The following is a 72,089-nucleotide window of genomic DNA, read 5'->3' as shown; positions in this document are numbered from 1 at the left end:
CAAAACTTTAGCAACTCAGTTAAGCAATCAGCAAGACATTTACGTCGGATTGCTGAAACCATTATTTGCCTTAGAATTAACTAGAACATAAAACAAACAACATATATAGGCTCTGAACAATTAAATACTTGATTTCATCGGTGCTTAATGTTGAAGATTTATAAAAGAAACAACCCCTAATATTCGCCAAAATTACAAAACAAAAATCAAATATTTTTCATTGAAGAACACACTAGAAGTATAGATTAGAGAATTAAAATAATCAAACCCTAGAAGAAGAAGGGAGTACTACCTGATGACAGCGGTGGTGGTTGAAGTGTTGAGAGAGAGTAACCCTACACCGAAAAAATCTCTAAATTGAGTAACAATAATAAGTGGTGTAAATGAACAAAAAGGGAGAGCTTGGGGATTACCTCTGAATTTGAGAAGGAATAGTGGTCATTCTCATTGAGAGGCATGAACTTGAAGATTTTTTTTTCCATGGTGAGCCGTCTTCCTTATGTGCGACTGTGAAAATGAGAGGCCCAGCAAACCCTTGAACAAATTTTTTTAGAAGGTATGTTTTTACTAAAGTACCCCTGGGAGTTGGGCGGGCTTGGTTGAATTTTTCACCAAAGTACAAGCGGGAAGAGGCACACACAAAACAACGGCCATTCAGTCCTTATACAACGAACATAAGCAATCGTACTTCCACAAGTGCCATTAACCGTTGTTTTTGGGTGTCATAAATTAGCCAAATTGGTGTAGTGAAAAAACCAAAAGATAAAAAGAAAGCGCTGAAATTTGAACAGACCAGGCCAAGCAAGACGAAACCTTTAATGCCACAAAGCAATTCTTGTATTTGCCAAGGAAATAAAAAACAAATTAACATACTATCGACTAACTCCTGGAAAATTACAATATAATTCACATCTCACCTGAAGATGATGATAGTTTTTCTTTGGTTTGGGGAGTAAAACTCAATTAAAGATGTGATGATACAATTTTTGGATTGAGAGTGGTTTCTGTTCTATTTTGATAGTGGTGAGTGAGTGAACATTTTTGAGAATGTAGATTGTGGACTAGAGAATGTTTCACTGATGGAGCGTGAGTGGAAAGAGAGTCGTGAGAGATCGAGAATTTTTTTTTTGGGGGTTCATAGGCACGAAGAGTGAGTGAGTGAACGTGGGTGTGTTTTCGAAGTAGTTTTAATGGGCTGGAGTTGTGGGCGGGACCAAAAAATGGATGGGTTGTCAAATAAAGGCAGGGGAATATGTAACTATTTTAGTAGAATGGTCACAAATAGTACTCCACACATATGCCCTCACCTAGAAAAAAACATTTGTGACAGTTTCTGATCCAACCGTTACCAAAAACTTTTTAAAACAATCACAAAAATCTTTTTCTACCATTTGTAACCGTTTCGAATAGAACAGTTACAAATAACATTTTAAAACAATCACAAAAACCCTTTTTTTTACTAGTGTAAACAAAAGTGCTGACTATCTAGCTAGTCTATCTACTTCCATTGATTAACAATGTGCATGCAATAGCCTCCCTCTAGACTTTACATGCACTACTATAAATTGTGGCTATTTATCACGTAAGAGGGAAGGTTTACTTCATATTCTAATGCAGGTCAGCCTAACCTGATATTTGTTTAAAATATATATATATATATTGCGAAACTTATAGTCATTTAGTTAAATATATACTTTAATCGATCGGACCCAAACCAGGGGTACTTGTTGAATATTATATTGGATTCTTCTCTTTGTAGGTAAACTAGTATTTGCCCGTGCGTGTAAGCGATATCGCCGCGATCCGTCTCTGACGGCACAAATGGCGCTTTTGCCTGGCCCTTCAAGATTACTAAAAACTCCAACCGAAGTCCGACTAAAAAAACTCCAATCGAAGCCCATTAGAAGCCAGACAAAAAAACCCAACCGAAGTCCAGTAAAAGTCCAGCCACATTTGTTGACTTCAAGAATGATGCAACGCTCTTGTTTCATACTATTAAACAACCCACACCTCATAAGTCTTAGGATTCGCCACCTCATAAGCTAGATCCAAAGGTTAGGGGGTGGTGTTGGACATCCAACACCACCCTTCTTTGTTATATAGATTCTGTGGCAAAAGGAATAAATGACTAAATGCAGGTAAACGGCGTCAGGCCAAAATGCCATTAATTTTTCTTTGTTTCGTTACTTTGGTAGATAAACTGTCATTGATTTGTGTATATCACAGCTCAAGTCAGTGAACATCTACCTTGAGAAAAGTAGCCCTACATGTCGAACAGCTTGATCTCTAATTTTTCTGGACCTCCATCTCTTGGTGAAACATACTTTTTTTTATAGACGAATAATTATATCCTAAAGATATTTAATTTGCACTGAAACGGGACACAAAATTTACAAATTTTATGATGTACAATTGTACCCAAAAAAAACAATAAAAGTTCAGGCTCCACCACTTCCCTACAAAATTATTATGTTTATCATAAATATCTAATGAGAAAAGTAAGAAAACCCAAAAGACTTAGATGTGCATTCCAGTATGACTAAATTACATAACATTCGGGTTGTCAATGGATCGGTTTGGGTCGGGTTCAGGAAAATCCGAACCCAAACCGATAAGAAATTTTGGAACCTGAAACTGAACCGAACTAATAAGAAATATTAGAAACCCGAAACCAAATCGAACCAAACCGATAAAAAATATTGCAAACAGAACCCAAACGGACCTGAATCAAAAACTATAAAATCAATTAAATCTTAAATTAAATCAATTAATTTTAACCACACAATTGATAAATATATACAAAATTAATCGTAAATATTACTAAAATATCATCTTATTAGTTCGGTAGAGGACAAACCCGAAACCAAATCAATATCTTATCGGTTCAATTCGGTTTTGGATCGGTAGAAAATAAATCAAATTATCAAAACCCAAACCGTTTTTTATCGGTTTGGTTTGGATCGGTTATCGGGTTATTGAAACCCATTGACAACCCTACATAACATCATAGTCCGGGATTTGGGAATGGTCGGAATTCTAACTTATTATATTCAGTTAGTTGTATGTCTCTCCTATAAAAAGGGTACAAAGGGTCGATCCGTTACTTTTTTATTTTCTATCAGGGTGAAATAACTGCCACACAGTAATTTTTAAGTAATTTATTCATAAGAAACAAGTACTAACAAAAGTCAAACAGTTTTTCTACGTCAATACACAAAGTGAACCGAAATTGCTAAACAAACTGACGTGGTTAAGTGAATTCTGTGAATCACGTGCAATCCCTTTTCTTTTTTTTCCATAGACTTTATAGTAACACTCGCCTTTTCCAGTTTTTCTTCTCTCATGTAGAACTTAAAATGGGTCTATATTTTTGCGAGCTCTCATTTTCAAAATCTAAATAAGAAATTGTTTTTTTTTCAGTCCTAGAATTCTAATCATCCATACATAACCTTAAACTGCAATTGTTTTGTTAGGATCCCTTAAAAAATTCCAACACCAACAACTATATCAGTTTCAACAACGACGACTATAAAAGGACGATAACAATGACAACTTTTGGTTAGAATGGAAAGCAAATAAGAAAATTACAAACTATTTTTGGTTTATATTAGTTCAAAGATTAACCACATGATGATGTTTCATAAATTTTAACTTCAGATGAGAGAGCGAGATATGAAGATGGATTGGAAGGTTCAAGTTTGAAAATTTTGGCAAAGTGAAATTGTGAAAGTGATGATAAATCACGTGAGTTTTCCATCCCACCTTACTGTTTGCCAATTCGGTCCATGTTGTGCAGTTGTGCGATACTATAGAATTTTCGAAACTCAAACCACATGCGTATTCGTCGTCCATGAAATACCCATGATTTTTAGAAATCTAGCCATCTCTTCGTTTTCAACCTCTTAAGCATCCGAGACATCAACATCTTCTTCTTGTATTTTTGTTTTCAATCAATTAATTGACCAAGAGGCGCTCCATGAACTAGAATATGTCAAAAAATGTATGTGCCTCTTTCAAAAGAATTGAAAGAAACCGTCATAAAATCCATAAAATAAAGTTAAAAGTTGGGCTCCACTACTATCTTGGACCAAAGAAATCTATTAGAAAAGAAAAAAAAAACGTTTTAGATGTGTATATGAAAATATCAATAATTCTAGACACAAAAAATTTGACACAATTGACCGACACAGTGACGTGGCACTGCAACATCAATGTTACACTATGAAAAACCACCATAGCAATATCAGTGTTGCACTAAGCAATACCCTACACTGATAAATATCACTGTAACATTAATGTTTCACGAAGAATTACCAATGCAACATCAATGTTACACCAAGAATTATCACTGCAACCAGGGGCGGATGCAGGATTCAATAATAGGGGGGATACTAGCACTAATTCCCACTACTATATATATATATATCAGTCATTTTCTAAAAAGTAACTACTTAAGTTAATTTAAAATAAGTACGTAAGAAAAATTTTACCTACAAAATGAATTCAAACTTAATTTTTTGTAGATATGATATAAGCAATATTAAGATCATCTCTACAAAATTTCAGCTCATTTGGAAACCTCTAACATTGACAAAAAATCGACATTTCTAGACCATTAGATTTTTTTTTTAAAGATGACAACAATTTTTATCTATGTTAGAGGTTTCCAAATAAGTTGAAATTTTGTGGAGATGATCTTTATAGTGAGTGTTTCATAACCACTAAAAATTAGGTTTTAATTCATTTTCTAGGTGAAGTTTTACTTACATACTTATTTTAAGTTAACTTAAGTATATATATATTTTGGAGGTGAACAGTTACCACTGTATTTATGATTTTTGAGGAAAGTTAGTGGGGTTCTGACCAGGTCAGCCAACTCATAAATCCGCCCCTGACTGCAACGTTAATATTATACCATGAAAATCACTACAACATCAATGTTGCATCATAAAAAATCAATGAAATTGATGGTTTGCTATGACGAAAATATGAGAATGGAAATATGATAATAGGAAGAGAATAAGTGCTTTGAGTGAGAGAAGAGATGTTTGGCTTTTATTTTCACCACCGCACCATCGATGTTGCAACATGCCACGTCACTATATCTTAACTGTTTCATTTTTCTTGTGTTAGTGTAGTATTACTCTTGAAAATATCTAGATCATCTACTACTTTACGAGACTTCAAAATGAACTTATCAGAGAACTACATTCACTAATATAGAACGTACTTAATTTAATTGGTATTCGCAAAAAATACAAAATAAATGAAATGAGTTAGAAAGCCATAGATGATCTTCCACTAGTATTCAGTTGGCGTGTAATATTTTGACCATGTTTTATATCTAGCTTGGCACATGTGAAATTTCAGCTTGTTATTAACCGGCCATAGCAAATAGCTAAGCTATGTGAATCCTACTCTAAGAAACAGACCCAATTCATAGCAAATTGATCAAAAGAAGTATGTCTTAGAATTTCGAACAACCCAATACATTGAGGTCCCTAGTACAGTGGATGCTATCACAGATCAGGATCATACACAAACTTCAAAAAAATTGATGCCAAACAAACAAGCAAATACGAATTGAAATGAAGTATGTAAAGGTGGGTTTTGGTTTTTCTTTACATACAATGGAAGAGAGGAAGATGGGTTTGGGTTTTGGAGAGACCGAGTTTGCTAATGAGCGAGCTGCCTACGTATCCTCTCTTGATTTTAAGGGGAGAGAAGAATCAGGTCTCACGTAGTTCAAATAGGTGGTATTTATAGGCCTAAGGGAGTGTTGATCCTTGAGACACGTGTACTCTCTTGTACATATATAGGGTGGAGATTATGAATGTGTGTTAGGTTGGTTTTAGTAGGAATTGTGTGCTGATTGGGAGTTGGTGCGGTAGTCCATATTTCCCGGTGATGGGATGTAAAGGTAAGATTTTGGTGATGATTACATCTGGTGGTGTTTTTATCTAAGGCGTTCTGTCTCCAGTCATTTATTCGTCTTGAGATATTCTTGAACGAGCTTACGCGTACCACCTACATGAAGGGAGCTGCTCACAGATCGGTTTTGGAGGTCGATGTCCTGAAGTTCGCTTATGCGATGGCGTGTGCAATATTCCTTAATGAGGATATTACTCCCTACCACAGCCCTCTCGATGGATTGTTTATGTCCATGGAAGCGATCCGCCGAGAGAAAACAATGCGTGTGGAGCATGAGCGAAGCTATGGTGAACGATCTGACCGAGATGCCGTAAAGTTTGAATCGTGTGGCATGATGATTTGGCGGGACAGGGAAGTTGGCACGTGATTGGCGCGTGACAGAATCGTAGCAGTTGGTAAAGAAATGTGTCGCCGCGTTATTCGGAACTTTGAAAAGACAGGTCCTTGGAACACGTGTGCGGGCTAGGGCATAGGCTGTAATCATAATTTCTTGGTAACTGAACGAGCGGTTGCACAAAATCAAATTTGGGACACTCAAAAAAGTATTTCCTGTTTCCTTCTCCAGCAAAAATGCAAGCTAAGGTTTCTCAGGTGAGTGCTTCTGCTGCTGCTGCCTTTTCATTTTCAATTTGCTTTCCTCTTGTTCAAGTGCGATTTGTTGAGTAGGTAGGTCGGTGTTAGGCTGTAGGGTTTAAGCTTGGGTAGTTGATAAGAAGGAGACGTTGTAATGTCTAATTCTGACGATACTCGATCTGAAGAGGTTCGGGAGGTCTCATTAAGTTGTGGTGAGTATGAGGATGATAAAGAAGAATCGGTGAATCTTGGCATTTAGGTTGGGTGGGATGAGGAAGTTAGGGTAGACGAGGGTAATACACGATCTGGGTCGGAAGGTGCTGTGGCTAGCACGTCAGGTCGAGGGGAGGGTTCGTCGTCAAGTGGGTTACTCCCTAGGATGGTGGATTGTCGTGCTGCGAGATCGTTCCCCGAACTGAGGGCAACTTATGGGATCAACGTTCCCGATCTGGAGATATACGAACCACGGTTGAGTGAAAATGTACGTAGTAAGGAGTACAACCCGCCGAATGGTGGGGTAATCATCTGTGTGGGCCAGCTGAGAGCGTATATGCAAATACCGTTCTCGAAACTGGTTTGTGACTTCTTGGCTCATTGTTGGAAGTCTCCCTGTCAGTTTGTTGGTAACACCTTGCGACTGTTTAGGGTGTTCGACCTGTTGAATGTGAGTGGGGAATACCGCATAGGGGTATCCGACATAATTGAGCATTATGTTGTGAGGCGATATGGTAATCTGAACTTTAGTTTGCAAACTATGACGACGCGTTCTACTGTGATTGACGGTGTAAGCAACAAGGCCTGGACAAAGAGGCCGTTGCTGCTAGTTGGCAACTACTGTGCTAGCGGATATAGGCTGCAAACTAGGATTTGTAACATATCCGGTGGGTAGGAATGTCTTTCTTTTTTCACTTTACTTGGTGATTTACTGTTGTTCTTACTAGCCCATGTCTTTGCTTTGTTTGTAGATTTTTCTGTGAAAACGCAAACTGATCGTGGGGAGATAGAGAGGTTCGCACGGCTGACTCGAGCACAAAAACAAGCGAAGCTGTCCGAATTTGCTTATTTCTTTGTGGAAAAGGGTGGGCCTGCGATCTGGGAAAAAAGAAAGGCTCAAAAAGACCGAGCTCGAGGTTAGACTAGGAGAGGGGTGATGGAGATGCACGCGAGTGACTTGGTAACGCGGGAAGATAGGAACCGGGCTCATGGCGGCCTGAGACAACCCTCTGGAGGTGGTGCTTCAGGAGCAGGTGGGTCGAGCTCCGACCTGAAGGGGGGTCGATTGATGCTCCTGTAGAGCTTGGAGACGGTGGTCTTCAATCCTCGCGTGGGGCCAGGTCGGAGAAGAGAAGAAATGACGCCTCGAGCAAGATGCTCGCCCGAGTTGCCAAAGTTGCGCAGCATGCTCTTGGTGAAATCTCCAGCATGGGGGGCAGTTCTGGTGGTGTTCAGGATGGTGCTACGGTTGCTCTCCGGAGTCGGGTGCGACCGGAGCAGTCTTGACTTGGCCGATGACTTTCATAGGGCGGGTCTAGTCTATCTCTGGGGCGGTCGCGAGAACCTAGTCCACCGGGCAAAAGCGGCGGTCCCTTGGACAAAGCTAGTGGAAAGTCAGTTATGGTTGCAGATGACTTAGAGTCACAGTTTGTGTATTTAGACGACAACGGGGTTCAACGAACTGTGAGGCGAACTGATTGTAGCTTCAGGTCGAGTAAGGTATCGGCTTGTCTGTTAGAACAGATAGCTCTGGACGGCAACCGTAAGGAGCTAGATGACAAAGGGCTGGCTGATAACCTGAAGCAAATGGAAGTCACGCAATGTCTGGTACATGAATTTGTCTCCCTTTTATGTATCTGTTCGCTTATGTACGTTACTGTGACCTGGTTATTAACATATGTGTGCAATTACAGCTTGTGAGTGGGTTTCAGAAGTTGAAAGACATTGCTCAGTTCGCGGAGGCAGATAGAGAAACTGTGGTGAAGCTGTTAGACGAGCTGAAAAACTTTCAAGACGCCGCTAAGATGGAACGTGAGGAGCTTGAAGACCTGAAGAAAGCACACCAAGCTCTGAGTCTGGCAAAGATGCTGAAGGATACCGAGGCAGAAGATCTGAGGCTAAAACTACAGGGTGCTGAAGAGAACGTTATCGCAGCGACTGTGGAAATTGGTAGGTTGAACGAGTATGCCTTACATTGCAAGAAGGTTGCTCAAGACGCTACGAAGGCCTATGACGACCTGGATGCTGACTTTGTTGAGCTGGAAGCGGACTATAAAGCTTTGAAAGAGGAGCATGTACATGGGATGTCTCGTACCGCACTGGAACAGGTGCAGGGAGATGTCGGTAGTGTTCTCGCTTCTTCAGTGGTAGTGCCAGAGGCCGTGGTACCGCGAGCTGAAGCTGCTGCGTCTGATGTGCTTATGAGTTTGGATTTGGATGGAGTATCCGTTGTGGTTGAAGGGAGGGATGCTGAAATTGACGAGTCACTTGTGGCTGGAGAGCTAGTTGTTGCGCTTGGAGATGGCGAGTTGTAACTTCGTTTTGCTAATCTGTATGCTTGTAAGCTGTGATACAATAGAGCTGGTTTCCTGGGGTAACCTGGGCAGTTCGCTCTTGTTGTTTTTATGTGCTACCACTTTGAACGATCTGGTATCCTGTACTGGTTTGGGGTAACCATGTGATGATGAGTATTGGTTAGCCGGGTTGGATTTCCTGAGTAGGCTCAGCAACTCGGCTAAGGAACGAACTGTGGTTGGGGCCTGTCCGAATAGGTTGTTTTTTGCTTATATGCTATGCTTGTTGCTTGTTTCCTTGTTGTGTGTGTTATTTGCTTGATTGAATGTATGAACGGTGATACTGCTATAACTATGCATGTTGGATGTACTGCGGTGATAACTGACCTTCAAGTAACCTGTAGGCTTGAATGAGCGTCTTGTCGTTAAATTGTCTTTAGGTTTAGGTGCCGCCCGTAATGAGGTTACTAGATCGCTATAACCTGCACATAGAGTAGGATGTATGGTGTTCTGTTCATTGTCGAGAATGGCAGTATTTCCTCACGTGTGTGACACGTGTAGGAAAATGAACAGTTCAAGGAGCGTAATGATGGCGGGCGGATGGCCCCGACGCTTACGCCTCAAGGTAATTATGATGTGCTTAGGGAAAAGACGTTACATAATAAGTAAAACTGCTCGTCGAATACCAAAGGTATTTGGTTGTCTTCTTGTCTTAGCTCCTATTTGCCTTAACGCTGTGCACTATCTTCGTCGCTGCTTCTACAGGTACGTTTGTTTTCATCTTTAGATGTATCTTTTTGAGAAGGAGTTGGTGGATAGTTCTTTCACTCATGCGGTGTTATCTCTGTTCGTAGGTTTCATTATGGCAAGGTGCCGCAACTATGTGAGAGGAGAAGGGAGTTTGAGAGAGACTTCGCCTCTGGTAATGGAGGAGAAGGAGTTCGACCCTCATGTGCACGGTGATCGTGGTAAGAGGAAGGCTGTTTCTGTAGGGGCCAAAGGCAACAAGCGACCTAGGAGATCTGGTCGTCCGGTTGGTGGCATTGTATTTAGGTCGCCACAGCAGGTAGGCGATACCAATCGCCATGTTGCGGAGTATAGCGACCTGAGGCAAGGTCACCAAGTCGCTAGTGAGAATTTGTCCCCACGATTCAGGGATGTGGGGACCGAATTCTACTACCTGGGGAAGACGGGGAAGAAGCGCACGGTGAAACGCTCTGACTGCAGCTTCCACTCGGCACCCATAGCGACCAGCCTTCTGAAGGGGATCGTGTTGGATGGTGACAAGGCGGAGATGAAAGATGAAGATATGGAGACGCTTTGTTGGGGGGACGATGGACATGGCCGCTTGTTTGGTAAGCTCGTTATGCGCTAAGTTGTTGTGTTTGTTTCCAGGGCAATTTTGACCTTTAACTTTGTACTCGCAGTTTCTTGCAGGGTATGATAAACTGAAAGATGTTGTGCGAAACGTTAAGACTGATGTTAACCCGCACGTCGAGCTGGGATGTATGCGAGCTGCGTGGGGAGTTGACAAGAGGAAGCTAGAGGTGATGACAAATAATCGTATCGCCGCTAACGAACGCTTTGCGTTGGTTCTTGTTATGACCGATCTAGAGGGGGAGTTAGCTAAGGTGACTGCATATGCCAAACAATGTCAAGGGGTAGCGCGCAAAGCATAGAAGGCATATACCATGGCCTGTGCCGAATATGCCGCATTGGATGAGAAGTATCACCTCTGAAAAGAAAGCAACGAGGGCTGCAGGGGCAGGTATCGTGTGATGTCGAGATCTACTCGTGGCACATCGGTTTCTAGAGTGCCCCCGAAAAGATAAGCATGTCTTGACCGATGTTTGATGGTGCAATCTATCCTTGTCTATTTCAGCCTATGGAAAAAAACGTGAGTGTTCTTTACTTCTCCTCTCTTATATAAGAGTTAACAATAGAGCTGTATCTTCAGGCTTGCCTGAACAGTTCGTCACTTTGGTACAGAGAACTGGTTTCCACGAAAGTGGCAGTTCGATGTCTTGTTAAATTTGTAATAAACACCGATCTGGATTTCACGGTAGACCGCCAGATCGGTGGATCTAGTTGTTCTGGCATTGGCCGAGTATTGCTACTGATTGGGTTTGGAATGCATGTTTCTGCTTAATTGCTTGTAGTTAGCATCCTGCTTATTATTCATGTGGCTTGAAATAACTGAGGAGCTTGAGACTTAGATTAAAGAAACGGTTTGCCTATGATTATCGCTTTCTTTCGTGGTCATTATGTTATAAGAGAAGAAACGCTGGGAGCATTCTAGATGATCTGAGTCTAGAATTAATACTCGAGAGAGTGTTTTGCTCATGCAGAGCGTGTTGGCTTATAGAAGCGTAATGCTCACGGAGAGCGTTCTCGTATGGTCGACCCTAGAGGTATAGGTTCTCGACTTAACAAGACTTGGAGAGGCTATGGAGCCTGTAAGCTCCAGAGAGTTGTCTGCTCACGGAGAGCGTTCTCGTTTGGTCGATCTTAGAAATATAGGTCCTCAACTTAACAAGACTTGGAGAGGATGTGGAGCCTGTAAGCTCCAGAGAGTTGTTTGCTCATGGAGAGCATTCTCGTTTGGTCGATCCTAGAAATATAGGTCCTCGACTTAACAAGACTTGGAGAGGCTGTGGAGCCTATAAGCTCCAGAGAGCTGTCTGCTCACGGAGAGCTTTCTCGTTTGGTCGATCCTAGAAATATAGGTCCTCGACTTAACAAGACTTGGAGAGGTTGTGGAGCCTATAAGCTCCAAAGGCATCGCTCCGTCCGGAGAGAGCGTTCTCGTTTGGTAGATCCTAGAAATATAGGTCCTCGACTTAACAAGACTTGGAAAGGCTGTGGAGCATGTAAGCTCCAGAGAGCTGTCTGCTCACGGAGAGCGTGTTAGCTTATGACAGCGTATTGCTCGCTGAGAGCGTTGGACCATGTAACTGTACTGGTCGTTCTTCCGGTGTGAATTGTATGACTTTTCGATGCAAGTAAATGGAGTAGATTGTAATAGGCAACATAAGAAATTTAACCTTGAGTTTATAATAAATGAAAAATGGAATATACAACATCAGTGGTTTTACTGATAAAATTTTTTCAGCATATAAGTATTCCAAGGGCGAGGCAACAATTTCCCTCTTGGGTTTTTATCCAGTATGCTCCATTGCCTACAAACGTTCCACGATGTATGGGCCTTCCCACGTAGGTGCTAATTTGGAGTCGCCTTAGGTCTTTTTAGCACTAGATCGCCATGTTGAAAAGATATAGGATGCACTCGTTTATTGTAGGAGTTCTTCGTGAGTTTGTTGATAAAGAGGCGACCTCGATGGCGGCTAAGTCCGCGCCGTTCTTCTAACAAGTCGACCTCTCGTGCTAGAACGGAGTCATTATGTCCCGCTCTCTACGAAGCTCTAACCGAAGTCGTAGTTGATTTCGCCGGTGGGGAATTATGGCTACGTGCCATAACACAAGGAAAATGGAGATTCACCAGTCTTGGACCGAAGCTGATCGCGATGAGCCCACAAAATGTTCTCAACCGATTTTGGCCATTGGCTCTTGTTCTTTTCAATCTTTTTCTTCAAATTTTTTGCTTTGTTACCGCCTTTCGACCATTACTTTCGGGTGTATTGTGGAGTAGAAAATGCATGAACAATCTTTCACTTGGCTTGAAATTCTTTAACTGTTCTGCCTTTGAATTGGGAGCCATTGTCCATCACTAGTGTATATGGCAAACCAAATCTGGTGATGATGTTAGTCCAGATGAAGTTTCTGACATGTGATTCTTTTGACATAAGTTAAAGGAATGGCTTCAACCTATTTAGTGAAATAGTCGGTTGCAGACTAAGACGAAGCGAAACCAATTTTTTTCGTGGGATGAATGGTCCCATGATGTCCATGCCCCACATATGAAATGGCCATGGGCTTGCTATATAATCGATCACCATGAAAGCGGTTGGATGATGTTGTGACCAAATGTTTGGCATTATATACACTTGAGGATGTATGCTTTGGCGCCGATCCGCATCACGGGGCCAAAAGTATCCTTGGGAAATTGCTTTGTGGGCTAAAGAGCGACCTCCAAAGATGATTTCCACATTCTCCTTCGTGGATTTCCGCGAAAAATCAATTGACCCTCATTATGGAGTAATGCACAAAAAGTGTGGTCCACCAGCCAGATTTCCTAAATAACTTGTTATGAAGTAAGCAATAACGACGTGCGATATGGGATTTGTTCGGCCTTGGTACGCTTCTGTGGAGCGCCATCTTTGGATGTAGTCTATGATGGGCTGCATCCATGTTTGACTCAACTGATTGCCAGAGAGAGGGAATAGATCGCTTATTGCTAGGGCGTGCTTGACTTGGTACGCAGGTCGGTCGACTACTTCAATTAGTAGTTGTCTTGGGACGCAGTTCGGTGTTTGAGTGGCTAAGTAAGCTAAACTGTCCGCGTGACGGTTCTCGTCACGCAAAAAATGATGTATGGTAGCTTCCTTAAAAGAAGGCAGTAAATGATGAACGACTTGAAGATATTTCGAAAGGTTACCTTCATGGGTAGTGTACTATTTTATAACCTGGCGAACGACCAGTTGCGAGTCACTAAAGATTTGGAGTTCCTTTACACCGAGCTGTAGTGCCATACGAAGCCCCATGATCAATGCTTCGTACTCCGCCTTGTTGTTGGAAGTTGCGAAGTCGATTCGAACTGACTTCTCTACCATAGTTCCATCGGGTGACACTAAGACGACCCCGATGCCACTCCCGCCAGGGTTGCTAGAGCCATCTACAAAGAGAGACCAGATCGATTTGATACATTCTTTTGTGTCTACAAGCTCCGTTTATGGTTCCCAATTTGGGTCATCGATAGGGAAATCTGCTAGGAAATCTGCTACGACTTGACCTTTCTGAGAAGTTCGAGGTACGAACTCCATGTGGTGTTCGCCGAGTTCTTCGGCCCATACTGCCATACGAGTTGTCTTGTTTTCTTTGTGGAAGATTTTCTTCAAGGGGAGGTCGGTAAGTACTTTGATCGGATGTGCTTGAAAGTACGACCTGAATTTTCTTGTCGAATACAACAAAGCAAGTACGGCTCTTTCAATGAAAGAATAATTCTTTTCAGCTGGCGTGAGCATCTTACTTGTAAAGTAGATTGGTTTTTCTGAGTTGTTCTCCTCTTTGAAAAGAACTGAGTTGATGGCGAAGTCTGATATTGCCAGATAGAGCCCCAGTGTTTCTCCGTCTATTGGTTTAGCTAAGACGGAGGGCGTGGTGAGGTACTCTTTGAGAGTGGCGAATGCTTGGTGACATTGATCGTTCTATGAGAACTGCTCGCCTTTTTTGAGGAGTTGTAGGAACGGTCGACACTTGTCCGGCATACGGATATGAATCGGTTGAGTCGCAACTATATGCTGGCGAACAACGTCAGCTTCTTTTGTCCGTGGATCGGGCATGTCTAAGAACGCTCGGATTTGGTCTGGATTTGCTTCGATCCCTCGCTGTGACACCTGATATCCTAGAAACTTCCCGGAGGACGCTCCAAAGAGGCATTTCTCTGGGTTCAACTTCATTCGAGTTTGGCGTAATCTGGAGAACGCTTTCTCAAGGTGAGTGAGGTGGTCGCCTGCTTTCTTGCTTTTGACGACCATGTCGTCGATGTAAACCTCCATGGTATCTCCTAACATGTCTTGGAACATGTCAGTTACCAGACGTTGATACGTCGTTCCAGCATTCTTAAGGCCGAACGGGAGGACGTTGTAGTAATAAATTCCTTTACTCGTAATGAACGAGGTTTTCTCTTGATCCTCCCGGCCGAGTGGGATTTGGTTGTATCCATGTGACGTCCATGAAGGAGAGAAGTTCATGACCATAGGTTTGGTCGACAAGTCGGTCAATGTGAGGTAGGGAAAGCTATCTTTTCGGTGTTTCTTGATTTACATTCGCGGAAATCGACGCGATAGGCTTAACTATTCCATTCTTTTGGGACCGCGACGATGTTGGGCGATCCAAACCGATAGTCTACCTTTTCGATGAAACCGACTTGTTTGAGTTTGTCTACCTCGCCGTTGATGGTTTTCTCGAAATCGCAGGATAGTCGGCGAGGCCGTTGGTGAACTGGTCTAGCATTGGGATTTACATTTAATCTATAACATGCTACATTAGGATCTATTCCGGGCACATCTACATACGACCAAGCAAAAACATCTTTATTCATGGATAAGAAGTTTACAAGCTGGGCCTTGACTGTGGGGTCAAGATTAGCCCCTACATAGACGAACTTGGGATCGTCTTCTGTTCCTAAATTCACACGCTCTTTTTCTGCAACTGGGGGTGTTGTGTCTGATGGTGATGTGTCTTTGGCGATTCGATCTCTGGGAATGCTTTATCGCCCGGAGAGACGGTGTGATTGATAATTCGAGGTTGGAGCGACCGGGCGGCGGCACGATTGGTGGGGGGGTGGCCTCGTGGTCATGACAACGAAGGTAGGCGTGATCTCTCGAACCGGAGGCTGGTTGCATAATACTTGATGGTGCGATTTCGGGTCGTAGTAAATGGTGGCACGACAACATCGATCGACGACCGAATTCTCGGGGCTTTGATCGATGGAACGACGGATCTTGGATTGACGCCCGAGGTCTTGGCTGATGAAGTAACAACCATCGGAGCAATTCCCCGGCGCCCCGAACATGAGAGAAGGTCTTTTTTTTGGAGCCCCGGTCTTCTGCGGTGCAGTTTGGACTTTGACTCGCAACTAAGTCGATTCGCCATTGTATAACCGGTAGGCTCGTGGTTTTGTGTGGATTGGTACACCGCGGCGGTCTTACTTTGTCGATAGGATTTGATTGCAATAATACGCTTGAAGAGATGATTGTCGCGAAGCTCCATCATTCCTCTAGGTCCTGGAAAACGGATAACTTGATGCAAGGTTGACGGTACAGCTTACATTTGATGGATCCAACGCCGTCCTAGTATGGCATTGTAGGACGACTTGATGTCTAGAACGCTGAAGAGTGTATTGAAGCTGACTTTGTCTTCTCTAGACCCTACCGATACTGGGAGTATGATGTCACCGACGGGGTCGGCCCTGGAGCCATTGAACCCATAAAGGGGGGCAATCGGATCTATAAGGACTAATTTGGGTAAGCTCATCTCTTGAATGGTGTGGTAAAACAAAATGTTGCACGAACTCCTGGGAGTCGATCGACGCCAGCTTTGACCGTCGGTCGCTAATCTTGACATGGACGACAAGTGCGTCGTTGTGAGGGAGGCAGACCTTGTTGAGGTCGGCCTCTATGAAAATGATATCTCCTGTATTGCGACCTAAGCTTCGCGGGGCATGTGCTGCCTGTGAAGTGAAATGATACACTTCCTGAAGAGCGCCGACACAACGTCTTTTCTCTCTGGAGGAGGTTACAGAATCATCTGGGAAAGTAATCATATGAATGGTTCTAGCATTGTCGTGATCTGACGAGTGTTGTCTTCGCTCGTGGCGAGAACGGTCTCTGGGATGTCCTCTGCTTTGAGGGCGAGCTTGAACCTCTTGGTGGTTATGGCGAAGTGGAGATTGATCACAGATTGCTTTCGGCGAGCCATAAGTTTATGGCGCAAGTCTCCATCAGGAATGTTGGTGTACTGTTTTATATGACCAGCTTCCACGAGGTCCTGGAGATAGTGCTTAAGCCCCCAGCACGCATTGGTTTCGTGGCATTTTGTTTTGTGGAATGTGCAGTAGGGCTTGCCAGGTTGATCTATTGGTTGCCTCACATCTGGTCGGAAATATGAGGCTCGCTGGATCTTGTCCAGTATGTAACTGGGGGAGCGTGTCAAGACAGCGAACTCTCTGCTGTTGTCCGGTCGGTTATCTGCCTTTGGTGCAAGCAACCTGGATAGCTTTTTGGCACGTGGGGTGTGATCAGAGATCGCTACCACCTCCTGGTCCTCGGCTAAGCCATGGAGCTTCAAACTTTCTTGCAATTTAATATACTTGTCCACCCGGTTTATAGTTGGGACAATGTTTCGGCGTTCTTTCATCAATGATCCGGAGGGGTTAGTATTTACGACTCGGCGGTGTTAGAAAAATGCCGGTGGCAAAAGACTCTTCGGCCGTTTTCCATACATAACGGTCGCCTTGAACCGCCCTAAGAATTGGCGAATAGTTTCATCTTCCCGAATGATAGGTTGGAACAATTGAGTCAAGATCTGCTTTCTTTAGATGCATTTTACGCGTACCGGCAAACGGATCGATAAAGCTATGCAAAGGTTTTGATAGAATCGGACTCAAGTGAGAAGAACCAATCAAGTCGCCATCCTTGGAGACCGGCTGGAAATAATCGGCGGTGAAGGTGATCAAACTCGGTGTGAACGTAGCGCCCGGACTTTGAATGTAGCGAAGCGTGGTGGTGATCGGGACACGCGTGCTGCCATCATTACATTGGGAAACGTGGCTGGATAAAATCTTGAGGAGAGGGTTTATTGAGGACCTCGCAATTGAGCAGAGACGGTATGTCTTGAGCATTTTTTTTAACAATCTGGGTCACATCCTTTCTTACTGCACTCTGGACGATCCTTTGCGATAATTCGTTAATCTGTTGATTAACTTCGTTGATGCCCTTCTCAGCGACGTTACCGACTGGTTGTTGTTGGTAAGCATCTACTTGTGCTCGTAAAGCAGCATTTTCTTGCCCGAGCAAGGAAATGCTCTCGTTTGTTAATCCCAGCTGGTTTGCGAGGTTTTGAACTTGAGCTTCGAGGCTTGCCATGCTTCGTGGGCTTGAGAATGTTGGTTTTTTAGTGTTTGAGTTTTTGAGTGAGAGTGGTTTCTCAAATAATCGAGACCACAGACAGCGCCAATGTAAAGGTGGGTTTTGGTTTTCCTTTACATACAATGGAAGAGAGGAAGATGGGTTTGGGTTTTGGAGAGACCGAGTTCGCTAATGAGCGAGCTGCCTACATATCCTCTCTTGATTTTTTAAGGGAGAGAAGAATCAGATCTCACGTAGTTCAAGTAGGTGGTATTTATAGGCCTAAGGGAGTGTTGATCCTTGAAACACATGTACTCTCTTGTACATATGTAGGGTGGAGATTATGAATGTGTGTTAGGTTGGTTTTAGTAGGAGTTGTGTGCTGATTGGGAGTTGGTGCGGTAGTCCATATTTCCCGGTGATAGGATGTAAAGGTAAGATTTTGGTGATGATTACATCTGGTGGTGTTTTTTATCGCGTTATGTCTCGGTCATTTATTTATTCTTGAGATATTCTTGAACGAGCTTAAAGCATTACCACCTACATGAAGGAGCTACCCACAGATCGGTCTTAGAGGTCGATGTCCTGACTTCGTTTATGCTTCGGGCGTGTGCAATATTCCTTAATGAGAATATTACTTCCCTACACGCTCATAGATCGATCTTGGAGGTCGATGTCCTGAGTTCGCTTATGCTTCGCGCGTGTGCAATATTCCTTAATGAGGATATTACTCCCCTACAATGGAATTACAGCAGCAATACTTGAAGTTGAAGGTTGAAAAACATAGACCAAGATGCTATCAACATATTACATCCTCTCATTACGTAGAATGTGGTTACTTGTGCTAAACCTACCATATCTGCAGGAAACTCGGAATGATTTTCTTTTCCCTTGAAAACACCTGTTCTTGTCAAAATAGAAAACCATGGATGTCCTGCCTGAAAAACAAATCACAGACCTTAACCGCATGATGAATTTGAAACAAATGACGTTTTGGTTTAATAAATTACATGGAACATTTCTCAAGTACCCTACCTGCTTCGCACCCTTGATGTCAACTAAGGGATTATCTCCATTCATATATATGGTTTTAGAAGGATGACATCCTCCATTATAGTAAGCATGAAAATCGGGATTAGAATATATTTGAAGTTGTTTCAGTATGGACTCAGCGTTCTTGAACACATATGGGTTCGGTTTGCCGAATGATGTGTACTCCAGATTATGAGGGTGAATTCTGCAAATATAGTACAAGTATCAAGTGAGTTCGATGTTGCGACTATTCTAGTTTTTCCATTTTCTGAGGGCTTACACAGAATATAGTTTGGTATTGATTGACCAACATTTCTTGTTGAATTTGTTATGTTATTGAAGTCGATTTCAACCGCCAACACATGAAGCCTTATCCAAATCGGTTTTGGTTTTGATAACCATTAGTTCATGGAGTTGGTTATGTACTAGGACTCTATAAGTGGAGTTGGTTATCATAACCAACTACTACACATGATCCTTATCTCAATCATTTTTAGTTTCCCTTTTGCTTTAGGACTTGTATTCGATGGGAGTCTATAAATAGAACCCCATCCTTAGAGTTTTATGATCACACATTAGAGAGAAACTTGAGAGCATAGATTACAAATTAGGTGAGTTATTTTGTGAGTGCTTTGTGTGAGATTAATTGAGAGAGATATATTAGTGTTTGTAACTACTACTTGATAATAGTGAATTGTTGTGCGCTTGTGGATTAAGGCAATTGCCTAACCACGTATATCTGTGTGTTCCTCTTATTTGTTTCTTTCTTCTAAGTTTTCTAGATTCTAAATTCGTCGTGTTGGTTGAGGTAGATCCCTAACAAATGGTATCAGAGTGTAAGGTTTTATTGTACGTGGATCTTGGGTATTGATTGTTCCTGTGTGAGCAATGGCGAATGACGAAAGAAAGCTGAAGATCCAAAAGTTTGACGAAACAAATTTTAGATTTTGGAAGATGCAAATTGAAGATCATCTATATCAGAAAGATTTATATCTTCCATTGGTGGGATCCAAACCTGAAGCAATGGTTATGGATGCTTGGAACCTACTTGACAGAAAGGCACTTGGTACAATTCGGTTATCTCTGGGGAAGTCAGTAGCATTCAATATCAAGATTGAGAAGACCACTGTGGATCTCATGAATGCTCTCTCTGCTATGTATGAAACCTTCTGCTGCTAATAAGGTACATCTTATTATAAAGCTCTTTACTTTAAGGATGTCTGAAGGAGATTCGTTCAAGGAACATCTCAATAACTCCAACGAGACCAAGAATCAGTTAGAGTCTGTTGAAATATCTTTTAGTCATGAAGTTAAAGCTTTGGCCATTCTTGGTCAGATGCCAACAAGCTGGAAAGCTACAGTTATTGCCATCAGTAGCTGATAACCATAAAATTGTAGAATGCTAAATATCAATGTTAACAACACTAATACGTAATCCTACCGTTCTTACGTTTAAATCAATACTTCTTACTCTCAAAACATAATCATGCAATACAACGAGTAAGGATTCGTTCCACTCTTAATTCTCAAGACTTAAACAAATTCAATTGATCCAACACAAGGAACAATGGTGAGAGTGATGTGTTTGGTGTTTAAACTAAAACTAATTATAAATTTAAGACAACTAAATCTAAAGATTCTAACTTTATGAAATTTAACAAACAATAATTAAAATCTAACATCAATAACTACGAAATGACTAACAACCAAGAAATGAAATTAGATCTAAGCAATAGATAAATGACACAATCGAATTTGATCAATAATAAACTACTTGATTTATCTAATGAAGCAATAACAATATTTTAATACTTTAAATTAAAACAAGGGAAATGAAAACTAATAAAAATGGAGATTCAAAACTAGATCTAGATCTAAAAACTAATCTAGATCTATCTTTTTCTAACCCTAAACTCCATTAACATTAGCTTCCTAACCTAACTGCCTACTGACTGCCATTAACACTGAGTCAAGCTTTTGTTTTTATACTTCCAGATCCAAAAATCGTGCATGGGCTTGGATCCATGTTTTGGGCCAGGGAATCAGGCCCAAAACCCAATTCTTTCAGTCCAAAAAGGCCTCTTCAGCTGCAGTTGGCTTTCATAGACTTTTCGTCCACTTCTGCTCCTCTGATTAGGTCAAGGCTTGGACCATTGCAAAGCTCTTTCCGAGCCGGTCGTTTTGACATAAGGTAGGCCTCAATCCGAGGTCTGAGTCCAAAGATATGGCATTCGGAAGTTCTGGCGACTTTTGCTCCTTTATCTCGCTAAAGTGGCACATTTACGCGCACATAATGAACTTTGAAGCCTGAAATGCATAAAAACACGTAATCAGTATTAACTCTTACTTATTATTCACATAATTGGTCTAACAGTATGATTATTAAGGGATTAAAACTACAGTTTTGGGCTCTTATCAAACCACCCCTTAAAACAGCATTTTGCTTGTCCTCAAGCAAATATGAAATTAGAATAAGTGACCAAAATGGAGTTCTATCTACTCGTTTATTTGAGTGCGATTGCATTGACCATATGCAACAAGGCCTTAAACCACTAGGAATTCCCTAGTGGACGAGTTATAGCCTCGTGAGAGTTTTCGATGAAAGTACTCACAAACTTCATCTATACTCTGGCGACTAAGAAATAAAACTATTGTTTCCTCATTCATGTCTCAACTATCTATACATCTCACTAGCAATTGAATAAGAATAATCATGTCGAAACCCTAAGCTAATATATGCATAATAATCAATCATCTACTTAATAAACATATATACAATGAGTAATGCTATGAAATGCTTAATAGCGGTCCGTTTCGAAAACTTCGAATAAGCGTCCCTTAAGTAGGTCCTCACATAAAAGTCAAGACAAAAATCACTCACGATTTTTCCGGCTCAAGTTTAAGCTACTCCGGTGTGCGGTGGGCACACTTTACCTTACAATCTCAATGACAACAAGGAAGCCGGGGTCGATCAAACACATCTGCCACTTACTATCACACTAACCTATTCCTAATTGAGCTAGAGGTCTTTATTAGGTGTTGCGGGGATTAGGAGATGGTTTAAGAAGGAAGGAAATGGATATTCTAGAGGACAAGTCTGAGATAATAGAGTCTTCATATTATGTAACTAGAAAACCTTGTTATTTACTTTGCTTCTACACTTTGTTTCCATCCTTAGCCGTATTTTTTCTTTTTCTTTGGCCTTTGACTCCCTTTTATTCTATTTTTTTGGAGTTTTTATTTATTTCTATTTTTTTTTCTTTTTTTTTTTTCTTTTCTCTTTGGATGGAAACTTCTTTTCTTTATTTTCTGAAGCAACTAACTAATTTTTGTTTACACAGGTTTTTCTCTTCTTCTTTCTTCCTCATTCTATTCTCAGACTTATTCTAAATTGGGTAGGTTGATTTTTTATTTTGTTTTGTTTTTGTAACAGGGTAAAGGAATTGTGGTTTATGGAAGGCTAAAGAAAGGCTCAGAGGGGCGACTAGCGGAAAATAATTCATAGGTTTGAATTTCTGGCTATATCGATCCAAAGAGGGCCTAAATTCTCGCTTAGGATATGGTTTAGTGATCAAGCAAGTGGACGTGTGATTTCTCTATCCGGATGTTACTTCTCCCTTGTGTCATTTCTCAAATGTTTTTCTCATATAAGGCTTTAGGCTATATTCTCCACAGGATTTGTAGAATAAGTACTCTAGCCTAGATTTTGAAACTTCTTGCTAACAATCATAGATACTCATGTAATATATTTATAGATATATGCAAAGATTATTACCTACATAAACAAGGTTAGAACATACTAATATAGGAAATAAAAAAACGAAAACAAGTGCGAACTCTATATAAGAGTTCCACCCATTATGGGCTTTGTCCTCAAAGCATTTAAATTGAAAAATACCTTGGGACATCTGCAAAAACAAGGCGGACACTAATATAGGAAATAAAAAAAAAAACTACCTCATAAGAGTTCCACCCATTATGGTTTTCGTTATCCTCCTCTTCTATAAAGAAGTGAGGTTCCTTCAAGGCGATCTGCCATGCCATGATAATTTGCCATGCTTCACGCCATTTATCATCTATGATTGCTAACCTGTTAAAAGCGCCACTTGGTCGGATGGGGTGTAAGGTGCAACCTGATGAGGTTGTATCCTCCACCCTTGCCAAGTCATTGCGGAAAGATCGAATAATAGAATTGGTGGGTCTCACAATGTTTGAACCCAACCCGGTCCGTGAAAGGGGCACAAAAAAAGCAGGGAAGAAACATAGTATAATCGGCAAACTAATATAGGCATAAGAAGATACTTATGCCTCATGCAATGGGCTCGTGCTAAACTAGACATTAAGGTCTTAGGAAGGTCATATAGCGTTCGTTCCTCGGCTAAAGCAAGGAAAACATCGCAAAGTGGCATTATTCGCGAGAAGAAAAATGTCACTCCCCTAATATGTTTAGCATGATAAAGAACATTTACCGTATCACATTAAGGGACAAGTTACCAAGGGCTACATTATATGTCCCTTGGTCCTCTACACGGAAATTGTCGGACCCATAAGCCTCATGCAAAAAGTCATAAGTGTAGACATGAATATTATCTACCCAATAGCATCATGGGTCTTGTATTTCAGCGGGCATGGCAAGTCCAAGAACAAATGCTTGCAAGAACCATAAAGCGGTTGTACTACGTGTGTGATCACCTCGCGAAACCAAGCACCATAAGTAGTGCTTTGAAACAAATCTTCGAAAGACTGTTTCGGTATCAATGTAGGAGATGTCATCTCAAAATTACGCTCTGGAATAGCTGTGAATGATCTGGAAACTACCCGTAGAAAACTGGAATTTTTCTGGTCCACGAAGTCGAGGTAGGGCGCTATCATTATAAGCGCTGAGTCGCTCTGAAATTTTAGAATTCCGGTGTTTGGCTGGTCGGCGCTCTGCTTGAAGCTGGTAGTGGCTCTGAAATTTTAGAATTCGGTGTTTGAGCCCGGTCGCTCAAGCAGGCTGGCCTTTCTAGGTCGATAGATGAGGGCGGTCGCTTCGGCTTGAAGCTTGTGGCCGGTTCTAACTAAATTTTCAAAAATGTGAAGGGCGGCGGCGCTCGATGGGAAGCCTGGGCGCTCTGAAGAAAGCTGAAACCGGAGTTTAGATGAAAAAAAAGTAAAACTTGGAGTGGATGGTGCGGGATGATGGTGGAATGTATTGTGGTTTGTTAGTGTAGAAAGAAGGAAGTTTATATAGGTTTTGAATTGTTAAAAGCGAATCGGTAGGTTAAAAAAAAAAAAAAACTTTAAGGCAATTTCGGAAACAATAAAATTTCGAACCGAAAGCGGAAACAACTCATATTCTTGATTCTATAACAACCCTAATATCTTTCATCTTTGGATTTAGACTAGTAACTTCTAAACTCTCTTAGATTTCATCCTACCACCACATCTAATCATAGGTATGCCAATTACGACAATATTCTCAACCTTCACTCCAAAACAAACTCTAAAATGGAGGATCTTCTACAAATCATGATATAATAAATAATACCACCCCAAACAATTCGGGGAAGGTGGGATTAACACTAAAATCCATGCACAATTTGAAAAGAACCACATTATATTAAAATTGAAATTCAAACAACATTTAACTACCAAATTCAAAGTTAACTACGGAATTTAACAACGTAATATCCTATCTACTAAAAATAATAAAAAACAACATCAAAACAACAAACAAGAAGAAATCTAGCTACTCTTCAAGGGAGTGAGGTGGGTGTAAGAATAGGAATTTGAGTGATCAAGAATGGAAAAACCAAACACCCCACCCCCAAACAAATTTTTGAAAATAGGTTTGTAAAAAATTTGTTTTAAAAGCGTCAGGTCTTTTTAAAGTCGATTCCTAGACTTAAAGTGATATATATGTATTAACATGCGGTTTCCCATATATCAATAATCTAAACAATTGTGGATCTTTCCATAAATAGTTAACATGGAATGCACCACCAAACAGAATCAAGCTCCAAAACTTTTCTATGATGCTAAACTTAGTTGAATAAGAAGGTGTCAAATGAATGATCGTGAGTAAATGAATGGTTTTGGAAAATACTTGGAATGTGGATAAGTGTGAGAAGAAAAAATGGGAAAATTGGAAAAAATGAAAAAGTGTCGGTGGCTTATCCTTGGGTGTTACTTCTTCACCAGTTGGTTTTAGATAGTTATGAAGCCTAGGAGAAACACCAAGGTCAAGTACAAACTCAATGGTTCTTTGAAAAGGTAGAGGCGAGGGACATGCGTGATGGAAGGTGAATGAGTGACATGAGGATGTGAGGTGGGTGAATGGTGTTCAACTAGTGTTCTTAGGTCTATATCATCGAGAGGCCTTGAGATATGCAAGACATTCCTCAATAGGTGGGTAAGAAGAATTTGGGATAAAGGGCAAAAAATTCTTCTTCCGTCATGGCGTCAAGAGATGAATGGATGTCGATAGGAGAGAACTTCATGAGGTGACAAAGAAGGGTTGCAAAAGAGTCGAAGGAAATCCTCCTTGATGTTATCTACGTCTAGGGAGTAGAAATTGTGATCCTTGTCTTCTTCCATAAGAGGGGTATCTACTAGTGTGTGGGGACTAAAGTGTCGGCCGCGCTACTAATGTAAGGTACAACACTCTCAATGGACTTCACTTCCCCTTCTACAGGCAAACCTAGTTGTCCTTGTTTTTGTCTAAACATGTTACTTCTACAGAAAGATTTCCAAAAGAAAGAGTCATTGAGCCATCCCGACAATTGATTTGGGCATTGGCGGTTGCCAAGAAAGGGCGCCCTAAGATGATGGGAATGGAATCATGAGCAACCACGTGTCAAGAATAACAAAGTCTGGCTGGATAGTAAAATCACGAACTTTAACGAGAATATTTTCAACTACACCCTTGGGATACTTAATAGAGCGATCGGCTAACTGCAAAGTCATTTTGGTTGGTTGAAGTTTTGTTAGACCTAGTTGTTTATATAAATAAAAGGGAGTAAGTTAAACACTCGCCGAGGTCTAATAAAGCGGTTGTTATGAAGGTATCACCTAAGGTGCATTATACTGATGGGGCGACCAGGGGTCCTTGTACTTAACAATTCCGTTATGTTCGGATAAAGAGGATATTGTTGATTAAGAATGCTTCGTGGGGTATGTTGGTTTTCCTCTTCTTGGTGCACAACTCTTTTAGAAACTTAAGCGTGTCGGGTAGACTTTTATGGCTTCTAGAAAAGGTAGGTTTATAGTCAAATTTTTTAAACACTTCCCTAATCTCATCAAAATTCTCGTCATTTTTAAACACAACTAGTCTTTGGGGATATGGTGCTTTATCGCTATTTTTAACGAAGGGATAAAAGTATTATTAGGCTTTGCTTTATCTCTATCCGTTTTCCATCTAGGTATCCATATTGGAACCTCTACAGTGTAGGGTCTTCACTTTCTATTATTGGATCTTGTAATGTTTTCCCTTTTTGGTTGTGGTTTAAGCGGGTACTTCTACGGTTGTAGGGTCTTGAGTTTCTATTATAGTATGTGGTATGGTATCATTTTTAGTTTGTGGGTAATCTTTAGGCATAGTCACTTGGTTATCAACTACTATACTGAGCGAAGGGTAGTATTGGCCTATGGGTCCCACTGGTTTATATTACCATTCTGCTTGAATACTTTTTATTTGAAGGCGGTGTTTGTTGACTTAGGATTAGGCATTGCTTGACTTGGAAACACGCCCGGTTTGGTTATTATTTTGGTTAGAAGACATGTCAATAACCTTTTGGCACAAAGACTGCATCATTTGCATTGTTTGTTTCATCATATTAGAGTTTTGATCATCTTTGATCTTTCATTAAGTTGGAGTTTTGTTGCATAATTTGATTTTGTTTCTCCAACAAGGTCACTACTACTTTGTTGTAGATGGTTGTATTGGAATTAAAGCTTGTTGAGCGTTCATGTCTTGATGTTGATAGTTCTGGTTAAAGTGTGATGGTTGTGGTGGTGTTTGTGCATAGACAAAGAGGACAATAGAAGTCGGAATGCTCAAGACTACAAACAGACATTACAAACGAGTAGAATTAATGTTCATGGTGGAGTGGGTTGTTGTTTATGAGAGATGGCATCTACCTTTTTAGTGAGGGAATCGATAAGAGTTTTAAGCTTCGGGATCATGTTTAACCTCAAGAGAAGAAGGAGGAGCGGGAGGAATCGTTACCTCCCAATTGTTGTTCCTCTTAGATTGATCTTCTAAGAATGTATAAGCCTCAAGGCTCCTTTACTAAGAAAACTACCCCGGACATGATATCTAGAACCTCCTTATGATAATGTGAAAGCCCCTTGAAAGAACGAACAAAGCGTGTCTTTCGCAAGATTATGATCTTGGGCATTCAATGAGAAGATCGGTGAAGCGATTCGAGGCCTCTGAAAAGGATTCATGAGGATTATGGTGAAGAAATGAATTTTGTGAAGCATTTCATCTGTCTTCAGTGGTGGGTAAAATTGTTCCATGAACAATTGAACAAGTTGAGCCCATGAGTCCCGAGAGTTTGGCGTTTGGGCAGTTAACCAAGGCAGCGCGCTTAGAATTTAGGGTGAAAAGGAAACACCCTAAGTTTAACTTGATCTGGACTTACGCTAGGATGATGGAATGTAGTGAGAACTTGGTCTATCCCACGCGTGTCTTTGGTAAGGCTTCTCGTGGTCTAAACCATGAAAAACCGGTAACAAGTTAAATATATTAGGGGGATTGAAAATCCCCACTATGTCTACAAGAACGATGCGACTTAGGGCCGTCGTTTAGGGCTTTATAAAAATCGAGAGAGGAGTCTCTTGTTCTTTAGCCATTGATGCAGGTGTAGTGTGTGAAATTCTAGATAGGCGTGTTATATTTATTTCTATGAAAAACAAGCCTGATTATACTAGAATTAAAACTCCTCGACGAAGAAGAGGAGTGGAAGAAAGAAGTACACGAATGCCTCCTTGCTACAGCGTTTGAATAGCGTCTTGTATCACGCGATTTAAGTGTATTTAACAAGTTAGAAACACTTAATAACTTTAAGGAATAAAAATATGCATTTACCTATGAAAATTGGGCTGTTCGGATGAATTTTCCTTGTTGGGCGCAGGTTGGGCGCGGGTTGCTCAAGGTAAGTTGAAATTACAGTGAATAAGGGCGGGTCGCTCAACATGGGCGCGGGCGCGCTCAGGGTTTTCAAGTTTTAGGCCTTTTATCGTACTCCAAAAAATCTGAAATTTTTACAGTAATTTGATAAGACGTCTATCAAGTAGCCTGTAAAATTTCAGATCGATCGGAGCTGTGAAAGTCCCTCTACATCCCTCCAAAGTTTGCAAAACCGTTTTCGGACACAATACAAACAACCGAATGGTTAACCCATCAAAACAAATCCAAAAATTTCCAAATTTTTACTGGAGACTCCTAACAGATCCTAGTTGTTCCTGTAAAAAATTTAGAGCAATTGGAGTTCTACAACCTCTCCTTATTGGATGGTGTTCCAGATATTAAGTGTTTGCAACACTGCAGAAACACACTGGAAACACTCTACTATTTAGGAGGTCAAAACAAATCAAAAACTCATCAAATTTTTACTACAAACTCCTGGATTAGGATAGATACTCCTGTAAAAATTATAGAATTTTTAGAACTCCTTAAGTAACCTTACTTGTCCGTTTTTCAAGAACATACGGTGTGAAAACTGAAATGCAGTACTGTAAAGATCGTATTTGTTTTACAAGGTAAACCAACTCTGAAAAATCTGAAAATATTCTAGTAAATCAACAACACATTAAATATTATGTATGAATATTTTCAGAATTTTCGAAAATTTAGAAATACCTTCACCGCAGTGTTTTTCTCAGTGAATCCGCAGCCCCTATGCCTGCGAAGCGATTGAAGCAGTTCGAAAATCAAGAAATAAGAATGAAAAATTAAAAGGGTGGGTGGGTAGAGAATGGGGGATTGCCCCTTGGATTCAAGCAATTGAATTCTTGTCTTGAACGAGATTAAGATGGCAGCGGCGCCATTTGATAACCATAAAATTGTAGAATGCTAAATATCAATGTTAACAACACTAATACGTAATCCTACCGTTCTTACGTTTAAATCAATACTTCTTACTCTCAAAACATAATCATGCAATACAACGAGTAAGGATTCGTTCCACTCTTAATTCTCAAGACTTAAACAAATTCAATTGATCCAACACAAGGAACAATGGTGAGAGTGACGTGTTTGGTGTTTAAACTAAAACTAATTATAAATTTAAGACAACTAAATCTAAAGATTCTAACTTTATGAAATTTAACAAACAATAATTAAAATCTAACATCAATAACTACGAAATGACTAACAACCAAGAAATGAAATTAGATCTAAGCAATAGATAAATGACACAATCGAATTTGATCAATAATAAACTACTTGATTTATCTAATGAAGCAATAACAATATTTTAATACTTTAAATTAAAACAAAGGGAAATGAAAACTAATAAAATGGAGATTCAAAACTAGATCTAGATCTAAAAACTAATCTAGATCTATCTTTTTCTAACCCTAAACTCCATTAACATTAGCTTCCTAACCTAAGCCATTTTTGCCATTAACACCGAGTCAAGCTTTTGTTTTATACTTCCAGATCCAAAAATCGTGCATGGGCTTGGAGCCATGTTTTGGGCGAGGGAATGAGCCCAAAACCCAATTCTTTCAAATCCAAAAGGCCTCTTCAGCTGCAGTTGGCTTCCATAGACTTTTCATCCACTTCTGCTCCTTTGATTGGGTCAAGGCTTGGACCATTGCAAAGCTCTTTCCGAGCGGTCGTTTTGACATAAGGTAGGCCTCAATCCGAGGTCCGAGTCCAAAAGATATGGCATTAGGAAGTTTCTGACGACTTTTGCTCCTTTATCTCGCTAAAGTGGCACATTTTCGCACATAATGAACTTTGAAGCCTGAAATGCATAAAAACACGTGTCGGTATTAACTCTTACTTATTATTCACATAATTGGTCTAACAGTATGATTATTAAGGGGTTAAAACTACAGTTTTGGGCTCTTATCAGTAGCTCTGCAGGTAAAATGAAGTTGAAGTTCGATGATGTAGTTAGTATGATACTGACCGAGGAGATTCGAAGTAAATCGGATGTTGCTTCAACTTCTGAGTCTGCATTGAGTTTTGAAAGTAGGGGTAGAAATTCATACAGGGATTCTGATAAGAACATATAAATCCAAAGGAAAATCTCAAGTTGATATATCCGAGATAGATTGCTATAACTGTGGCAAGAAAGGACATTACTCTTATGATTGTCAGTTGCCCCAAAAGAAGAAAGGTAAGAAACATGGAAAGAAGAATCGCCAAGAAGCCAATGTGGCTGAGGTGTTAGATGATGCATTGATTTGTTCTATAGAGAGCAGAGACGACTCCTGGGTGCTGGACTCGAGTGCTTCATTCCATACGACTTCAAATAAGGATATGATAGAAAGCTATGTTCCAAGTAATCTTGGTACAATCTATCTAGGTGATAACAAGCCTTGCAACATTGCTGGTAAAGGCAATGTATAGGTCAAGATTGATGGGTCTGTATGGAAGCTAAAAAAATGTAAGGCATGTTCCGGATTTGAGGAGAAACCTAATCTCAGTAGGGCAGCTAGCAAGTGAAGGTTACAATACCCATTTTACAGGTGAAAGTTGGAAAGTAGCAAAATTTGCATCGCTTTTATCGCGACGATGGAAATAAAGATGGTACTCTCTATTTAACCACCAGTGGTTGTGGTTATGTTGATGTTGCTGATGACAAAGAATATCCAAACACATGGCGTCGCAGACTTGGCCATATGAGTGAAAAATGAATGCAAGTCCTTCATTCACAAGGAAAGCTACCAGGTTTGAAGTCGACTAGGATAGACTTATATGAGAACTACATATATGGGAAGTAGAAGTGTGTTAGCTTTCAGAAAGTGGGAAGAACTCCAAAGCAACAGAAGCTTGAGTTGGTTCACACAGATGTCTGGGGTCCTTCATCTGTCTCCTCTCTTGGTGGTAAGTTATACTTTGTGACTTTCATTGATGACTATACTAGAAAGGTATAGGTTTATTTCTTGAAGCAGAAATCTAAGGTTTTTTATGTATTCAAGAAGTGGAGAGCTATAGTTGAAAATGAGACAGGGTAGAAATTGAAATGTTTGAGATCTGATAATGGTGGAGAGTAATGATACTGGTTTCAAGGAGTACTGTGCTGAAAATGGTATTCGGATGGAGAAAACACTGCCAGGGACACCTCAACAAGAAGGGGGGTGGGTGAGAGAATGAACAGGTCATTGACTGAGAGTGCACGGTGCATGCGTATACATGCAAGGTTACTGAAACTATTTTGGGCCGAAGCAGTTAGTACAACAGCTTACTTGATTAACCAAGGGCCATCAGTTCCATTAGATCACAGGTTACTTTAGGAGATCTGGGGCGACAAGCAAGTAAGTCTCTCTTATTTGCAAGTGTTTGGATATGTGTCATATGTGCAAATCAGTGATCAGTCTAGGGGTAAACTTGATCCTAAATCACTGAAGTGTGTATTCATTGGATATGGTGGTGATAAGTTTGGTTATCGATTTTGGGATTACCATAATCAAAAAATCATACGGAGTAGAGATATGGTATTCAATGAGAATATAATGTACAAGGACAAAAATGACACACATGTAAGTGGGACTAACTTTGTTGACTTGGAAGACACTGAAGTTAGTCATGGTACAGTGCAACAACAAGTTCGATGTTCCTGATCACAAACACGAAAGTGGTGATGATGTTGCTACATCACAGACTCCAGCTCCGGCTAGTGATCTTAGGAAGACTTCTAGGCAACATGTGCCGAGTCAAAAGTATCCCACATCCACTTATGTGACTTACTTACTCCTTACTGATGGTGGTGAACCCGGTGCTATGATGAAGCAATGAAGGTAGAGGATGTAAGCAAGTGGGAGCTTGATATGAAAGATGAGATGGACTCTATCATCACAAATGAGACATGGGAGTTGTCTAAATTACCCATTAGGAAGAAGGCCTTGCATAACAAATGGGTATACCAAGTAAAGGAAGAGCATGATGGCTCTAAAAGGTACAAGGCCAGATTGGTAATCAAAGGGTTTCAGCATATATAAGCATGGTATTGACTAGACTGATGTAGTTTCTCCAGTGGTGAAGCTTACTACTATCAGAAAGACTCGGTATCATGGCGGTGAAGGTTTACATCTAGAGCAGTTAGATGTTAAAACCGCATTTCTTCATGGTGACCTAGATGAAGAAATTTATATGCACCAACTGGAGGGTTTCATCATGAATGGTAAGGAGGAAATGGTGTGTAAGCTGAAAAAAAGCTTATACGGTTTGAAACAGGCACCAAGACAGTGGTACAACAAGTTTGATGGTTTCATACAAAAGAACGATTTCTTCAAGTGCAATGTTGATCATTGTTGTTACTACAAGAGGTTTGATTCTAGTTATCTTATTTTGTTGCTATATGTTGATGATATGTTGATAGTTTGGGTCGATATGAATGAGATTAAAAATGAAGAAATAGTTGGCAAGTGAATTTGCTATGAAAGATTTGGGTGCACTAAGCAAATTCTTGGGATGAGAAATTAGAGAGATAAGGAGAAGGAACTTTGACATTGTCTCAGGTTGATTATGGTGAACATGTCATTCAAAAGTTCAACATGAGTGATGCTAAACCTAATAGCACACCCTTAGGTAGTCACTTTCGGTTATCTAAGGAACAATCTCCCAAGACCCAGAAAGACATAGATTTCATGGCTAAGGTACCATATGCCTCATCCATTGGAAGTCTAATGTATGCAATGGTTTACACTAAACCAGACATTGCTCAAGCAGTGGGAGTTGTGAGAAGATTTCTTAGTGATCTTGGAAAGCAACACTGGGAGGCAGTTAAGTGGATACTATGCTACTTGAAAGGCACTACTAATGTCTGTTTGTGTTATCACAGAGGTGATGATATAAAACTGCAAGGTTATGTTAATGCAGACTTTGCAGGAGATATTGATCGCAGGAGGAGCACCACTGGTTATGTGTTTGCTATGGGCGCAACAGTCGTAAGTTGGGTTTCACAATTACAGAAGATAGTTGTTTTGTCTATTACAGAAGCAGAGTATGTTGCAGTCACTGAGGCTAGCAAAGAGATGATATGGCTCCAAGGTTTGCTGGAAGAGTTAGGTTAATTTGATACAAGAAGAAAATGTGTTGCATTGTGACAGTCAAAGTGCAATACATCTAGCGAAGAATTAAGCATTATTCCATTCGAGGACTAAGCATATTGATATATGCTACCATTTTATCAGGTCGCTTCTGGAAGATGAAGTACTAGTACTTGAGAAGATTCAAGGAAATCGGAACCAAGCTGATATGTTGACTAAGCTAGTGACTATTGAGAAACTGAAGCTCTGTTAAGCTTCGTTTGGTATTCTAGCTTGAGGATTGTTGTTGAAGCGCACCATGATGCACCAGTTATACAAGAAGTACAGTTACTTTGTTTATCAGTCTCAAAGTGGGAGATTGTTATGTTATTCAAGTCTGATTGCAACTGCAAGCACATTAAGCCTTATCCAAATCAGTTTTAGTTTCCTTTTTGCTTTAGGACTTGTATTCGATGGGAGTCTATAAATAGAACCCCATCTTTAGAGTTTTATGATCACACATTAGAGAGAAACTTGAAAGCATAGATTACAAATTAGGTGAGCTATTTTGTGAGTGTTTTGTGTGAGATTGATTGAGAGAGAGATATTAGTGTTTGTAACTACTTGATAATAGTGAATTGTGGTGCGCTTGTGGATTAAGGCAATTGTCTAACCATGTATATATGTGTGTTCCTCTTCTTTGTTTCTTTCTTTTGAGTTTTCTAGATTCTAAATTCGTCGTGTTGGTTGAGGTAGATCCCTAACAGAAGCCTACTGAAGTACTGAATGGATGAGCACATCTGACCAGAACAGCAAGTGCACATTTTTGTACTGCAATCATCAGTGTTGGGGAAAACGATACCAATCGATCCCTACTAAGATAGCTTGCACTTGGACAATCTACTACTCCAATAAAAAAATCTAAACTTTCACTACAACCAACAACCACAACCTAAACTATGGATAAAACTATCACAAACAAGCAATAGAAATATAGAGTAACTTACCACAATGAAAACACAAGATGTAACGTGGTTTGGCTAATGATGCCTACGTCCACAAGAGCTAATCTTTTTATAAGTGTGGGAAAGAAAATTACAATCACTCCTCTCAAGTCTCTCCAAACTTATTAGATCACTCCTCTCTCCTTACAAGCTTTTCTCTTTACAAGGGTTTCCTCTCAATTTTGGTTGCTCTCAAAATTGGGTTTCTCTCTAAGACTTAATTCACACAAAAACCTAACTTGGTTTTATAGTGTTCTGAAATTTCCGGTGGCGTCACGCAAAATACCGATTCAAACTTCGTGGTGGTATCAAGATATCAGCTCCCCAAACTACGCGGTGGCATCGAACTGATACCTTGACATTCTATGTGACCACATCGTTCGAGGGCTAAAATTCCAGGAGCAAAAGTTCAACCGATGTGAGCAGATTGTTTGAAACCCCCAAATTCCAGAGTCGAATATTCAACCGATGTGAGCATATCATTTGAACTCCTTGCACCCAATCTCATGAGGTCGTTCCAGCTATGGTGAGGGACCCCAACAATCTCCCCCTCCCGAAACCATGAGGGGGATACCTCCACGCATTCCCAAATCAACAGGAGGAATGTGCTACCATTCCGGCGGTAGCACAACAAACATCAAACTTGCCTTTCAACAAAACTTTGATCATCATATCTAACCCATTCTTGTCGGTATGGATCTTTTCAATGCACAATTGCTTCTCTTCAAGAACATCTCTAATCTAATGATAACGCACATGTATGTGTTTGGATCTAGAATGAAAACTCGGATTCTTACTCAAATGGATGGCGCTCTGATTGTCACACAAAACAACAAACTGGTTCTGCTTTAGCCCAAGTTCATTGAAGAATCTTTTCATCCATAGCATCTCTTTTCAACACTTTGTGGCTGCAATATACTCGGCTTCTGTAGCAGAGAGGGCAACACACTTTTGCAACTTAAATTGCCAAGAAACTGCTCCCCCTACAAAAGTAAACAGATAACCGGAACTGGACTTCATCGAGTCAACATCACCTACCATGTCTGCATCTGTGTAGCCTTCAAGCAAGGTCTTACTCCCACCAAAACACAAACACACCTTGGAAGTGCCCTTGAGATATCTCAATATCCAATTAACACCTTCCCAATGCTCTTTACCCGGATTTGACAGAAAGCAGCTTACAACACCAACGGCGAAAGCAATATCAGGTCTTGCACACACTATTGCATACATCAAGCTGCCTACTGCAGATGTGAAACTGGCAACCAAGCAGACAACTGACTGGCTTCGCTTGATCCATGTTGAATCTTTTCAACACCTCCTCAATGTAGCTTTCTTGAGAAAGCCGCAACTTTCCACTCTTTCTATCATGAGTGATCCGTATCCCAAGTATCTTCTTTGCTTGACTCAAATCCTTCATCTCAAAGGATTTACTCAAGTCTTTCTTCAGCTTGGATATCTTGTATCTGGCCAACTATCAACATATCATCCACATACAACAAGAGCACTATGAAATCCCCATCAAGAAATTTCTGAACAAACATATAATGATCGGAAGCAGACTTCATATAGCCATGCTTCACCATAAATGACTCAAACTTCATGTACCACTGTCTCAATGCTTGTTTCAACCCATACAAACTCTTTTTCAACTTGCATACCAGGTGATCCTTGCCTTTGACCTCAAAACCCTCTGGCGAGTCCATATAGACATCTTCCTCAAGATCTCCATGAAGAAACGTTGTCTTTACATATAGTTGTTCAACCTCTAGGTTCATTCTTGCGGCCAAACCCAATACCACCCTAATATAAGTCATCTTAACTACAGGAGAGAAAATTTCATCAAAGTCAATACTTTTACTTTGACCAAATCCCTTCACAACAAGGCGAGCTTTGTGCCTTGGATGTGGATTATTCTCCTCATGCTTGACTTTGAAGATCCACTTATTCTTGAAAACTTTTCTTTCTTTTGGTTTCTCAACTAAGTCATAAGTGTGATTCTTATGCAAAGAACCCGTCTCATCTTGCATGACCTTCAACCACTTCTCTTTGTTTGTACCTTCAAGAGCCTCTTTATAGTACATAGGTTCTCCACCATCAGATAGTAAAACATCATTATGTGGTGGATACTTGGTTGAAGTTTGTCTTTTTCTCGGATCTCCTTACCCCATCTTCTTGTGGCTCGGGAGGATGCACTTCGCTTGCTTTCGGTGGTGGTTCATGCACTTCAACTGTATCTTCTATATCAATAGGTTCTATCCCATCATGAGCAATATGATCATCATCATGAGCTTCAAATCCATGGTTCTCTGCATTCTCAATGCCTTTTACCGTTCCACGGTGGGAACTTCGGTTCTAAATCAACAAGATCATTTATGAAAGCTTCTAGCTTCTCACCATTCTCAAAGTCTGCAATTGTTTGGTCTTCCAAGAACACAACTTTCGACTTCGAATACCTTCTTGTTGATCGGATCATAAAGTTTGTAGCCAAACTTCTCATCCCCATAACCGGAAAAATGCTTTGCTTGGCTTTGTCATCAAACTTAGATATCTCATCCTTGGGAATATGAACAAATGTCTTGCACCCAAATACCCTCAAGTATTCATAATCAACATCTCTGCCTGACCATACTCTCTCTAGATAATCACTATTCAGAGACTTCGAAGGCAATAGGTTGATCACATGTATGTACTGTTGTCATTGCTTCTACCAAGTAACTCTTTGGTAGCTTAGAGTGAGACAACATGCATCTCATTCTCTCTACGATGGTACGGTTCATCATCTCGGCTATACCATTTTATTGCGGTGTCTTGGAAACGGTCTGCCCATGACAAATCCCATGACTCTTGCAGTACTCTTCAAATGGCCCAATGTATATTTTCCCCTATTATCTGAGCGAATACACTTTAAAGGCTTCCCTGTCTCTCTTTCCACCATGCTATGGAAAGTCTTGAACACGCCAAGAACTTCATCTTTGGTTTTTCAGACTATATGCCCATATCTTTCTTGACACATCATCAATGAAAGTCAAGAAGTACAAAGCTCCCCCATGAGACTTCACTTTCATAGGACCACATAAATATGTGTGTACTAACTCAAGGACATTCTCCTTTCTGTGAGAGGGGAATCTTTGGAAAGACACCCTGTGTTGCTTTCCAACCAAACAATGAGTGCATCTATTTAAATCCGTACCTTTGATGTTTGGCTAGGCCTTTTGCTTGGCGAGAACTTTCATGCTTTTTTCTCCCATATGACATAGTCTCTTATGCCATAGTTCGGAGGAAGCTTCTTCTTGTGCCACATTCAACTCTGATTTACACAAACTAGCTTGTATCTTGTAAAACAAGCAAGTTTTCTTCCCTTTGGCTACTACAATAGAACATCTACTCGGTTCCATACCCCGTTACCAAACGAAGTTTAGAAAGCCATCATCATCTAACTTTCCAACGGAAATTAGCCTTATCCGAATGTGAGGGACATGTCTTACATCCTTGAGTGTCAAGGTGTAGCCGACATTAGTTTCTACATGAACATCCCTAATGCCTATAATCTTAGAGGCATGCATGTTACCCATCTTCACTTCACCAAATTCACCCGCGGCTATAGGTAGCGAAAAAACTTACTTATGTCTTGTTGTGTGAGATAGGATGCTCCTGTATCTATCACCCACTCTGTATCCTGGCATGAGTTACTAAACCAGCATTCACCACAATCTGACACAATTCCTACTAGACCATTGTCTACTAGTGCGGTAGATCTCGGCTTGTGCTTTCGTTCCTCCTTACCATGTCTTCATCTACACAGTTATTCTTCTCATCCTTCTTCAGTATTCTACACTCATACCTGAAGTGACCCTTGGTGGCACAATAGAAATATTGTCTCTCTGCCTTAGGAGTTCTAGCTTCACTCCTAGATTTGCTTCTGTCATCACCTCTAGAATGAGATGGTTTTCTACTCTTACATCTCCCCCGCTTCTCTGTGACAAAGATCTCTGAGTGAGAGGAGCTGCTTTGTGAACCCCTTCTTGTCTCCTCATTCAATAATGCCCCAATAGCCATTTCCATCGTGCCGATTCCATCCGTGGTGGCTCTGCCAAGAGAAACTACCAAACTCTCCTAACTGTCGGGCAGAGAGTTTAATAGTAACAAAGCCTCAACTTCGTCACCCATATGAATCTTCATCAAATGCGGTGATTGATGGTATTTTGTGCGTCATTAAGATGCTCGGACATTGAAGAACCTTCTTTGTGCCGTGTTAGCAAACTTCTTAATAAGTATCACTTTGTTTCCAAAGACTTTCTCATAGAGGTCTTCGAAGTTTCTTCCATAAGCTAAAAGTGGTGGTCTCTTGGGATACATGGTGGAAGACACTGTCGTCAATCTACTGTCAAATGTACCTAATTGCTTTTCTGTCAAGCTTGCTCCACTCAACCATGGCAATTGTTTCCGATTTTACTCCTCCATTCTTAATGGGTTGTGCCAAGTCCTTGCAATAAAACAAGTCTTCCATCTTGGCTTTCCAAATAGTGTACTTACCTCTATTTAGACTAGTCATGCGAGTATTTATAGAATAGTCCATCTTAACAAGCTATTTCAACTTAAAACTCCTCTTAGGAATTTTATCAAATACCTTCTAGGCAAAATTTGGATAACTATCTTCTGTGAGTAATCTAACCACGACTCTGATGCCACTTGTTGGGGTAAACGATACCAATCGATCCCCACTAAGATAGTTTGCACTTGGACAATCTACTACTCCAATAAAAAATCTAAACTTTAACTACAACTAACAACTACAACCTAAACTATGGATATAACTATCACAAATAAGCAATAGAAATATAGAGTAACTTACCACAATGAAAACACAATATGTAACATGGTTCGGCTAATGATGCCTACGTCCACAAGAACTAATCCTTTTATAAGTGTGGGAAGGAAGATTACAAACACTCCTCTTAAGTCTCTCCAAACTTACTAGATCACTCCTCTTTCCTTACAAGTTTTTCTTTTTGCAATGGTTTTCTCTTAATTTTGGTTTCTCTCAAAATTGGGTTTCTCTCTAAGATTTAATTCACACAAAAACTTAACTTGGTTTTATAGTGTTCTGAAATTTCGGCGCGTTCCAAACTACGCGGTGGCAACAAGATATCAGCTCCCAAACTACGCGGTGACATCTGATACCTTGCCATTCTATGTGGCCACATTGTTCGAGGACTGAAATTCCAGGAGAAAAAGTTCAACCGATATGAGCAGATCGTTTGAACCCACCGAATTCCAATATTCAACCGATGTGAGCAGATCATTTGAACTCCTTCCACCCGATCTCATGAGGTCGTTCCAGCTATGGTGAAGGACCCCAACAATCAGAGCATCCCTAATTTTGTATACTCATTCATATTAACTAGAAGTGTACCAAGAAAAATACTTGTTTCTAGAGGTAGAGAAGTGAATTTGTGGTATGTCTTATGTTCATACGCGTAAAAAGGCACATCGTCAAGTCATATGCATTTATATGGCCTAGCCTTTTTTTTTTGATAGACCAGGTCTAACCTTACCTATTGAAGATTGATTCTAATGCAATCCTAAAAGCACCGCTTCCAAGACACTTAGAAAGAAATGAAGCCTGTCATGATAGGAGCCCAGTTAGGACACGATAGTGATGGTATAGCCAATAAGAGAATACAAGTATGCAAACCGTGCTACGCATCAAGGTTTTTTTTTTCCTGAAATCTTGAAAACCGTCATTCGAGATCGATAATTAACATGGTTTTTTTGGATTGTAATTGTAATTACATAGGGGAGGCACATCTAATTTAATACTAGCTTGTAGGCCCGTGCATACACACCGACTCTTTTGACTACCGTTTTAGTCGCTAATCCGTTTTAATTTTCTAACAAATTATTTTAAATTAAGTTTTAATTAAGTTTTAAAAACCCGTTTTTTCAATTGGGAGAGAGATCTTGTTTTAATAGAAGAATAATTCTCGTTTTAATTAGATATGCTAGATTTTTCCTTTTCAATAGGGGAGGAATTCACATTTTAATAGAATGATTCCCACTTTAATTAGAAGTGCTAGAATTTGTTTTAATAGGAGAGGAATTCCCGCTATAATAGGATTCCTATTTTTCAAATAGGAGAGAAATTCCCATTTTAATAGGAGATGACATGGAATTTTAATAGAGCTTGGAAAATACCCCTTGTGGGAGCTTTAATATTAATACTAATTTGTATGCCCGTGCATACGCACCGGCTCTTTTGAAAATATTTTGATTTTTTTTAGAAAATTAGGACTACCGTTTTAGTCACTAACCCGTTTTAATTTTTTAACAAATTATTTTAATTAAGTTTTAAAAACCCATTTTTTTCAATTGGGAGAGATCATGTTTTAACAGGAGAATAATTCCCGTTTTAATTAGATATGCTAGATTTTACCTTTTCAATAGGGGAGGAATTCCCATTTTAATAGGAGAAGGATTCCCGCTTTAATTAAAAGTGTTAGAATTTGTTTTAATAGGAGAATAATTCTCGTTATAATAGGAGAAAGATTATCGAGATGACGTGGAATTTTAATAGAAACATTTATATTTTTTTTAGAAAAATGGGACTACCATTTTAGTCGCTAACCCGCTTTAATTTTCTAACAAATTATTTTAAAAACCCGTTTTTTCAATTGGGAGAGAGATTCTGTTTTAATAGGAGAATGATTTTCGTTTTAATTAGATACGCTAGATTTTCGTTTAATTTTCAATAGGGGAGAAATTCTCATTTTAATAGGAGAAGGATTCCCGCTTTAATTAAAAGTATTAGAATTTGTTTTAATAGGAGAAGAATTCTCGTTATAATAGGAGAAAAATTATCGTTTTAATAGGAGATGATGTGGAATTTTAATAGAAACATTTATATTTTTTTTAGAAAATTGGGACTACCATTTTAGTCGCTAACCCGTTTCAATTTTCTAACAAATTATTTTAAAACCCGCTTTTTTCAATTGGGAGAGAGATTCTGTTTTAATAGGAGAATGATTTCCGTTTTAATTAGATCTGTTAGATTTTTAGTTTAATTTTCAATAGGGAGAAATTCTCATTTTAATAGGAGAAGAATTCCGCTTTAATTAAAAGTGTTAGAATTTGTTTTAATAGGAGAAGAATTCTCGTTATAATAGGAGAAAAATTATCGTTTTAATAGGAGATGACGTGGAATTTTAATAGAAACATTTATATTTTTTTAGAAAATTGGGACTACCATTTTAGTCGCTAACCCGTTTTAATTTTCTAACAAATTGTTTTAAAAACCCATTTTTTCAATTGGAAGAGAGATTATGTTTTAATAGGAGAATGATTTCCGTTTTAATTAGATACGCTAGATTTTCGTTTAATTTTCAATAGGGGAGAAATTCTCATTTTAATAGGAGAAGAATTCCCGCTTTAATTAAAAGTGTTAGAATTTGTTTTAATAGGAGAAGAATTCTTGTTATAATAGGAGAAAAATTCTCGTTTTAATAGGAGATGCCGTGGAATTTTAATAGAAACATTTATATTTTTTTTAGAAAATTGGGACTACCATTTTAGTCGCTAACCCGTTTTAATTTTCTAACAAATTGTTTTAAAAACCCATTTTTTCAATTGGAAGAGAGATTATGTTTTAATAGGAGAATGATTCCCGTTTTAATTAGATACGCTAGATTTTCATTTAATTTTCAATAGGGGAGAAATTCTCATTTTAATAGGAGAAATATTCGCGCTTTAATTAAAAGTGTTAGAATTTGTTTTAATAGGAGAAAAATTCTCGTTATAATAGGAGAAAAAATTGTCGTTTTAATAGGAGATGACGTGAAATTTTAATAGAGCTCGAAAAATACCCCTTTTGAGAGCTTTAATATTAAAACTTGAAAGTAGGCCCGTGCATACACACCAGCTATTTTGAAAACATGTTCAACAATCATAACTATATACATATAGAAATTTTCTAACAAATCGTGATTCCCGTTTTAGTCGCTAACCTATTGTAATTTCATAACAAATCGTTTTAATTAAGTTTTAAAAACTCGTTTTAATTTTCTAACAAATTGTTTTAATTAAGTCTTATAAACCCATTTTTTAATCCCATTTTAATAGTTGACTTAATTTAGAAACATGATTTCCATTTTAACAGGAGAATGATTTTCGTTTTAATTAGATATGCTAAATTTTTCATTTTCAATAGGGAAGGAATTCCCGTTTTAATAGGAAAAAGATTCTCATTTTAATTAGAAGTGTTAGAATATATTTTTTTTCTAATAAAGGAGGAATTTATGTTTTAATAGGAAATTGATTCCCGTTTTAATTAGAAGTGTCTAATAAATAAGAAATGAATTCCCGTTTCAATAGGAGATGATGATGTGAAATTTTAATAGAGTTTGAAAAATACCCTTTGTGGGAGCTTTAATATTAAGATATAGATATAGATAAAGAATAATTATGTTATTTAAGTGATATTAGGGAGTTTTTTTCTAAATTATTAATAAAAGAGGGCTTGTTCTAAATTCAAGGAGAAAAATAGAGAATAATTATATAATTTAAGTTACATTAGGGGGGTTCTTTTAAATTATTAATAAAGGGGGTTTCTAATTTTTGTGAGGGAGGTGTTTATAAATTGAGCAAATAGAGAGATTTCAATTTGCCTACTCCATAGTGGAGAGTGGGTTCCTCAAAACCTAGCTATCATATAGTGTAGAGATATCATGCTTCAAGAATTATATTAGCTATTTGGAAAGAAACTAGTCTATGTGCAAAATTTATGCCATTTGATATATATTTTTTTTATAAGGCTAAAAATGTGTGGGCAAGCCTGTTTTTAAAGATATCAGTAATTCAATAGTTTGTAGCGGGGTTCAAATTCCAGACCTCTGGTATCATTAATCAGATATTTTACCAACTAAGTTAGAAAGCACTTGCCATTTGATATCTCATAGAGGACATGCGCTAAAGGAGCCACAAATGGATGGCCACGCACTATGGGAGGGTTTCTGACGGTTTCTTCATCAAGGTTGATCTGACTGGATAATCAGAAACCAAGGAACCCATTAATTTAATTCAGTTGATATTGCTAACAGCTAAATGGTGACTCATCGAACTTTATGCTCTAAGTTTAGCATTTGGACCACAGATTCTTGGAATCTTTTCCACCAACCGGCCATAGATGCATTCTAGAACTGACTTTTGGACTCACTTGGTATTCAAGATCATCCGCTGCAAAGTACAGAGGGGTTGGTTCTCTTGCCCATCCTCTTTACCTGGAAGACCCCCCGTCCTCAAAATGTCACAGAGAACCTGTGTATAAATCAGTCAGTTCAAGCATTTCCCAAGAAAGTAAAGAAGCAATCACCTCTGCAAATGGGACTAACTAATTCAAAGAACATATGCAGTAACTTGTTTCCTAAATATATAAAGGAAAATACAAAAATTACAAAAGTGAAGAAATATGTTCAGTGGTTTTGTAGTTCCAAAATTCAAAGTGATGACAACCTGAATATCCCTGCTCCAATCAACAGGATCACTAACAACAAATACTGCTTTAACTCTTTCGGAGGAAAAATCGCATCCTAGGGTCGACAACTTTAAACAATAATCCTCTCTAAATGCCGACTTAGTCACCCAGGTCTTATACTGAGCTACAGGATCAATGTTGTCAAAGTAGGAAGCGTACTCATCAATAGAACGAACTTTTCTGTGGTAAGATCAATGTCAAAAAGAAACTAAGTATACGGAAGCTGGTAACTTGTCCTGCAAATTCGTCAAGCAAGACATGGAATAACCAATGGCGTGCGTTAGAACCTTTGACAAAATTTGCAATGAATATTCAATGAAGACAAGTTTCATATCTTTATATAGAAAAGGATTTAAGTGGCTGGCCTCCTGGCAATGCTTTTGAATGCACACATATTAGAAGTTATTCTTCAGTTCACAGTGGAGAGCGCGACCTGGGCTCTGCCAACGCACAGATAGAGCGCGACCTGTGCCTGCGAACAGTAGACTGAAAATGTGGATCTTGTTCTAGTTTTACTTGCGTTTGAGTTTCCTTACCTTATTCATAGATAAAACTATCATTTTACGTTTATCAAATAGTGCACTGCCATCTTAGTTTTCTTTAGAATTGTTTTCATTAGTATTGTTAGTCTTCCCAAAGTCCCATTAAACCCACCCACCCGTGTTTGATTCTAACTATGGCTGTGCTGCTTCGGAACTGATTTTTTTTCGCAGGATTGCACTAAGCGCACCCTGCGCCCATCCTAGACAAAAGTGGAGCGCACCCCACGCTAAAGCACCTGGAACTCGACTTGGACTTGAGCGCGACCCGCGCCCTACCGAGGCAAAGTTCAAGCGCCTCCCGCGCTGAAGCGCCTGGAACTTGAGTTTCACCTGAGCTCGACCTACACCCACCCAAGGCTTAACCAGAGCGCACCCCGCGCCCAAGTGCCTGGACCTCGAGTCAGACACGAGCGCACCACGCGCTCATCCTAGGCTATTTCAAAGCGCACCCCGCGCCCTCTTCCGAACCGCCCGAATTCCACAGGTTAGTTCAAACTTCCATTACTTCAAATTATTCAGTGTTTCTAACTCGTTATACACACTGAGCTCGCGTATACAAGACGTTATTCATAAACGAAGCAAGGAGGCATTCAGGTACTTCTTCCTTCCACCCCTCACATCTCCTGTTAGAGGTTTATACTAGCATATCAGGATTGTTTTGAGTGTTGTTGTGTTTAGTTAAGATTGGTCTTAGCCTTACATGAGATTAAGGTCAGGCAGAAGAAAAACGAGTAACGTAATCTATCGTGAACGTCAACACACACACCTATCAAGTATACCACACACCACACCTGAAATAATGGTTGAAGAAAGAGAGTCACCTCTCTCTGAGTTTTACAATGCCTTGAATGATAGCCCAAAATCTTGCATCATTTTTGCAGACTTAGTGGGGGATTTCCGAATCCCCCAAAATATATTTAATTTGTTACCCATTTTTCATGAGTTAGACCATGAAAAACCTTATCAGCACATGCGTAGGATTGAACAAGTCCTTACCACATTCCACCATCCTACGGTTGGTGCTGAACAAATTAAACTGAAGGTGTTTTCTTTCACCTTAGCCGATAAGGCGGCGTCTTGGTTAACTGCCCAAGCGCCTAATTTTGTGGACTCATGGGCCAAACTTGTTCAACTATTTATGGAACGTTTTTACCCACCACTAAAGACCGATGAAATACTTTTCAAGATTCATTTCTTTCGACAGAATCCTCATGAATCATTTTCAGAGGCTTGGAATCGTTTCACCGATCTTCTTATAGAGTGTCCACACCATAACCTCACGAAAGACACGTTAGTTCGAACCTTTTTCAAGGGACTTTTATACCACCACAAAGAGGTGCTTGACATACTAAATGGGGGTAGTTTCCTTAGTAAGAGAGCCTTAGAGGCTTATAAATTTCTAGAAGATCAGACAAAGCGTAATAATAACTAGGGGGGTAGTGACGATATCTCTCGCTCCGCTAATTCTTCTTCAACAGTTAAGGCCGCCGGTATGTTCTAGATTAAACCTGATCCCGAGCTTAAAAATTTAATCGAATCTTTCACTAAAAAGGTAGAGGCTATTTCTGTTCAACAAAAGCCTATCACCGTCATGAATGTCAACTCTAATCCATGTAATTTCTGTTTGAGTCCAGAGCATCCCGACTCCTATTGTCCTCTCGCCTATGAACAACAACAATCACAACAAGATATGTTTGTTTCATTAATAGTGAACCTAACGCACCTTGGCGATAAAATCCCAACTTCGGTTGGCGAAATAATCAACCTCTAAAGTTTAATAACCAAAATGTTAGGCCAACAAATAATTACAACCAAGCTCCACCGAGGCAAGGACAAGGATAAGGAAATTATAATAATTATAACAATAATAATTATAATGCTAATAGAGATATCGTTCCGGTAAATAATAACTACCAAAATCCACCCATTAATAATCTACGTGACATAGTTCATGTCACACAACCTATAGCTAACACTCCTCCACAACCGGATTGTTTCGACACCTTTATGCAAACCCAACAACAGATTTTACGAGCTATCCAACTTTCCTTATAGCAGATATCACAAGAGAAGGTACAAACAAAAGGTGTGTTTCCAGGTCAAGCGGTACCTAATCCTAAAACAATAAACACAGCCTTTGAGGTAAACAGTAATACTAGTACGGACAATGCAAACGTAGGGGAGCTAAATGTCATCACCACTCTCCGTTCTGCCAGAGTGATTGATAACGCCGTAACTATGCATATAGTTACCCCGCCAGTAGTCCCTACACCGGATATCGAACTAGATACCGAAATGATAACTGAAGATCCTACCCCTGTAGAGGTACAAGTTAAACCACAACCTAAGAAACAGAAAGCCATGGTTAAACATCCTGTTGATTTATATGCTAAATATAGAGAGAAACCACCGTTTCCTCAGAGATTAGCTATGTTACACAAGGATACAAATTTTGACGAGATTAGGTAAGTTTTTAAAAATCGAACGATAAACTTACCTTTTCTTGAAACGATAAAAAAATTACCTCATCATACTAAGTTTCTTAAAGAGTTGTGTACTACTAGGCGTAAGACAAATATTCCTAAAGATGCTTTTTTAACTGTACAGTTTCCAACTTTAACCGAACACAATGGAATCGTTAAGTACAAGGACCCTGGCCATCCTACTGTACAATGCACCTTAGGGGATACTCACACGACCACTGCTTTACTAGACCTAGGGGCGAGTGTTAACTTACTCCCTTATTATTTATATAAACAAATAGGTCTATAGGAGATACAACCTACAAAAATGACGTTGCAATTAGCTAATAGGTCTATCAAGTATCCTAAGGGTGTAGTGGAAAACATGCTTGTTAAGGTCCATGATTTCTACTATCCTACTGATTTCGTTATACTCGATATAGAAGTCGCCAATGACTCTGTTCCGATTATTTTAGGGCGTCTTTTCTTGGCTACTGCCAACGCGCTTATAAACTGCCGCGATGGTTCGATGTCCTTGTCTTTTGGCTATCTTTCTGTTGAGGGCAATGTTTTTAAAACGATGAAACAGTTTCCTGATACGAATATTGATGGAGAAGTTCACTTAATAGAGAGTTTAGCTCAAGAGTATTTTAACAACACGTTTCCTGAGAATCAGATGCACCAATTTATTTCCTTCGGAAGTTCTAATTTCGACAAGGACTCCTTGGAAGTAGATGAAATTGAGGAAGATTTCCTTCAACTCTTTTTTGCCATCTCGCGAGTCCCCACTTATCAACATCCATTCATCCCTCGACGCCATGACAGAAGAAGAATTTTTCACCCTCTATCCCAGTGATTCTTCTAACCCACCTATCGAGGAATGTCTTGCATATTTAAAAGATTTTGATGATCTAATTCTGAGAGCATTAGGTGAGCGCCATTTACCTACCTCATATCATCCTGTTACTCATTTACCTTCCATCAATGTTCCCCGCCCCCACCTTTTCAAAGGAATCTTGAGTTTGCGCTTGACCCTCTTGCTTCTTCTGTGCTTAATGATTTTCTAAATCCACCTAATACGGAAGTAATTCCCAAGGTAAAGGCACTTGACACCTTCATTTTTAAAATTGAGACAGTTCTCACCTACACCATGAATGAGTTTTGTGCTAAACCCACATTCTCATTTCTTCCATTCCTTACGTTTAAAATTTATCCATATCCACCATATCTTCCACAAACATCTATTTTCTTACGATCATTCACTTGGACACCATCTCGTTCATAGATGAAGAAGAAGGTGCATGCTCGGTTACATTCTAGATCTATCAGACCTCGCATTCATTTCACTAAGTTGCATCGTAGAAAATCTTGGTGCTTGATTCTATTTGGGGGTGCATTCCATATTATTTATTTATGGAAAGACCCCACAACTCTTTAGGTTGTTGATATATGGAAAATTACAGGATTTATTTGTTAAAGTCTCGAGTATCTGACTATAAACGGCTCATTTTGTTGTTTGGTGTACTTTCTTACAATTCCATATATTGGTTAGTGCACCATTCAGGTAACCGGGCCCTCCTTATGGAGTGTGTGGCTGTAAGTACCGGATCCTAAGTCTACGGTTAACATAATTCACGTATTCTACTCTAACATGTTTTCTCATTTTTTTGAGTCATGTTTCTTTATAGTGTGAATTATGTCTTTATTGCCTTTCGTTTTTCTTATATTAAATCTTATTCATAAAAAGTAAAAATATCAAAACCATAAAAATAGTCATCTATGAAGTCTTGGGAATCTGACTTTAAAAGACCCACGTTTTAAAACAAATTTTCAAACTTCGTTGCCAAAAATTTGTTTCGGGGTGGGGTGTTGGGTTTTCCGTCCTTGATTGTTCAACTTTCCATTTGTGTTGCTTATCTTTGTTTAGCGATATTTTGATTTGGGTTGACATTATCTATGCATTTAGATTTCATTTGTTCGCATAACTTACGTCATTCACGTATTTTGAGGCTTTTACCACCGTTCTATATGTCATCCGCGGTTAGATTAGAGTGTGGTATGGATCATTGGATTGGAAATTCTCTCTTGATCGTTTTCATATCTCATTCGCAAAAATCGGACCGGTAACGAATCGGCAATTTTAGTTTGAAGTTGCACGAAAAATCGGAAAATTTTGGAAACACGATTTGGGCTTGGGCCCAAAGCACGCACGTGCGCGGCACGTGCATCTCCTTCTTCAGCAAAACAGATCGCGGGTTTGTTTCTTCCTTCCGCCATTAACAACTCAAAACCCTAACAAGAAAAAAAAAATGAAAACCTAAATACTACCATGCCAATTAGGATTCACCCACCCCAAACCTTCCCCACAACATCCCCACCACCATTTCCATCAATTTCAACCACCAAAACAGTAAAAAATTCGAAAAAAACTCGAACCACCGCACCACCGCCCAAACTTTAAGTGAGTTTGATTCAAACTCCATCCCCACATTGCATTTAAACCCTCAAATCGTCTCAAAACTTCAATGGCGCAAAGACAAAGAATTTTGCCGGAACAAGCTTTTACTTTTACCGCCATAGCCGCGACCGCTTTTTACAGTTGGATGTGAGATGATTATGAGGGATTGGAATAGGTTGTGGCATTCAACAGATGATTTCTACCACTCGATTTGGTGGAACAATTCTATAAGAAGAGGGAGTTAGATGGTAATAGAATTTTTGTTAAGATCGGACGAGGGAGAGAAGTATCTAGGAAGTTGGTGAGATTTTAGGCATTCCGCCTGAGGCGCCATCTCTCGCGCCACATTGCGGGAATCGATTTGGTGGGATCGAGCCTTTGATGAGCGAGATGGTTTTGGAGGAAACTACAATCGAGCTTCGCATTTGCGGTCGTCGTCTCGCGAACCAACCCCGTGGTAGCTCGAAGATTAGTAGGAATGTCACTGGAAAAGAGAAGGTCGATTGACATCAGTCTAAACTATCTTCACGTTCTATGGATACTCCGGGCGGAAGTATGAATTCGTATTCTCGAGTTTTTATTAATATGATTAGGGGAGTTTGGAAGAGTATTGCACCTCTCCCTGTTTTGATAACAAAAATCATGATAAGTTTGAGAGCAACTCCAAAATCTGGCGCATACAATGATTAAGTTGCATATGAATGTCATAAGCATTATCTGGTGTGTTCAAAAGGTTTGGAGGTCAGCTGGAGAGAGGGTAGTGGAAGAGACTGATTCGGATGATGATGATGAGACCACCGCGGCATGTTTTGATGCGATGCCTTGGAGAGGTGTATTTGATCGCGAGCAGCATATCGGTGCTTCATCGTGGCATCGTTCTCTTAATACTATTTGTGAAGATCTCAGATTTGGTAGACTACCATACATCATAACTCACGGAGAGTCGTGCCAGTAGCGAGGATGGCGTTAGGAAGAGATGAAGGCAGAGATGGAAGCACCGATGCAAGTTCGAAGAAATGCTTGAACGCTTCCCACTGTGTAGTTAAATCGCTACTCGGTCGCGAGTAGTAGGTGTAATCGATCGGGAGATTAATCGAATTAATCGGACGATTTTTCATAACATTATATTTCTTTACAAATAATTATTAAATATATTTAACTTTGAAATACCAACATAATGAAGCCAATTAAGAACCCAATCAATCAATAAACAATTAAAACACTCAATCAACTAAAATAAATATGATTAAAATGTAGAACTTTCTGAGAATCGGGGTTGGCGAATCGGGAAATGTCGAGTTCAATGTTTAACATTGAAATAGTGAACACAATTACTCGGCTAATCGGGCCTAATCGGCCGAGTACTCGGGGAGTTTTTGAGCCCGATTGTAATCGGGGATTAAATTGTTAGTCGAGTCGGCTAAATAGCGAGTAGCGAGTACTCAGGAAGTACTCAACGATTTAATAGCCCAGCTTCCCACCCCACAAGGGTTCTTCTGAGGAGGAGGCGTTTGTGAGGCACGAGCGTCGTCGCCGAAGGACGGATGGCTTGGGCCCATCTTCATCTCATGTTCCATCGTCAAACAGTAGCGGATGGTTTAGGGAATTTATTGATTGATGTTGTTTTTTTTATTGTTTTCATTAGTTCGGATGTTAAGTTTTCAAATTCAGTAGTTAGATTTGAATTCGGTAGTTAATTGTATTTGAATTTGAATTTGAATTTCATTTGGTTCTTTTCAAATTGTGCGTCGATTTTATTGTTAATCTCACCTTCCCGAATTGTTTGGGGGTGGTATTATTTCTTCTAGCATGATTTTTATATGATCCACAATTTTAGAAGTAGTTTTGCGGTGATTGTTGAGAATATTGCCAATATTGGCATGCCTATGATTAGATGTTGTGGTAGGATGAAATTTCAAAGAGTTAGGAAGTTACTATTCTAAATTCAATCTAAAAGATATTAGGTTTGTTTAGAATAATGAATATGGGTTATTTCCGTTTTAAGTTTTGGAAATATTTTTGTTTCCGGCAATTGCCTTAAAGCTTTTTGGCAACTTGTTAATCCGTTTTAGAAACCAAAACCCTATATATACTTCCTTCATTCTACATTCACAACCAACACTAGAAACCTTGCACTCTCACCTTTTCACTCTCACTTTTTATCTCCTTTCTTTTTCACTTTAGCACCGGTACCGGGCGCACCACTCGTGCCTCGATGGAGTGCACCCTGCACTTGACCTATCTGTTAGTCAACTTAGACCAGAGTGCACCCTACGCCCTCACAAGAACAAATCCGAGCGCACCCCGTGCTCAAAACACTGGAACTTGCCCAAGGCACTAGCGCACCCTACGCCCATCCCAGGCAAAAAGTGAGCGCGCCCTACGCCTAAGTGCCTGGAACTCGGGTTGGACCTGCGCGCAATCCGCGCCCTTCCCAGGTTAAATTGGAGCGCCACCCGCGCCCTGACCTCCATAGGCACGAAAAATTCTGATTTTTTGTAGGTTGTTCCAGGATCGTTTGCAGCTTTTCTAGAGAGTAGTTTTGTGATGACATCTCCTACAGTCATACCTGAGCAGTCTTTTGAAGACTTGTTGGGAAGCGAGACTTATAGAGGTTGGTTCCGCGATAGGGTCTTGCAGTTAGGATGACGGCATCTACTGGTAAGTGATGATGACTCATATTCACCTCAGCTTATTGCATTTTTCTACAATAATATTAGTTTCTATTGTAACCAAGACGGAGAACAAAAATTTTCCCTTGCAATTAATGACACGACAATGGAATTCAGTAAGTCTTTGGTAGCGTTAGTTTCGAGATTGCTCTTGCCTGATCCTATGCACACGTGGGGATATATGACCGATAATGCATACCTCTATGACTACATATTTCCATGAGTATTATGAGGGAAGGGTGTTTCGTGTAATGGACCAAGGGTGATATAGCATAGCCCTTGGTAGGCTGTCCTTGAATGTAGGCACCACCATGTTATTCATCCTGATGAATATTTTTAGAAGTGGCGGTTTAATTCGTGAATAATGCTGGCGGTGATGTTTTCCTTGCTTTAGCTGAGGGACGTCGCCGATATGACATTCCCCGAGTATTAGTGACTAGTCTTAAGATAGCTCAAAGCATGAGACATAAGTATCTTCTTATGCCTGTTTTGGTTGGCCGCATCATGCGCGGTTGTTTACCTGAATTCTGTACCCAGTTCACAGATTAGAAAAAGGTTGAAGTCATGAGACCCACCAATTGGGTGGTTCGTTCATTTCGAGTTATGACTTGGCCGGGATGGCAGGTGCAACCTCATTTGGTTGCTCCTTACACCCCATCAGACCTAGCAACACTTTCGACGAGGTTAACCACGAGTTGATGACACCGCGGCGGGCTTGGCAAGTTAACATGGCATGGCGATGCGTGAAGGAACCTCATCTCTTTGAAGAGGAAGATGAGGGAAGATGGCGATTAAGCGGGAGATAAGGTAAGTTTTTATTTTCAGTTAGTGTCCGCTTATGTCCCAAACAATTTAATTTTTGTTAACCCCATAGCGGGTGGAACTCCTATAGAGTTCGTCGGTTTTTATTTTCTATATTATTATGTTTTAACCTTGTTTTTGCAGATATTCGAATTTCCGCAGCGTTTCTATGGTATTTTTTTCTATCATTTTTATTTAAATACTTTGAGGACAAAGCATGCTTCTTGTTTGGGGGAGGGGGGATAGAAACACGTGTAATTAAAACATCTGTTAGGATATAGATATATATAATATGCACTTGTTTTCTAGTAAAAATTTCAAAAATTTAAAAATATAAATAAAAAGTTATGCTATACACTTAGGAATATTGGTATTGTTTTATTTCTCTATGCTCTTAATAATCTAGAAGTCTCACATAGCTTTTGCATTATAATAGTTTTTAGAAACTTAGATTAATATGTAGGTAATAATCTTTGCATCTATCTATAAATATATTACATGAGTATCTATGATTGTTTGGCAGTAAGTTTTTGAAATCTAGGCTAGAGTATTTATTCTACAAATCCTGTGAGAATATAGCCTAAAGTCTTATATGAGTGAAACATTTTGAGAAATGACACAAGGGAGAAGTAAAATCCGGATAGAGAAATCACACGTCCACTTGGTTGATCACTATACCATATCCTAAGCGAGAATTTAGGCCCTCTTTGGATCAATATAACTAGAAATTCAAACCTTATGAAAGTATTTTCTGCTAGTCGCCCTTCTAAGCCTTTCTTTAGCTTTTCATAAACCACAAATCCTTTAACCTTTTACAAAAAAAAAATCAGCCTACCAATTCTTTGAATGAGTATGAGAATAGAAATGAAGAATAGAAAAGAGAAAGACCTTTGAAATCAATAATTTGTTAGTTGCTTCAAATAAGAAAAGAAAATTTTCATCCAAATGAAAAAAAAAATAATAAATAAAATAAAATAAAGAGTTAGAACTCCAAAAATAGAATCAAATGAGTCAAAAGCCAAAGAAAAAAAATATATATATGGCTAAGGATGGAAACAAAGTGTAGAAGCAAAAATAAAGAACAAGGTTTTCTTTAGTTACACAATATGAAGGCTCTATTATCTCAGACTTGTCCTTTTTGAATAACCATTTCCTTCATTCTTAAACCATCTCCTAATCCCCGCAACACCTAATAAAGACCTCTAGCTCAATTAGGAATAGGTTAGTGTGATAGTAAGTAGCAGATGTGTTTGATCGACTCCGGCTTCCTTGTGTGTCATTGAGATTGTAAGGTAAAGTGTGCCCCACCATTACTTGGAGTATGTGAAAACTTGAGCGAAAAATCAGTGGTTTTGTCTTGACATTTATGTTAGGACCTACTTAAGGGCAGCTATTCAAGTTTTCAAAAATGGACCTGCTAGTGCATTTCATAGTATTACTCATTGTACATATGCTTATTCGTAGATGATTGATTATTATGTATATATTAGCTTAGGTTTCCACTTGATTATTCTGTATTCATTGCTAGTGAGATGTATAGATAATTGAGACATAAATAAGGAAACAATAGTTTTATTTCTTAGTCGTTGTAGTATAGATGAAGTTTGTGAGTACCTTCACTGGAAAACTCTCACGAGGCTATAACTCATCTACTAGAGAATTCCTAGTGGTTTAAAACCTTGTTGCAAATGGTCAATGCAATCGCACTCGGCGAAACGAGATTAGTTAGAACTCCATTTTTGGTCACTTATGCTAATTTCTTATATTTGCTTGAAGACAAGCAAAATGCTATTTGGGGGTGGTTTGATAAGAGCCTAAAACTGTAGTTTTAACCCCCTAACAATAATACTTTTAGACCAATTATTGGAGTAATAAATAAGAGTTAATGCTGATTACGTGTTTTTATGTATTTCAGACATTGGAGTCAATTATGTGCAGAAATGTGTCACTTTTGCGAGATAAAAGAGCAAGAGTTGGTTGCTAAGAAGTTCTGTGATTAAAGGCCAAGATTCAAAGAGAAAAAGCCTTTCTAAAGCCCGGTCAAAGTCAGCCTGGCGTAAGCTTGAAGGTAATAAAAGTCGATTAGAACTTCCGAAGGTCGTATTTTTGGACTCATACCTCAGAATTGGGCCTACCTTATGTCAAAATGACCGACTTGGAAAGAGCTTTCCAGTGGTCTAAGCCTTGACCAAAACAGAGGAGCAGAAGTGGATGAAAAGTCTGTTGAAGCAAAATCCAGCTGGAAAGGCCTCTGTGGACTTAAGAAATTGGGTTTTGGGCTCGATTTTCAGGCCCAAAACATAGCTCCTCAGCCCATGTATGAAAATGTGGATCTTGTCTCCTCCATTTGAAGACACAAAACTAAACTCTTAAGCATCTAGTTTTTTTTGCTTTTAATTTTAAGCATCTTAATATTATAAGTTATTCTTCACTTCATAGTGGAGAGCGACCGCAGCTCTGCTTAGCATATCTGAGATAAAGCTGACCGTGCTCTTGAGCGATAGATATAGTAGCGACATGCGCTCTGACAAAGCCTAACCCAAGCACAACCCATGCCTCGCGTATTGTTTAGAAACCCACACCACCGACTGTTTTAGTTTAGTTCCTATTTTAGATTCTTGTAATCTCTATATAAACATCTTGTAATCTTCTTAGAAATCAATCAAGTAAATATTCTCTCCAATCAATCTCTCTCTCTAATTTATCATGGTATCAGCCTAATATTGATCCAAACCCTAATCCTAAACTCTATCAGCTTCCGCCTCCTCTCAATTCTTAATGGCCGACGCCTCCACTCCAAATAATGACTCTATTCCATATTCTGATGATCCTTTCTATGTCCACCACTTAGATAGTCCCACGGCTATCCTCGTATCTCCTCTGTTATCAGGGGACAATTATCCAACTTGGTTACGGTCTATCTCTAGAGCCCTTCGAGCAAAGAATAAGTTTGGTTTTGTCGATGGCTCTGTAACTCCTCCCAGCACTCCCAAAGAAAAATCTAAGTGGTCACGATGTGATGACCTTGTTGCTTCATGGATTCTCAATTCTATTACTCCAGATATCCGTGGCAGCATTCTCTATGCCGACTCTGCATCCGAAATCTGGAAAGATCTAGGTGATCGTTTTTCACAAACTAATGCACCCAAGGTTTTTCAACTGAAGGATTCTGTCACTCTTCTCAAGCAAGACAATCGTCCGGTATCTGTTTATTTCACTTTACTTAAATCTTTCTGAGATGAATTAAGTTCTTTATCTACTATGCCTGCTTGTACTTGTGGTCATGCATCTATTTTTGCCAAAGAGATTGAAGATGGTCGTTCTATGAAATTCATGTAAAGCCTAGATGCTCGTTTTCAATCCATCCGCAGTCAAATTCTCTTGATGGATCCTTTTCCTCGTATGTCCAAGATTTATTCTTTAATCCGACAAGAGGAGAAGCAACAAGAGATTCATGCACTCTCTCTTCCTTCGCGCTCGGATCTGCTACCACAGTATTCATTTTCAGAAGACCGGCGGGCTTCTTCGAAATTAGGTCCGTCTAAACCTCCACAAAGCACTGGTGGTTAAGCCCCACCGACCTCGGTGGCGCCTCGGATCTGAGGGCCCCAGGCGAGCATCGCTCGTCCATTTTGCAACCATTGTAACCGAGTTGGACATCATATTGGTACATGCTACAAACTGCACGGTTATCCACCCAAGCACCTTTCGGCCTAATTCGATTTACTCTGGACTCAATTCTCTGTTTTTCCATAGAACAATATAACCAACTTACCGGTTTGCTTGATTCAGGTAGTAACTCTTCACAAGCAAACCTGACAGGTATATCTCTCGTGCTTTTCTAAATCCATATGCATCATTGACTCTAGTGCTACCAATCATGTCTGTTCTCCATTACATCTGTTTTCTCCTTATCATACTTGTTTAACACATTCTACTCTTAAACTTCCGGATGGAACATGCCATTTAATTACTCATGTTGGTAGTGTTATTTTCTCCCCCCTTTTGCGTCTTGACAACGTTCTATTTGTTCCCACCTTTCATTTTAATTTGCTTTCCATTAGTGAACTAGTCAAGTCTCACCCTATCTCTGTCACGTTCACTAATGATTCTTGCCTTTTTCAGGACTAGTTAACGAAGAAGAAGATTGGATTGGGACGACTTAATAGGGGACTCTACCATCTCCAACTAGCTTCCGTTTGCTCATCCTACAACTCCATCACAAATAATTTATGGCATTATCGCTTAGGACATCTATCTTCCACGCCTTTGCAGATTTTAGCTAAGCAGTTTTCTTTCATTTCTAGTTCAAATAATGCTACTTGCACTGTATGTCCGCAAGCTAAGCAAACTCGTTTATCTTTTTCTTATAGTTCAATCAAAACTATTAGACCTTTTCAAATGATTCATTGTGACATTTGGGATCCTTTTCATTTACCATCATATTCCAATGCTCGTTTTTTCTTAACTATTGTCGATGATTTTAGTCGTGCTACATGGATTTATCTTATGACTGTCAAATCTGAAACTACCATGCATTTACAATCTTTTTTTGCCATGGTTCATACTCAATTTCATTCTACAATACATTCACTCATATCTGGCCATAGCAACATTGATGACCATTTTCATGAAATCCAAGTCCTTCGTTTCGACAATGGCTCTGAATTTATATCTCATAACATGCAACAATTCTTTTCCAAACATGGGGTAATCCACCAACGTAGTTGTGTTGCTACTCCCCAACAAAACGCTGTTGTTGAAAGAAAACATCGTCACTTACTCAACGTTGCACGAGCATTACGTTTTCAAGCTCACCTCCCATTATCCTTCTGGGGTGAATGCATTCTCACTGCAGGCTATCTCATTAACAAAATTCCTAGCACCTTGTTAAATGACAAATCACCTCATGAGCTTCTATTTACAACACCTCCCACTCTTGCCCATCTTAGTATTTTTGGTTGTTTATGTTTTGCTCACAACACTTCCATTAAAATAAGTTTGATCACCGCGGGAAACCTGGCATCTTCATTGGTTATCCTTATGCTAAAAAAGGCTATCACATTTATGATTAATTTTCCAAGAAAATTTATACTTCTCATGACGTGGTTTTCCATGAGACTGTATTCCCCTATCAACATCTATCTCCCCCTACTCAATTTCATTCTACAATACATTTACTCATATCTGGCCATAGCAACATTGATGACCATTTTCATGAAATCCAAGTCCTTCGTTTCGACAATGGCTCTGAATTTATATCTCATAACATGCAACAATTTTTTTCCAAACATGGGGTAATCCACTAACGTAGTTGTGTTGCTACTCCCCAACAAAACGCTGTTGTTGAAAGAAAACATCGTCACTTACTCAGCGTTACCGCAGGCATTACGTTTTCAAGCTCACCTCCCATTATCCTTCGGGGTGAATGCATTCTCACTGCGGGCTATCTCATTAACAAAATTCCTAGCACCTTGTTAAATGACAAATCACCTCATGAGTTTCTATTTACAACACCTCCCACTCTTGCCCATCTTAGTATTTTTGGTTGTTTATGTTTTGCTCACAACACTTCCATTAAAATAAGTTTGATCACCGCGGGAAACCTGGCATCTTCATTGGTTATCCTTATGCTAAAAAAGGCTATCACATTTATGATTAATTTTCCAAGAAAATTTATACTTCTCATGACGTGGTTTTCCATGAGACTGTATTCCCCTATCAACATCTATCTCCCCCCCCCCCCTTCCCCATCACATCTGCTTGTTTCTCCCTTACCCATCCCAGACAATGAAACCTTTGACATTCAACATCTCATGTAATTCCAATGGATGGAGCGCGACCTGCTCCAGCCCAAATCGAGCGCGACCCACGCTCTCTTCTTCCTGACAATATTCCCACTCCTCCAGCTCCGTCACCCCACCTTTTGGAAGATCCTCAGCCATCCCACCTCAATCCTCCTGCCTCAACTCGATCTACTAGAATGCGATAACCCCCACCACTCCTCATCCAAGATTATCACTGTCCTACTCTCACCAAGGCACCTACAGTCCCTCGTTCGGCCAACCTCCTCCAATCGGACTCTAAGGTAACACGGTCTTACACTCCATACCCTATGGCTTTTTATGTTTCTGACACTAACTTTTCTCCTTGTCATAAATCTTTTTTGTCTAAAGTGTCTTCTTCTTCAGTTGTTCCTACATCCTTTTTCTCAAGGCATCAAAATTCCAAAATGGAAAAGCTGCTATTTCTTGAAATTGCGGCTTTGGAACAAAATAACACATGGACTCTTGTTTCGTCATCCTCTCATCATAAGCCTATAAATTGTAAATGGGTTTTCAAGATTAAATATCATTCTAATGGTTCTATTGAACGTTACAAAGCTCGTCTTGTTGCCAAGGGTTACAATCAGATTGAAGGCCAAGACTATCATGACACTTTTGCACCCGTTGCAAAATTAGTCACTGTTCGATTATTTCTCTCCATTGTTGCTATCAGACATTGGACTCTTCATCAGCTGGATGTCCACAATGCCTTTCTTCAAGGCAATTTGGATGAAACTGTTTATATGACATTACCTCATGGATTCGCCAAACAGGGGGAGAACAGGATATGTCGCCTCAATAAGTCCTTATATGGACTCAAGCAGGCTTCTCGGCAATGGTTTGCCAAACTATCTACCACTCTTATCTTTGCCGACTTCACTTTCGGTCTAAGTCGACTATTCTCTATTCACTAATATTTGTGGTTCTGATTCTATATTTGTCCTTGTATATGTGGATGACATTCTAATCACAAGCAACAATCCATCTCTCATTCAGAACTTAAAGAAATTTTTAGAAGCAACATTCTATATCAAAGACTTAGGACGTCTAAAATATTTCTTGGGTATCGAGGTTGCTCGTTCCAAAGAAGGATTATTTCTTACAGTAAAATGTCTTTTTGGACATTACAATGCGATTAATGGTTTACCACGGGTGGTCGTATTTCTGAGTTTCTTATGGAACAAAATATCAACCTCCATACCGATGATGGCACATTACTTCAGGATCCTACTGTCTATCATCACTTGACTGGACGTCTCTTATATCTCACAATCACACGTCCGGATATTACTTTTTCTGTTAATTATCTCAGCCGTTTCATGCAGTCCCCACGGACTCCACATCTAGATGCTGCTCATCGTATACTCCGCTACCTTAAAGGTTCGATCAACAAAGGGATTCTCTTATCCACTAATAGTTCTTTACACATCTCGGTTTACGTGACTCACGATTGGGGCTGTGGTGTCCGTCTTTCGTCGTTCTACTAGTGGTTATTGCACTTTTCTTGGTTCTAGCCCTATATCACGAAAAAAACAAAGCGAGCATTGTATCCCGTTCTTACGCTGAAGCCGAATATCGTTCCCATGGCTACGGCGTGTGAACTTCAATGGTTGAAGTATCTTCTCTCGACTTAGGCATCTTTCATCCTTCTCGATGAACATGTTTTGTGACAATCAAGCCGCCGCTTCATCCGTCTTAAAATCAATTTTTTTTCATGAACAAACGAAAGCACATCGAATTGGATTTGTCATTTCTTCGCGACAAAAATACAGGCCAAGTTACTATCTCCTACGTTCGTTCCATCCTCGGATCGGTGGTAGCCTTCCTGAAACCTCCGGCAGGACACCTTTCGAGATTAATTAGCAAGTTGGGAGTTCTTGATATTCACTCTCCAACTTGAGGGGAGTATTAGAAGTTATTATTCACTTCATAGTGGAGGCGTGACTGCGGCTCTGCCCGGCTATACCAGATAAGCGACCAGCGCTTCTCTGAAACGATGATACAATGCGCAGCACATTGCTCGACAAAGCCTAACCCTAGTGCGACCCGCGCCTCGCGTATTGTTTAGAAACCCACACTACTGACTGTTTTAGTTTAGTTCCTATTTTAGATTCTTGTAATCTCTATATAAACATCTTGTAATCTTCTTAGAAATCAATCAAGTAAATATTCTCTCCAATCAATCTCTCTCTCTAATTTATCAACACAAATCTAAAGAGAGGAAAAAAACAAGAAGGGAAGACTTACTTGAAACCATACTCGGACATCACCTCAGCAGGTTCCCCTTTTCCAACAACGATTATAAGGTCATTCCCATATCTGCAAGAAAGCATAAGAATGAACAGAGACATAAGATGAAAAAGTTCTAGGTCTCATAACTGATACAAAATGCGTTTCTTCATTGTCCAGATATAGCAGACTACTTTCCAATGTTGCGTTACATACAAGAAAGTAAGTGTATATACCTATGCACCATTTCTTTAAAGGGCGAATTCCCCTTGGACAACTGCGTAAAACCATAGATATCAAATAGCGACATTGTTGGGGTTAATACCGATACCCATCAATCCCCACTACATAAATAATTTGTAATATAAAACACTACAACTCGGACAAATTCTAAATATCAACTACAACCTAACTAACATGCCCAACTCTCTAAACAACTATCAACAACAAATAATAATGTAAAGAGAAGAACAAACATACCACAACACAAAGATATACCGTGGTTCAGCCAATGATGCCTACTTCCACAAGAGCTAATCCTTTTATAAAGTGGGAAGGACGATTACAATCACTCCTTTTCAGCCTCTCACCTTACTAAATCACTCCTCTATCTTTATAAACTTTTCTCTCTGTAAAGTTATCTCTCAATTTTGATAACTCTTAAAATTGGGTTTCTTTTCTCTGTGTTCTAGGTTTTCCAAAACCTTGTTGTTAGGTTTATATGCCAAAAACCAAATTCATGGTTACTATAGTGAATTAGAAACCGCACCAGTGTCGAGCACGCGCGCCCTCAAAATACTGTAAGTTGTTCATGGCATGGGCGCAGGCGCGCCTTGGGCAAGACCAAATTGAACGCGCGCGCGCTCAGCCTTCTTCACGCAAACTGAACGTCTTTGTCTCTCCTCAGGTGAGGAATAAGTCCAACAATACAATGGATTAAATATTTGCATATCTGTCTCTAGGGATACATATATGGCATGGATGTTGTCCTCCCGACAGAATTAATTGCACCAACTACAAGGACAGATGCAGTATAAACTGGAAACAATGGTGCTGCTCTAACTTTGGTGGCAAACTCAATTGATAAAACTCGAGAAGAAGCTTTACAATGTCTAATAAAATATCACGCAAATATGATAGAAAGTTTTGCCTCAAGAGTTTTGAACCATAAGATTGGGTACTTAGCCGAAGATAGAAGCTCATTGAATCTGGGAAGCTGTCAGAGAATTGGGAAGGACCGTTTATCATTGATAAGCCAGCATCTAAAGGGTCTTATTTCCTTTGTCGAATCACTAGAGAAAAATTTGCCAAGCCATGGAATGCTTTTCGTTTGAAAAAGTTTTATCGTTGAATGTTTGTTTTTCATTCATTGTAATCATTTCATAATTCAATAAAATTCGATCCATCTTTCATTTTAACTAGGGATCAAATATCTCAAATTTCTTTATCATTACACTATAGGGGCGGCGTCACCCTAACTTTCAATATATAATCGTTATAATCTGGGGGCATCACCTCAACTTTCATTATCATTATACTATGGGGGCAGCGACACCCCAAATTTTATTACAATATCATTACACTATGGGGGCAGTGACACCCCAAATTTCATTACGTTATCATTACACTTTGGGGGCGGCGACACCCCAAATTTCATTATGTTATCGTTACACTTTGGAAGTGACACCTCAAATTTCATTCGTTATCGTTACACTTTGGAAGCGGCGCCAAATTTCGATACGTTATCATTATTATACTATGGGGGCGGCTACACCTCAAGTTTCATTACATTTTCTTTACACAAGGGGCATTGCATCCCGAAAATCATTAACACTAGCTACCTACCTACCGTATGCAAACTTATAATTCAATAAAATTTTCATTAAGTCTCTTTAAAAATTAGATATTCATGTTGGCTCAGAAAGATCTCTTAGTTGGAAAAATTGATGTTTTCAAAAACTCATTTTTTTTAATCAATCCTTATTGGAATAACTACCCTTTTTCGAAATACTTTTTTAACCTGAATCAGCCAAAAAATTAAACTTACTTTTTTTTACCGATCCTTATTGGATAAAGAGTCCGATTTTGTTGACCAACACTTTTCTATTGGTCAAAACCATTTTCGGACAGTTTAACAGTTTTTTTTGGGGCAGTAAAACGGTATTTTCGAGCAGCCACTACAACAATTGCCTGTCCACAAATATATTCTTTTGGATAAATTACCATTTTTCAAAATAGTTTTTTAACCTGGCCCCTTATTGGATCGGCTATAAAAAAATTTAGAACCTTAGCAAATTATGCCACATTCAAATCTCATTCTCTTAAACTAATCTCTCATGTTATCTTACATTCAAATCTCATTCTTTTGAACCAATCTCTCTTTTTATATTAATGTACCAACCTATATAGTAACCAATCCATTTTTCAATACAAGGACTTGCCAATGAAATACTTTTTACTCAAATTTGGCTTGTCACTTTTTATAGCTCGGTTTTACCATTCTCCTCTTTTACTTTTGAATTAGATTACCATTTTCAACTCTTTTGCATTTCACTCAATCCAAAACAAATTTCTGATAATTTAATCAAGTTCAATTTTTTTGACCGCCATATCGCTTTCAACCCGACAAAAGTTACTGATTTATAAATTGCCGATCAGTTTTGGTAGCCAAAAATCGAGGGCTACCTTCCTCTTTTTAAGTCAAAGTCGATCTATTCTAAAATTATTTTTTAGATATATCCCAAACTAACCCTTTGATAACCAATCTGTTTGGATTTACTTATCAATCATTTTGCACAACCAAAGTTTCTTGTTGTTCAATTTACCACTTCAAAGTAAAAAAGAAAACAAGCGGAACCGCATTTGATCTAGATGGACTGAACTCCCTTTTTGACACAAACTTCTTTGGTCACCCCTATTCTCCTATAATACCACTTTTGATTATAGTTGCCAAACTAAGACAACTTTCAATTTGCATATGCCGAACTTCATTATTCATCTTGTTTGATTGCCGATCTCTTTGAGCCAACTCAATTTTGAAAAGTCCTACTTAACTTATAGTTAGCACCTGACACCTATTTTTCAACAGACCCTATTAAACAAACCACTACACATAATTAACTTATCACTCAATTTGCCAATTCAAGAGTTTCCTATCCAATAACTTTAATAACTTTTCGAACCCTTAAAAAAGCTAAATAACCCCAAGTCCCAACTGATACAACACTGATCAATTAAAAACAGCTTATCCACTCAATTCAATTCGCAATGGCCGATCAATTAAATTTGGCCGATCCTCTTTGATATTAATTCTATCCCGATCGATTACCGATCCCATAAATGCCGCTCGCATTGCCGATCCCATAAATGCCGCTCGCAAACTTTTTCCATCCACTGGAGGTATCTCCATGACTGGAGACTCGTTTTCTGCTAGGAGAATGATACATCAGAAGGAAGAGAACTAGTAGCGCCATATATCATATATGGTAACATCAGCTAGTCACGGCAAAGAAGAGGGTACATGGAGAATAAGGCAAAGCATGTCAACCACTTAAACAGCGAAGGCTCTTCTAGAGCCAAAAGGCATGCTGGTAGTAGAGGCAGCAAAATAGACTTTTCATGAACTTGAAATGAAAATGGGTAAAATGCAAACAAACTATTGAACATTGCATATAGCCATTTAGGACACCCTGTCGCTGGGTGCCCTAATCTGTTGAATTATTGAAGGCAGAGCAGACAGCACTGTTGCTGTAAGACCGAAGAACTTCAAAGATTGTTGTATTGCCCTTCATAAATTTTTGATCCCTTAATTCAAAAAAAAAATAATAATACCGTTGACACTTCAGAATTCCTTCCAAAAAAATAGCATTTGTCGACCCTATTCAACAATAAAAGAACAAGAAAATCTATTCTAGCCTTTGAATTACCGCTGGAAAGAATTGCCGCTGAATTTATTGCCAATCAAACCGATCAATCACTCAATCAAACTAAAATCGATACTTTGAATTTCCGCTCGATGCTGTTGCTGATCCTTTTGCGTTGCCGATCCCTGAACTGCCGCATTTGAACTGCCGATCCATTTGCCGATCTCTGAACTGCCGCATTTGAATTGCCGATCCTTCTCTATCGAACTAAACCAAATTCAAAAATAATCGATCAATATCCCACTACACACCCTTTGCCGCCAATCCATTAATATTAATTAGTTTATAACAAAATCTCATCTTGTGAGTTAATAAAAATAACTCCAATCACCTTCCATCTGGTTAATTGTTATTAACTAAATTATCGACATCTACAAGTGCCTCAACTGGTTTGGGTTTCACCATCTGCAGAGAAGTTCCAGAAGAAATAGCTTCATGTTTGGCTAGTACACACTGAACTTGCAATTGTTTGGAGAGTGAATTAGATTTCCACCCCCAGCAACTTTGCCAATTAGACTTCCACCCCCAGTTCTTTCAATATTAGACTTCCACCCCCTAACTTCACACCAAAATACATTCCGATGCGTTTCTTTGCGTGTGCAAGTACACATCTACCCCTCACCAGGTAAAATGACAAATAAACCCTTTGACTCCCCCAAGACCAAAACTCATCCAATTGCCACATGGCATCATCACACCCATCTAACTCCATCTAATCCAATGAACCTAAAATTTTTTTCCCTAAATGGCGTCCACTACCCTGCCCACCTAAAATTCCCAAAATAACCTCACTCAAGTTTTCTCAATGTGCGTGGCAAAAATAGCCGTTTGGTTCTAAAACTTGACCATTGTTCATTGTTCACTTAGAACAATGGTTACAACTGGAAGAAACTTCAAAGGGAAGAAGAATTGGAAGAAAGAAAAACCTAAAAAATGGGAGGTGGTGGAGAAATAGTCAGCGTCAAAAGCAAGCGTTGGAGAAGGTTTTTCCACTTTGTACACTTGCGTGTTAGATTATTAGTTCTTGTTACTTAGAGTACTCTGTTACTTATTAGTTCTTGTTACTTATTTGTTAAGAGTACTCTTTTGTTAATTTTAGGATCGTGGTTGCTTCTCATGTGGAAAGCTTGATCATTGGATTCAAATTGTGGAAGGCGGCTCTCCTTGCAAGAGATGCAATGTTGGTCGTGTTGTGAGAACTTCCACAACAACCTCATTCATTTGGTGAAAAGTTTTGAGTTGCCCAAACCCAAAGTCGAGGCTTTCAATGGATGAAGGATGCTCGGAAGGAGTCAATCGAGCAACAAAACTCAAGAACAACCTAGTAAGTTGTTATCCGTAGATGGGGAGCTCTTACGTAGGGAGTTCTAATGGGAAGTGGAGAGTTTCAATTGAAATAGAAATGGATAATTTGTGTGATGGGTTGAGGCAAATGTATTTGTGAAAGGGAAAGAGAAGGGTTAAGTTTGTAGTTTGTTGAAGTACTCTAGTTTGTTAGAGTACTCTTAGTTTTATCGATATTGTTGTTTTGTTTTGGATGTTTTCGTTATAATCTTGTAAAGTCATCTTGTAATCCTGCCAAGTTTAAGGTTTTAGTTTTGCGTTAGTTTTAAATGTTGAAGTGTAGTTTTAGTTTGGTAATGAAACTTTCATGAAGTTTTAGTTTGTTAATGAAGTTTTAGTTTGTTAATGAAGTTTGAGTTTTGAGTACTCTGAAGTTTTACTCAAGTTTTAGTTATGTTGTAAATGTTCATTCAATTTCAATCAAGAGTACTCTTCAATCAATCGATCTTCTCAAATATGTTGAATTTGTATGCAAAACAGTATTATTGAGAGGAGAGTATGTTTGTCGATCTTCAATCAATTAGTGTATGTTTGAAAAGCAGGAGGAAAGTAGTAACAAAAGAGTAAAACAAAGTATTGCGAGAGAAAATAGACTCGAGAAAAACCAAAGAAACTAACGACTCTAAACATTGAAACTAGAGTACTCTTGACTCTTGAAACTAACTAATAGGACAAAACATTGGAACTACCATGGAGAGTACTCACCATAGGACACTTAACACTGACTTGAACTCCTAACTTGACTCTAAACATAGATCTTCAAACATAGAATGCTTGAACTTCAACCATAGAGCACACCATGAAACAGGACAAACTTGAGATTACTTCTTCTTGTAGCTGGACTTCTTCTTGCTCATCACGGACTCGGCTGCTTCTAGTGCCAAGACAATTTCTTTAGCTTGACGTGCGGTGATTGTGATGGACCGGTGATTGTGATGGTCTGGACCACCTACTCTTGATGATGCTTTGAGAAGAAGAGGATGTGCTTTTGTTGGTGGTGGTGTTGGTTGTGGTGGTGTTGGTTGTGGTGGTTCTGGTTGTGATGCAAATTTCAAATCAAATCCCTTGGCTGGTGGTGGAGGAGCAAACCCTGGTTTTGGAGCAAAGCCAGGTGGAGGATATGATCCTAATTCATCTTCACATCGACCAAAATAAGAGTCCAACTGTAAATAGCACATGCAATTGCGTGCTTCACGGAGACTTTGAGACTTAACCTACCATCGATTCTCCATCATCTCCAAGAACACCCTCGATCTTTCTTGTCTTTGAGCAATGACTTGATTTGCTCAAAAGATTGTTCAATTTGTTTGCTATCTAACTCAAATTTATTCATTGTTCCTGCTTTCACCATTGTTTGTTGAGTTTGTTTTGTTTGCATTTTTTGTGTGAGGAGATGAAAGATGTGATTGGTGATGTGAGTTGTGCTTGGGGGGAAGTGGCTATGCCTTTATAGAGCGAGATGAACAATGTTTATTCACGAGGCATTGACTAGCCGACCTAGAAAACTCCCTAGAAAACAGATGTAAAATTATCACAATAACTCATCACAATATTTCTATTTCTATAGAGTACTCATTTCTATATGAGTCTCTTCCTATATAAGCAAAACACAATATCACAACTTTCTTTCTTAATATGCTAACTTGCTAACTTAAGAGTATAAATCCATAACTGCCAATTTTAAAAGAGTTTTAAAACCGAAGATCGCCATTAATCCATCACCAGTAACCAAAATAAGCTATACATTGACACATACCAAAATGAGTTTTAAAACCCAAGATACACCATGTTTCTGTCAAAATGAGTAAAAACAACCAAAACAAATGCGGACATACTAACTTACAAAAGTATCATTCATCCAACTATACATTGATTTGCAGAGTACTCTTGTGCATTGTTCCAAAAGTATCCCAAAAAGTAACTCCAAAAGTAACAAGACTAAATGACCACCTTGAACTTTGGTCTAGGTTAGACGGGCTTCTGGATAAGCTTCTCCAGCGGCTTGCGGTGTGGTGCCTTGAAAGGATCCCTAACACTAGTAGCTACTCATGGCCTGTTGGTGCCTTGAAAGGACCCCCTAACACTAGCGGCTAACACTAGCAATATTCGTTTTCTTTATGATGACATGTAAAACACTTGCACTATTCTTTTTCTTCTTTTTCCCTCTCCTTGCTTCATGATCAAGTCACCCATAGCAACATGTAAAACACTTACGCTATTCCTTTGCCCTTCTCCTTGCTTCATGATCAAGTCACCCATAGCTTGACATGTAAAAACACTTACACTATTCCTTTGCCCCTTTCCTTGCTTCATGATCAAGTCACCCATAGTATGTACGTGCTCGGTGCTTTGAAAAAGGTATGTCCATTGCTTTGGCTCTTCCTTGGGTATTCATGTCTTGGTGGTGCCACTCCCTAACTGGTGCATTGTTTGGTGGTTACGCTATAGGGTCACTTGCGGGGAGCATCACTTGCGGGAGCATCGCTGCCATTTCTTAATGCCTTGTATTTTGACTTTTTAATACCACTGAAGTCTTCCGCGACAATTTTTCTACAAAACAAGACAAAAACAATTTAGATTTGGTATCATTTTTAGTAACAATGACTAACCTAGTACAATCACAACTTACTTTTCCCTGTCCATGCCGGTGGACTCTCTATCCACAGATTCTAGACCTTGTCCGAGGTTTAGGTTTCGATCTTGATGTTGTTTTCTTTGCATTGCTTCCATTACTTCCATTGCTTGATACTTACGATGCAAAGAGGACCTTACATGACCTTGCATTATGCCCTTCTCCTTGACATTTGCTGCAAGTCATTTTCCTCTTTTATAGACATGCCCATTTTCATTTTCATCCCTCACCCTCATTCTCTCCTTTCTAGGCCTTCTGATACCCCTCACCAAAGGAGGTGGTTTCACATGTTTGGTTGGATCCTAAGAAAATAGAACATTTTACAAATTTGTTTAAAGAACATAAATTTGTTTGAAGAAGAATTTGTTTGAAGAACATTAAACTTGGCAAATATATAAAGCTTCATATATAAATAAATACTTACGGGTTTAGGCCAATCTTTGACATCTTTCATGGGTTTGACATTACTTGTGTAAGCTAGCTTGTACTCGAGACCAAAAGTAAGAATTTGCGATTACTCAACCACTCAACTCTCCTTGGTAAGAGCACTCTCACCGCATGAACACACACAATCAGTCATCGCCATGCCCTACATTCACAAGTGTGGTCCACAATATTGTGACCCCACCTATCACCATGGTAATTTTTCACCACAAAAGATGATCATCTGAACCTTCAAATGTGTAGTGGGGACATACTTCAATCATCTTGGATATATGTTTATTCACTCTAGGGACCAATCCATTTTGATCCCATTCTTTACAAGCCTGTTTTCTCTTGTACCTTAAACTCATAAACAAAATGTGATATTTCTCAAGTAAACAGGTAATTGGAAGGTCTCTCAGTTCCAAGATCTAACTATTGAAAGACTCTGAGAAATTACTACTTACTTGTTCAGCTTTAAGTTCCTCAGCAAAATGAGACCTAGCCCATGTTTCATATTCCTCCTTTTGCAACCACTTATGTGCTTCAATGTTTTCTTTTTTTATCACTTCCATCCGCCTCTCAAAGTCTTCTTTTTTATATGCCTTTGAGGCAACCCATACAAGTTGTTCCATATACTCACCCTTGAACAACTTTTTGAAGTTCTTATACATGTGTTTGAAACAGAACCTATGTTGTGCTCTAGGAAATATGCACATAACGGCTTGAATCAAACCCTTTTGCCTATTATCGGAAATAAAGGTAGCCGGGCCGAGGGTGTAGTTCTAGCTTCTCACCATGATACTCAAAACTCACTCCATGACTGCTTACACTTCGGATCTACAAATGTATATAGCCAATGGAAATAAACCATTATTTCCATCTAAAGCAACCATGCTAAGCACGGCCTCCATATTTCCCTTTAAAGGAAACAACCATCAAACCCCACTAATGGCCTACAACCAACTGAAAAACCCTGAATACAAGCATCAAATGAAATACACACTCCTTGGTGAAGTGTGTCAACATCTCTTGAGTATTTTGCAATAGTTGATAGACCATTACTCTCATGAATCTACAAGCAAGCAACAAACATGCAATTATTCATTACAATCAATTTGGCCGGTTGAAATCACAAAGTGTAAACATTTATAAAGTGTATACCATGTTACATAACCTTTGGGGATCATGTTGTAGCTTTTCCTCATAATCACCATAAATCTGTTGTAAAGACTTGAATATTTCATTCCAAGTCTGTCCAATAACTTATATTGACATGAAAAACCCTCATGACTTCTTCTTTTATGAAAGCCCGGGAGTCATGGTTTTGAAAATGAACCTTGGACAAAACAATAGAAGAGTTACTACATTAGTACAATGTAAAAGACAAATATGAGATAATTAAACTCCACACACTTATAATTAACTAACCTTCATTTGATCTTGAATTTTTGACTACCCAATTTGCATTGGCCATTACATTCAACATATCACAATCGGCTGACAAGTATGTATTGGCTTCGGTGTATTCAATCTCATTGTGAATCCATCTTCATCTCTCCTAAAATAAGCTACCCATGGACATTTGTACCTTATTTCTGTCTTCCCCTAAACAAACCACTCTAATTCTTAATGGGTCATTCTTGATTAAGTCACCAAACTTATTTCCTATACAAAAATCTTTTTATATTATCTCTCAAAACATCAATGTTAGGCCACTCCATTCCTACCTCCCAAATTAATGGTTTGTTCCAATTTGCTCACTTCCCTCATCTATATCAATAATCATGTCAGTCCCGCAAATGAAGTCAACAAAGTCTACTTTGTTTTGCAATGACATGGTCCTCCTCATCCTGAGGAAGAATGTGTACTCTTATACCCCTCATCATCCTCAATCTCATCTATGGGTCTTGGTGGTGTGGTGGTGGTGGGAGGTAAAAAAGGTGTTGGTGCATGTGAAATGGGTGTTGTGGAATCTGAAATAAATGATGGACTGAAATATGTGGAGTAGATGCATTGGTTGTATGTGGTGGTGGAGGTAATATATCGGCTTGTGGAGCTAATATATCAACTTGTGGACTGAACTTAGAGGTGCTATTGGTGGTAAAATCCTCATTCCAGTCATCCTCTCCATCAGAATCATCTAATGCACCAATACACTTCTTTGAGTAAAAATCATCATTATCTTTAATGCTAGACTTATTCTTAGTGATACTTCTTCTCCTTGTACTCATTTTCTTTACATTTTTGGTAGGCTTCTTACACTTTGGAGTTGTAACTTGTGGAGTTGGCACTATCATAGTTTCAACTAGCTCTATAAGTTCCCCTTCAAGTTCAACAAATACATGACTCCACCCCCTTATATCTTCCTCCATTTTAGCCCACATTTGCATCAAATCATTGTCATTCTTAACATACACCTTCTCACCATTCAAAGTGTACAATATTTCAAATCCTACACTAATATCAAACAAATAGTTCTCCTTTATATCATCTACTAAATCCATAAAATTTATCCTATTCCCGTCCACATTCCTCATTTTCTCCATAACACCACCTCGATAATTATCTTGGGAATATAGTGAACCATCAGGTGCCTCTTGAAATGTCCCATGATAATGAAGGATCAAGTTTCTTTTAGCCAAACAGTCCCTTTCCATCTGATTATTATAACAACCAAACAAACAAAATATCCAGCTTACAATACAAGCATGAATCAAACATATTTATAAAACAAAACATTCCACCATTATACACGTTTTCAACTATATAAACAATAACTCATGTTACAATGACAAAAACTTAAATAGATTGTACTCAAACATAGGTTTTTAACAATAATATTATCATGAAAGTTAAACATTGGACTAAAAGTTTTACATTTCTCACTTGACACACTTTAAACCACCTAAAAACATGTTAAAACTGATTAAAGGTGCAAAATTTAAGCAACTTATCTTGAAGTTTTTGTAAGATCACGTGTAAGTAAACCAGCTACCACCTACTTACTTGCTTCAGTGTACTTGCTTTGAGTTCTTGTTCATATGGATTTGTCTAGTAAACTAGATAAAGTTGGGTTTGTCAAGATGGAACTTTACATCATGTTGGAGTTCACAATGAAAAAGATAACTTAGGATGATTCAACGATTTTTTTCTTTAGCTTAGCTTAGCTAAGAAGAGTAACATGTGCCACTGAAAATGTTCTCTGATGAGACGTGTTGTGCATGTTTTGTTCTCCACCGTTGATAGATTTGGTTAGAATGAT

The 72,089-nt window shown here is 39.2% G+C and overlaps 2 long non-coding RNA genes and 1 pseudogene across 3 annotated transcripts in view; all 3 read right to left on the bottom strand.

Moving 5' to 3' along the window:
- Positions 1-535, bottom strand: part of LOC147476455 (uncharacterized) — a 4,230-nt gene extending 3,695 nt beyond the window's left edge. Inside the window, exons 1-2 of the long non-coding RNA XR_015207243.1 lie at positions 414-535; positions 293-335 (exon numbers count right to left, since the gene is read on the bottom strand). This is a non-coding gene — a long non-coding RNA (uncharacterized LOC147476455). The remainder of the gene's footprint in view (positions 1-292; positions 336-413) is intronic.
- A 17,952-nt stretch (positions 536-18,487) lies between these two features.
- Positions 18,488-60,812, bottom strand: LOC147476454 (cardiolipin synthase (CMP-forming) / mitochondrial hydrolase fusion protein-like; annotated as a pseudogene). The gene is made up of 7 exons (XR_015209767.1): positions 60,739-60,812; positions 60,521-60,592; positions 43,492-43,693; positions 43,196-43,296; positions 39,543-39,610; positions 18,794-18,995; positions 18,488-18,696 (listed from the first exon to the last, which is right to left on the bottom strand). The product of XR_015209767.1 is annotated as a cardiolipin synthase (CMP-forming) / mitochondrial hydrolase fusion protein-like (transcript).
- A 3,470-nt stretch (positions 60,813-64,282) lies between these two features.
- LOC147476453 (uncharacterized) lies at positions 64,283-64,893 on the bottom strand. The gene is made up of 2 exons (XR_015209509.1): positions 64,757-64,893; positions 64,283-64,632 (listed from the first exon to the last, which is right to left on the bottom strand). It is a non-coding gene; the product is annotated as an uncharacterized LOC147476453 (long non-coding RNA).
- Between the last annotated feature and the right edge of the window lie 7,196 nt (positions 64,894-72,089).

This window comes from Coptis chinensis, chromosome 9 (assembly GCF_015680905.1).
Source record: "Coptis chinensis isolate HL-2020 chromosome 9, ASM1568090v1, whole genome shotgun sequence".
Classification (NCBI taxonomy): domain Eukaryota; kingdom Viridiplantae; phylum Streptophyta; class Magnoliopsida; order Ranunculales; family Ranunculaceae; genus Coptis; species Coptis chinensis.
This window is presented reverse-complemented; position numbering and strand designations above follow the sequence as displayed.